The sequence below is a fragment of the Cherax quadricarinatus genome, chromosome 31 (genome assembly GCF_038502225.1).
Source record: "Cherax quadricarinatus isolate ZL_2023a chromosome 31, ASM3850222v1, whole genome shotgun sequence".
NCBI classification, from domain to species: domain Eukaryota; kingdom Metazoa; phylum Arthropoda; class Malacostraca; order Decapoda; family Parastacidae; genus Cherax; species Cherax quadricarinatus.
The window spans coordinates 664196-736284 of NC_091322.1; positions in this window are offsets into that span (position 1 = coordinate 664196).

A 72089-nucleotide genomic window follows, 5' to 3' on the forward strand; every position below is an offset into this window, starting at 1 on the left:
TCACTATCACCAAACATGGTCCTCCCTTACACCCTCACTATCACCAGACATGGTCCTCCCTTACACCCTCACTATCACCAAACATGGTCCTCCCTTACACCCTCACTATCACCAAACATGGTCCTCCCTTACACCCTCACTATCACCAGACATGGTCCTCCCTTATCCCCAAACATGGTCCTCCCTTACAACCTCACTATCACCAAACATGGTCCTCCCTTACACCCTCACTATCACCAAACATGGTCCTCCCTTACACCCTCACTATCACCAAACATGGTCCTCCCTTACACCCTCACTATCACCAACATGGTCCCTACACCCTCCTTACATGGTCCTCCCTCTCTATCACCAAACATGGTCCTCCCTTACACCCTCACTATCACCAGACATGGTCCTCCCTTACACCCTCACTATCACCAAACATGGTCCTCCCTTACACCCTCACTATCACCAAACATGGTCCTCCCTTACACCCTCACTATCACCAAACATGGTCCTCCCTTACACCCTCACTATCACCAAACATGGTCCTCCCTTACACCCTCACTATCACCAGACATGGTCCTCCCTTACACCCTCACTATCACCAAACATGGTCCTCCCTTACACCCTCACTATCACCAAACATGGTCCTCCCTTACACCCTCACTATCACCAAACATGGTCCTCCCTTACACCCTCACTATCACCAAACATGGTCCTCCCTTACACCCTCACTATCACCAAACATGGTCCTCCCTTACACCCTCACTATCACCAAACATGGTCCTCCCTTACACCCTCACTATCACCAGACATGGTCCTCCCTTACACCCTCACTATCACCAAACATGGTCCTCCCTTACACCCTCACTATCACCAAACATGGTCCTCCCTTACACCCTCACTATCACCAAACATGGTCCTCCCTTACACCCTCACTATCACCAAACATGGTCCTTCCTTACACCCTCACTATCACCAAACATGGTCCTCCGTTACACCCTCACTATCACCAAACATGGTCCTCCCTTACACCCTCACTATCACCAAACATGGTCCTCCCTTACACCCTCACTATCACCAAACATGGTCCTCCCTTACACCCTCACTATCACCAAACATGGTCCTCCCTTACACCCTCACTATCACCAAACATGGTCCTCCCTTACACCCTCACTATCACCAAACATGGTCCTCCCTTACACCCTCACTATCACCAAACATGGTCCTCCCTTACACCCTCACTATCACCAAACATGGTCCTCCCTTACACCCTCACTATCACCAAACATGGTCCTCCCTTACACCCTCACTATCACCAAACATGGTCCTCCCTTACACCCTCACTATCACCAAACATGGTCCTCCCTTACACCCTCACTATCACCAAACATGGTCCTCCCTTACACCCTCACTATCACCAAACATGGTCCTCCCTTACACCCTCACTATCACCAAACATGGTCCTCCCTTACACCCTCACTATCACCAAACATGGTCCTCCCTTACACCCTCGCTATCACCAAACATGGTCCTCCCTTACACCCTCACTATCACCAAACATGGTCCTCCCTTACACCCTCACTATCACCAACATGGTCCTCCCTTACACCCTCCTCACTATCACCACTATCAACATGGTCCTCCCTTACACCCTCACTATCACCAAACATGGTCCTCCCTTACACCCTCACTATCACCAAACATGGTCCTCCCTTACACCCTCACTATCACCAAACATGGTCCTCCCTTACACCCTCACTATCACCAAACATGGTCCTCCCTTACACCCTCACTATCACCAAACATGGTCCTCCCTTACACCCTCACTATCACCAAACATGGTCCTCCCTTACACCCTCAATATCACCAAACATGGTCCTCCTACACCCTCCTTACACCCTCACTATCACCAAACATGGTCCTCCCTTACACCCTCACTATCACCAAACATGGTCCTCCCTTATACCCTCACTATCACCAAACATGGTCCTCCCTACCCTCACTATCAAACATGGTCCTCCCTTACACCCTCGCTATCACCAAACATGGTCCTCCCTTACACCCTCACTATCACCAGACATGGTCCTCCCTTACACCCTCATTATCACCACACATGGTCCTCCCTTACACCCTCACTATCACCAAACATGGTCCTCCCTTACACCCTCCTCACTATCACTATCAAACATGGTCCTCCCTTACTCCCTCATTATCACCAAACATGGTCCTCCCTTACACCCTCACTATCACCAAACATGGTCCTCCCTTACACCCTCACTATCACCAAACATGGTCCTCCCTTACACCCTCACTATCACCAAACATGGTCCTCCCTTACACCCTCACTATCACCAAACATGGTCCTCCCTTACACCCTCGCTATCACCAAACATGGTCCTCCCTTACACCCTCACTATCACCAAACATGGTCCTCCCTTACATCCTCACCCTCCCTTACACCCTCACTATCACCAGACACTACACCCTCACCAAACATGGTCCTCCCTTACACCCTCACTATCACCAAACATGGTCCTCCCTTACACCCTCACTATCACCAAACATGGTCCTCCCTTACACCCTCACTATCACCAAACATGGTCCTCCCTTACACCCTCACTATCACCAAACATGGTCCTCCCTTACACCCTCACTATCACCAAACATGGTCCTCCCTTACACCCTCACTATCACCAAACATGGTCCTCCCTTACACCCTCACTATCACCAAACATGGTCCTCCCTTACACCCTCACTATCACCAAACATGGTCCTCCCTTACACCCTCACTATCACCAAACATGGTCCTCCCTTACACCCTCACTATCACCAAACATGGTCCTCCCTTACACCCTCACTATCACCAAACATGGTCCTCCCTTACACCCTCACTATCACCAAACATGGTCCTCCCTTACACCCTCACTATCACCAAACATGGTCCTCCCTTACACCCTCACTATCACCAAACATGGTCCTCCCTTACACCCTCACTATCACCAAACATGGTCCTCCCTTACACCCTCACTATCACCAAACATGGTCCTCCCTTACACCCTCACTATCACCAAACATGGTCCTCCCTTACACCCTCACTATCACCAAACATGGTCCTCCCTTACACCCTCACTATCACCAAACATGGTCCTCCCTTACACCCTCACTATCACCAAACATGGTCCTCCCTTACACCCTCACTATCACTCAAACATGGTCCTCCCTTACGCCCTCACTATCACCAAACATGGTCCTCCCTTACACCCTCACTATCACCAAACATGGTCCTCCCTTACACCCTCACTATCACCAAACATGGTCCTCCCTTACACCCTCACTATCACCAAACATGGTCCTCCCTTACGCCCTCACTATCACCAAACATGGTCCTCCCTTACACCCCCTCACTATCACCACCAGACATGGTCCTCCCTTACACCCTCACTATCACCAAACATGGTCCTCCCTTACACCCTCACTATCACCAAACATGGTCCTCCCTTACACCCTCACTATCACCAAACATGGTCCTCCCTTACACCCTCACTATCACCAAACATGGTCCTCCCTTACACCCTCACTATAACCAAACATGGTCCTCCTTACACCCTCCTTACACCCTTACACCCACTATCACCAAACATGGTCCTCCCTTACACCCTCACTCTCACCAAACATGGTCCTCCCTTATACCCTCACTATCACCAAACATGGTCCTCTTTTGTACCCTCACTATCACCAAACATGGTCCTCCCTTACACCCTCCTATCCTTCACCAAACATGGTCCTCCCTTACACCCTCACTATCACCAAACATGGTCCTCCCTTACACCCTCACTATCACCAAACATGGTCCTCCCTTACACCCTCACTATCACCAAACATGGTCCTCCCTTACACCCTCACTATCACCAAACATGGACCTCCCAAACACCCTCACTATCCCCATACAAGGTCCTCCCTTACACCCTCACTATCCCAAGACCTGGGGCTCCCTTACACCCTCACTATCACCAAACATGGTCCTCCCTTACACCCTCACTATCACCAAACATGGTCCTCCCTTACACCCTCACTATACACCCTCATGGTCCTCCCTTACTATCACCAAACATGGTCCTCCCTGACACCCTCACTATCACCAAACATGGTCCTCCCATACACCCTCACTATCACCCTCATGGTCCTTACACCCTCACTATCACCAAACATGGTCCTCCGTTATACCCTCACTATCACCAGACATGGTCCTCCCTTACACCCTCACTATCACCAAACATGGTCCTCCCTTACACCCTCACTATCACCAAACATGGTCCTCCCTTACACCCTCACTATCACCAAACATGGTCCTCCCTTACACCCTCACTATCACCAGACATGGTCCTCCCTTACACCCTCACTATCACCAAACATGGTCCTCCCTTACACCCTCACTATCACCAAACATGGTCCTCCCTTACACCCTCACTATCACCAAACATGGTCCTCCCTTACACCCTCACTATCACCAAACATGGTCCTCCCTTACACCCTCACTATCACTATCACCAAACATGTTCCTCCCTTACACCGTCACTATCACCAAACATGGTCCTCCCTTACACCCTCACTATCACCAAACATGGTCCTCCCTTACACCCTCACTATCACCAAAGATGGTCCTCCCTTACACCCTCACTATCACCAAACATGGTCCTCACTTACACCCTCACTATCACCAAACATGGTCCTCCCTTACACCCTCACTATCACCAAACATGGTCCTCCCTTACACCCTCACTATCACCAAACATGGTCCTCCCTTACACCCTCACTATCACCAAACATCACCAAACATGGTCCTCCCTTACACCCTCACAATCACCAGACATGGTCCTCCCTTACACCCTCACTATCACCAAACATGGTCCTCCCTTACACCCTCACTATCACCAAACATGGTCCTCCCTTACACCCTCACTATCACCAACATGGTCCTCCCTTACACCCTCACTATCACCAAACATGGTCCTCCCTTACACCCTCACTATCACCAAACATGGTCCTCCCTTACACCCTCACTATCACCAAACATGGTCCTCCCTTACGCCCTCACTATCACCAAACATGGTCCTCCCTTACACCCTCACTATCACCAAACATGGTCCTACACCCCCTTACACCCTCACTATCACCAAACATGGTCCTCCCTTACACCCTCACTATCACCAAACATGGTCCTCCCTTACACCCTCACTATCACCAAACATGGCCCTCCCTTACACCCTCACTATCAAACATGGTCCTCCCTTACACCCTCACTATCACCAAACACGGTCCTCCCTTACACCCTCACTATCACCAAACATGGTCCTCCCTTACACCCTCACTATCACCAAACATGGTACACCCGTACACCCACACTATCACCAACATGGTCCTCCCTTACACCCTCACTATCACCAAACATGGTCCTCCCTTACACCCTCACTATCACCAAACATGGTCCTCCCTTACACCCTCACTATCACCAAACATGGTCCTCCCTTACACCCTCACTATCACCAAACATGGTCCTCCCTTACACCCTCACTATCACCAAACATGGTCCTCCCTTACACCCTCACTATCACCAAACATGGTCCTCCCTTACACCCTCACTATCACCAGACATGGTCCTCCCTTACACCCTCACTATCACCAAACATGGTCCTCCCTTACACCATCACTATGGTCCTCCCTTGCACCCTTACCAGACATGGTCCTCCCTTACACCCTCACTATCACCAAACATGGTCCTCCCTTACACCCTCACTATCACCAAACATGGTCCTCCCTTACACCCTCACTATCACCAAACATGGTCCTCCCTTGCACCCTCACTATCACCAAACATGGTCCTCCCTTACACCCTCACTATCACCAAACATGGTCCTCCCTTACACCCTCACTATCACCAAACATGGTCCTCCCTTACACCCTCACTATCACCAAACATGGTCCTCCCTTACACCCTCACTATCACCACAACATGGTCCTCCCTTACACCCTCACTATCACCAAACATGGTCCTCCCTTACACCCTCACTATCACCAAACATGGTCCTCCCTTACACCCTCACTATCACCAAACATGGTCCTCCCTTACACCCTCACTATCACCAAACATGGTCCTCCCTTACACCCTCACTATCACCAAACATGGTCCTCCCTTACACCCTCACTATCACCAAACATGGTCCTCCCTTACACCCTCACTATCACCAAACATGGTCCTCCCTTACACCCTCACTATCACCAAACATGGTCCTCCCTTACACCCTCACTATCACCAAACATGGTCCTCCCTTACACCCTCACTATCACCAAACATGGTCCTCCCTTACACCCTCACTATCACCAAACATGGTCCTCCCTTACACCCTCACTATCACCAAACATGGTCCTCCCTTACACCCTCACTATCACCAAACATGGTCCTCCCTTACACCCTCACTATCACCAAACATGGTCCTCCCTTACACCCTCACTATCACCAAACATGGTCCTCCCTTACACCCTCACTATCACCATACATGGTCCTCCCTTACACCCTCTCTATCACCAAACATGGTCCTCCCTTACACCCTCCTCACTATCACCAAACATGGTCCTCCCTTACACCCTCACTATCACCAAACATGGTCCTCCCTTACACCCTCACTATCACCAAACATGGTCCTCCCTTACACCCTCGCTATCACCAAACATGGTCAAACATGGTCCCCTTACACCCTCACTATCACCAAACATGGTCCTTCTCCTATCACCAAACACTTACACCCTCACTATCACCAAACATGGTCCTCCCTTACATCCTCACTATCACCAAACATGGTCCTCCCTTACACCCTCACTATCAAACATGGTCCCTTACACCCCCTATCACCAAACATGGTCCTCCCTTACACCCTCACTATCACCAAACAAGGTCCTCCCTTACACCCTTACTATCACCAAACATGGTCCTCCCTTACACCCTCACTATCACCAAACATGGTCCTCCCTTACACCCTCACTATCACCAAACGTGGTCCTCCCTGACACCCTCACTATCACCAAACATGGTCCTCCCTTACACCCTCACTATCACCAAACATGGTCCTCCCTTACACCCTCACTATCACCAAACATGGTCCTCCCTTACACCCTCACTATCACCAAACATGGTCCTCCCTTACACCATCACTATCACCAAACATGGTCATCCCTTCCCTATCACAAACCCTACACCCTCACTATCACCAAACATGGTCCTCCCTTACACCCTCACTATATACACCCACATGGTCCTATTTTACCCTCACTATCACCAAACATGGTCCTCCCTTACACCCTCACTATCACCAAACATGGTCCTCCCTTACACCCTCCTCACTATCACCAACATGGTCCTCCCTTACACCCTCACTATCACCAAACATGGTCCTCCCTTACACCCTCACTATCACCAAACATGGATCACATGGTCCTCCCTTACACCCTCACTATCACCAAACAGTACCCTCACTATCACATGGTCCTCCCTTACACCCTCACTATCACCAAACATGGTCCTCCCTTACACCCGCACTATCACCAAACATGGTCCTCCCTTACACCCTCACTATCACCAAACACCCTCACCACACATGGTCCTCCCTTACACCCTCACTATCACCAAACATGGTCCTCCCTTACACCCTCACTATCACCAAACATGGTCCCTCCCTTCACTATCAAACACCCTACATCCTATCACCAAACATGGTCCTCCCTTACACCCTCACTATCACCAAACATGGTCCTCCCTTACACCCTCACTATCACCAAACATGGTCCTCCCTTACACCCTCACTATCACCAGACATGGTCCTCCCTTACACCCTCACTATCACCAAACATGGTCCTCCCTTACACCCTCACTATCACCAAACATGGTCCTCCCTTACACCCTCACTATCACCAAACATGGTCCCTACACCCTCCTTACATGGTCCTCCCTTCACCCTCACTATCACCAAACATGTTCCTCCCTTACACCCTCACTATCACCAAACATGGTCCTCCCTTACACCCTCACTATCACCAAACATGGTCCTCCCTTACACCCTCACTATCACCAAACATGGTCCTCCCTTACACCCTCACTATCACCAAACATGGTCCTCCCTTACACCCTCACTATCACCAAACATGGTCCTCCCTTATACCCTCACTATCACCAAACATGGTCATCCCTTACACCACTATCACTATCACCACCAGACATGGTCCTCCCTTACACCCTCACTATCACCAAACATGGTCCTCCCTTACACCCTCACTATCACCACACATGGTCCTCCCTTACACCCTCACTATCACCAAACATGGTCCTCCCTTACACCCTCACTATCACCAAACATGGTCCTCCCTTACACCCTCACTATCACCAAACATGGTCCTCCCTTACACCCTCACTATCAACATGGTCCTCCCTTACACCCTCACTATCACCAAACATGGTCCTCCCTTACACCCTCACTATCACCAAACATGGTCCTCCCTTACACCCTCACTATCACCAAACATGGTCCTCCCTTACACCCTCACTATCACCAAACATGGTCCTCCCTTACACCTTCACTATCACCAAACATGGTCCTCCCTTACACCCTCACTATCACCAAACATGGTCCTCCCTTACACCATCACTATCACCAAAGATTGTCCTCCCTTACACCCTCACTATCACCAAACATGGTCCTCCCTTGTACCCTCACTATCACCACCAAGCATGGTCCTCCCTTACACCCTCACTATCACCAAACATGGTCCTCCCTTACACCCTCACTATCACCAAACATGGTCCTCCCTTACACCCTCACTATCACCAAACATGGTCCTCCCTTACACCCTCACTATCACCAAACATGGTCCTCCCTTACACCCTCACTATCACCAAACATGGTCCTCCCTTACACCCTCACTATCACCAAACATGGTCCTCCCTTACACCCTCACTATCACCAAACATGGTCCTCCCTTACATCCTCAATATCACCAAACATGGTCCCTACAGCCTCCTCACCAAACATGGTCCTCCCTTACCCTCACTATCACCAAACATGGTCCTCCCTTACACCCTCACTATCACCAAACATGGTCCTCCCTTACACCCTCACTATCAAACATGGTCCTCCCTTACACCCTCACTATCACCAAACATGGTCCTCCCTTACACCCTCACTATCACCAAACATGGTCCTCCCTTACACCCTCACTATCACCAAACATGGTCCTCCCTTACACCCTCACTATCACCAAACATGGTCCTCCCTTACACCCTCACTATCACCAAACATGGTCCTCCCTTACACCCTCACTATCACCAAACATGGTCCTCCCTTACATCCTCACTATCACCAAACATGGTCCTCCCTTACACCCTCACTATCACCAAACATGGTCCTCCCTTGTACCCTCACTATCACCAAACATGGTCCTCCCTTACACCCTCACTATCACCAAACATGGTCCTCCCTTACACCCTCACTATCACCAAACATGGTCCTCCCTTACATCCTCACTATCACCAAACATGGTCCTCCCTTACACCCTCACTATATCACACTATCAAACATGGTCCTCCCTTACACCCTCACTATCACCAGACATGGTCCTCCCTTACACCCTCACTATCACCACACATGGTCCTCCCTTACACCCTCACTATCACCAAACATGGTCCTCACTATCACCACACATGGTCCTCCCTTACACCCTCACTATCACCAAACATGGTCCTCCCTTACACCCTCACTATCACCAAACATGGTCCTCCCTTACACCCTCACTATCACCAGACATGGTCCTCCCTTACACCCTCACTATCACCAAACATGGTCCTCCCTTACACCCTCACTATCACCAAACATGGTCCTCCCTTACACCCTCACTATCACCAAACATGGTCCTCCCTTACACCCTCACTATCACCAAACATGGTCCTCCCTTACACCCTCACTATCACCAGACATGGTCCTCCCTTACACCCTCACTATCACCAGACATGGTCCTCCCTTACACCCTCACTATCACCAAACATGGTCCTCCCTTACACCCTCACTATCACCAAACATGGTCCTCCCTTACACCCTCACTATCACCAAACATGGTCCTCCCTTACACCCTCACTATCACCAAACATGGTCCTCCCTTACACCCTCACTATCACCACACATGGTCCTCCCTTACACCCTCACTATCACCAGACATGGTCCTCCCTTACACCCTCACTATCACCAAACATGGTCCTCCCTTACACCCTCACTATCACCAAACATGGTCCTCCCTTACACCCTCACTATCACCAAACATGGTCCTCCCTTACACCCTCACTATCACCAAACATGGTCCTCCCTTACACCCTCACTATCACCAAACATGGTCCTCCCTTACACCCTCACTATCACCAAACATGGTCCTCCCTTACACCCTCACTATCACCAAACATGGTCCTCCCTTACACCCTCACTATCACCAAACATGGTCCTCTCTTACACCCTCACTATCACCAAACATGGTCCTCCCTTACACCCTCACTATCACCAAACATGGTCCTCCCTTACACCCTCACTATCATCAAACATGGTCCTCCCTTACACCCTCACTATCACCAAACATGGTCCTCCCTTACACCCTCACTATTACCAGACATGGTCCTCCCTTACACCCTCACTATCACCAAACATGGTCCTCCCTTACAACCTCACTATCACCAAACATGGTCCTCCCTTACACCCTCACTATCACCAAACATGGTCCTCACTATCACCACACATGGTCCTCCCTTACACCCTCACTATCACCAAACATGGTCCTCCCTTACACCCTCACTATCACCAAACATGGTCCTCCCTTACACCCTCACTATCACCAAACATGGTCCTCCCTTACACCCTCACTATCACCAAACATGGTCCTCCCTTACACCCTCACTATCACCAAACATGGTCCTCCCTTACACCCTCACTATCACCAAACATGGTCCTTACACCCTCACTATCACCAAACATGGTCCTCCCTTACACCCTCACTGTCACCAAACATGGTCCTCCCTTACACCCTCACTATCACCAAACATGGTCCTCCCTTACACCCTCACTATCAACATTCATGGTCCTCCCTTACACCCTCACTATCATCAAACATGGTCCTCCCTTACACCCTCACTATCACCAAACATGGTCCTCCCTTACACCCTCACTATCATCAAACATGGTCTTCCCTTACACCCTCACTATCACCAAACATGGTCCTCCCTTACACCCTCACTATTACCAGACAAGGTCCTCCCTTACACCCTCACTATCACCAAACATGGTCCTCCCTTATAACCTCACTATCACCAAACATGGTCCTCCCTTACACCCTCACTATCACCAAACATGGTCCTCCCTTACACCCTCACTATCACCAAACATGGTCCTCCCTTACACCCTCAGTTCAAATTCAGGTATAACAGCAGTAACGAATTGCTTATAATGCCACTTAAATATTTGTTAATAGTAAGTATCATGGGCTAATGTAAACAAATTCTCTATTTTGATATTACTAAAAAATATAGAATTACACTTTAATGACAGTCAGGGATACAACACAGGGAGATTAATAGTAATATTGTGCGAGATTGATTTTAGAGGGAAATAATGAAATAAATAGGTACTATACAGGCTGGAATATTACTTTGAGAATAGAGTCCACCTTCAGCTCTACAGCTATATAATAGAGTCCACCTTCAGCTCCACAGCTATATAATAGAGTCCACCTTCAGCTCCACAACTATATAATAGAGTCCACCTTCAGCTCCACAGCTATATAATAGAGTCCACCTTCAGCTCCACAACTATATAATAGAGAATAGAGTCCACCTTCAGCTCCACAGCTATATAATAGAGTCCACCTTCAGCTCCACAGCTATATAATAGAGTCCACCTTCAGCTCCACAACTATATAATAGAGTCCACCTTCAGCTCCACAGCTATATAATAGAGTCCACCTTCAGCTCCACAACTATATAATAGAGTCCACCTTCAGCTCCACAGCTATATAATAGAGTCCACCTTCAGCTCCACAGCTATATAATAGAGTCCACCTTCAGCTCCACAGCTATATAATAGAGTCCACCTTCAGCTCCACAGCTATATAATAGAGTCCACCTTCAGCTCCACAGCTATATAATAGAGTCCACCTTCAGCTCCACAGCTATATAATAGAGTCCACCTTCAGCTCCACAGCTATGTAATAGAGTCCACCTTCAGCTCCACAGCTATATAATAGCTCAACCTTCCAACATGGCTGCCACGCTACAAATCCTTCCACAGGACCTCCAGCTCTGTCTTCAACACAGGTTCTCACATCGTGAGAGAAACAAGTCACAAAACTGGAAGTAAACAGATAAATGTGTGGAGAGGCAGCAGGTGGAACAGCAGGAATACAAAGTGGAAAAAAAATCAATCATTACATCCCCAAATACTACGACTATCACCCACAATGCATGGAACAAAAGTATTTACACTAACATGGAACAGGATGGAACATTACTGGACAGACTAAGAGTGCTTAGAACAGTGACATAGGCACGAGCCAAAGCTGAACTGGTCTCACCTATAACCATGAAGATTACAAGTTTTACCAGCATTCAAGGCCTGAAAACAAAGATAAAAATAAAATTCCATTCATAAATGACTTCTGTACAGAAACAGTGCAATGCTTGGAGCTTTTACAGGAACCCACGTAAAAGATTTTTTGAGCAGTAAAGTGTATATCCCAAAATATAATTTGCATAGATGTATAAAGTTGCACGTAGGAGGAGGAGGAGGTCTCTATGGAAGATTCGGTTGCATAGAACTGCTAAAATTATGTGATGTAATAAAAGTTGCGACCAAAAATCTGGCAGGTATCCTCGTATACAACCCGCCATCAGCTCAGGAATTCACTAAACGGATAGAGAACACAGATAGCCCCTTTGAAAATTTGGAGAATCTTACACGACATATTCTCCTTGGAGATGTCGCTTTCCTTAAGGTAAAATGGAAGATGATAGAAAACAGCATCGTACTAGAAATAGTACCGGGAGGTACTGTAGACCAACAAGTACATACCAAGAACTCCCAAGACTCAGAGAATTAATCATAAAACTAATGAGAAATACAACCATTTCGAGTATTATAAACTCGAAATCTCTCTGAAATACAAACAATCATAAATTCATGTGTGGATAACCAACGAAAGGGAATATTTAGTAAGCCTAATTTCACCACTGCAACAACTGACTGGGATGAACTAAACAATGAATTAACATTGTATAGGAAACTATCCTGAGCACTCAACCCAGAACACTGTATGGAGAAACTGAATGTTGTAGCGGACAAGGTCTCTTTAAAATGTCTTGCTAAGAAAACCTGAAAAAGGAGATCATGCGTAGAGAATGTAAAAGTACTTATACAAGAAGAAAAATAGGTGCCGACCGGTGCTAGAAGGCTGTGAGAGGTGCGGCTAGTAACTCTACTAGAAGGCTGTGAGAGGTGGGGCTAGTAACTCTGCTAGAAGGCTGTGAGAGGTGCGGCTAGTAACTCTACTAGAAGGCTGTGAGAGGTGGGGCTAGTAACTCTGCTAGAAGGCTGTGAGAGGTGCGGCTAGTAACTCTGCTAGAAGGCTGTGAGAGGTGGGGCTAGTAACTCTGCTAGAAGGCTGTGAGAGGTGGGGCTAGTAACTCTACTAGAAGGCTGTGAGAGGTGGGGCTAGTAACTCTGCTAGAAGGCTGTGAGAGGTGCGGCTAGTAACTCTGCTAGAAGGCTGTGAGAGATGGGGCTAGTAACTCTGCTAGAAGGCTGTGAGAGGTGCGGCTAGTAACTCTACTAGAAGGCTGTGAGAGGTGGGGCTAGTAACTCTGCTAGAAGGCTGTGAGAGGTGCGGCTCGTAACTCTGCTAGAAGGCTGTGAGAGGTGGGGCTAGTAACTCTACTAGAAGGCTGTGAGAGGTGAGGCTAGTAACTCTGCTAGAAGGCTGTGAGAGGTGCGGCTAGTAACTCTACTAGAAGGCTGTGAGAGGTGGGGCTAGTAACTCTGCTAGAAGGCTGTGAGAGGTGGGGCTAGTAACTCTGCTAGAAGGCTGTGAGAGGTGAGGCTAGTAACTCTGCTAGAAGGCTGTGAGAGGTGAGGCTAGTAACTCTGCTAGAAGGCTGTGAGAGGTGAGGCTAGTAACTCTGCTAGAAGGCTGTGAGAGGTGGGGCTAGTAACTCTGCTAGAAGGCTGTGAGAGGTGAGGCTAGTAACTCTGCTAGAAGGCTGTGAGAGGTGGGGCTAGTAACTCTGCTAGAAGGCTGTGAGAGGTGCGGCTAGTAACTCTGCTAGAAGGCTGTGAGAGGTGGGGCTAGTAACTCTGCTAGAAGGCTGTGAGAGGTGGGGCTAGTAACTCTGCTAGAAGGCTGTGAGAGGTGCGGCTAGTAACTCTGCTAGAAGGCTGTGAGAGGTGGGGCTAGTAACTCTGCTAGAAGGCTGTGAGAGGTGCGGCTAGTAACTCTGCTAGAAGGCTGTGAGAGGTGGGGCTAGTAACTCTGCTAGAAGGCTGTGAGAGGTGGGGCTAGTAACTCTGCTAGAAGGCTGTGAGAGGTGGGGCTAGTAACTCTGCTAGAAGGCTGTGAGAGGTGCGGCTAGTAACTCTGCTAGAAGGCTGTGAGAGGTGGGGCTAGTAACTCTGCTAGAAGGCTGTGAGAGGTGGGGCTAGTAACTCTGCTAGAAGGCTGTGAGAGGTGGGGCTAGTAACTCTGCTAGAAGGCTGTGAGAGGTGGGGCTAGTAACTCTGCTAGAAGGCTGTGAGAGGTGCGGCTAGTAACTCTGCTAGAAGGCTGTGAGAGGTGCGGCTAGTAACTCTGCTAGAAGGCTGTGAGAGGTGGGGCTAGTAACTCTGCTAGAAAGCTGTGAGATTTGGGGCTAGTAACTCTGCTAGAAGGCTGTGAGAGGTGGGGCTAGTAACTCTGCTAGAAGGCTGTGAGAGGTGGGGCTAGTAACTCTGCTAGAAGGCTGTGAGAGGTGCGGCTAGTAACTCTGCTAGAAGGCTGTGAGAGGTGCGGCTAGTAACTCTGCTAGAAGGCTGTGAGAGAGGTGGGGCTAGTAACTCTGCTAGAAGGCTGTGAGAGGTGGGGCTAGTAACTCTGCTAGAAGGCTGTGAGAGGTGGGGCTAGTAACTCTGCTTAAAGGCTGTGAGAGGTACGGCTAGTAACTCTGCTAGAATGCTGTGAGAGGTGGGGCTAGTAACTCTGCTAGAAGGCTGTGAGAGGTGGGGCTAGTAACTCTGCTAGAAGGCTGTGAGAGGTGGGGCTAGTAACTCTGCTAGAAGGCTGTGAGAGGTGCGGCTAGTAACTCTGCTAGAAGGCTGTGAGAGGTGGGGCTAGTAACTCTGCTAGAAGGCTGTGAGAGGTGGGGCTAGTAACTCTGCTAGAAGGCTGTGAGAGGTGGGGCTAGTAACTCTGCTAGAAGGCTGTGAGAGGTGGGGCTAGTAACTCTGCTAGAAGGCTGTGAGAGGTGGGGCTAGTAACTCTGCTAGAAGGCTGTGAGAGGTGGGGCTAGTAACTCTGCTAGAAGGCTGTGAGAGGTGGGGCTAGTAACTCTGCTAGAAGGCTGTGAGAGGTGGGGCTAGTAACTCTGCTAGAAGGCTGTGAGAGGTGGGGCTAGTAACTCTGCTAGAAGGCTGTGAGAGGTGGGGCTAGTAACTCTGCTAGAAGGCTGTGAGAGGTGGGGCTAGTAACTCTGCTAGAAGGCTGTGAGAGGTGCGGCTAGTAACTCTGCTAGAAGGCTGTGAGAGGTGGGGCTAGTAACTCTGCTAGAAGGCTGTGCGAGGTACGGCTAGTAACTGTGTTAGAAGGCTGTGAGAGGTACGGCTAGTAACTCTGCCAGAAGGCTGTGAGAGGTGGGGCTAGTAACTCTGCTAGAAGGCTGTGAGAGGTGCGGCTAGTAACTCTGCTAGAAGGCTGTGAGAGGTGCGGCTAGTAACTCTGCTAGAAGGCTGTGAGAGGTGGGGCTAGTAACTCTGCTAGAAGGCTGTGAGAGGTGGGGCTAGTAACTCTGCTAGAAGGCTGTGAGAGGTGCGGCTAGTAACTCTGCTAGAAGGCGGCTAGTAACTCTGCTAGAAGGCTGTGAGAGGTGGGGCTAGTAACTCTGCTAGAAGGCTGTGAGAGGTACGGCTAGTAACTCTGCTAGGCTGTGAGAGGCTGTGAGAGGTGTACGGCTAGTAACTCTGCTAGAAGGCTGTGAGAGGTGGGGCTAGTAACTCTGCTAGAAGGCTGTGAGAGGTGGGGCTAGTAACTCTGCTAGAAGGCTGTGAGAGGTGCGGCTAGTAACTCTGCTAGAAGGCTGTGAGAGGTGCGGCTAGTAACTCTGCTAGAAGGCTGTGAGAGGTGGGGCTAGTAACTCTGCTAGAAGGCTGTGAGAGGTGCGGCTAGTAACTCTGCTAGAAGGCTGTGAGAGGTGAGAGGTGCGGCTAGTAACTCTCTGCTGTAGAAGGCTGTGAGAGGTGGGGCTAGTAACTCTGCTAGAAGGCTGTGAGAGGTAGAAGGCTGTGAGAGGTGGGGCTAGTAACTCTGCTAGAAGGCTGTGAGAGGTGGGGCTAGTAACTCTGCTAGAAGGCTGTGAGAGGTGCGGCTAGTAACTCTGCTAGAAGGCTGTGAGAGGTGCGGCTAGTAACTCTGCTAGAAGGCTGTGAGAGGTGGGGCTAGTAACTCTGCTAGAAGGCTGTGAGAGGTGGGGCTAGTAACTCTGCTAGAAGGCTGTGAGAGGTGGGGCTAGTAACTCTGCTAGAAGGCTGTGAGAGGTACGGCTAGTAACTCTGCTAGAAGGCTGTGAGAGGTGGGGCTAGTAACTCTGCTAGAAGGCTGTGAGAGGTGCGGCTAGTAACTCTGCTAGAAGGCTGTGAGAGGTGCGGCTAGTAACTCTGCTAGAAGGCTGTGAGAGGTGCGGCTAGTAACTCTGCTAGAAGGCTGTGAGAGGTGGGGCTAGTAACTCTGCTAGAAGGCTGTGAGAGGTGGGGCTAGTAACTCTGCTAGAAGGCTGTGAGAGGTGGGGCTAGTAACTCTGCTAGAAGGCTGTGAGAGGTGCGGCTAGTAACTCTGCTAGAAGGCTGTGAGAGGTGGGGCTAGTAACTCTGCTAGAAGGCTGTGAGAGGTGCGGCTAGTAACTCTGCTAGAAGGCTGTGAGAGGTGGGGCTAGTAACTCTGCTAGAAGGCTGTGAGAGGTGGGGCTAGTAACTCTGCTAGAAGGCTGTGAGAGGTACGGCTAGTAACTCTGCTAGAAGGCTGTGAGAGGTGGGGCTAGTAACTCTGCTAGAAGGCTGTGAGAGGTACGGCTAGTAACTCTGCTAGAAGGCTGTGAGAGGTGCGGCTAGTAACTCTGCTAGAAGGCTGTGAGAGGTGGGGCTAGTAACTGCTAGAAGGCTGTGAGAGGTGCGGGTAGTAACTGCTAGAAGGCTGTGAGAGGTGCGGCTAGTAACTCTGCTAGAAGGCTGTGAGAGGTGGGGCTAGTAACTCTGCTAGAAGGCTGTGAGAGGTGGGGCTAGTAACTCTGCTAGAAGGCTGTGAGAGGTGGGGCTAGTAACCCTGCTAGAAGGCTGTGAGAGGTGGGGCTAGTAACTCTGCTAGAAGGCTGTGAGAGGTGCGGCTAGTAACTCTGCTAGAAGGCTGTGAGAGGTGGGGCTAGTAACTCTGCTAGAAGGCTGTGAGAGGTGGGGCTAGTAACTCTGATAGAAGGCTGTGAGAGGTGCGGCTAGTAACTCTGCTAGAAGACTGTGAGAGGTGGGGCTAGTAACTCCGCTAGAAGGCTGTGAGAGGTGGGGCTAGTAACTCTGCTAGAAGGCTGTGAGAGGTGGGGCTAGTAACTCTGCTAGAAGGCTGTGAGAGGTGGGGCTAGTAACTCTGCTAGAAGGCTGTGAGAGGTGGGGCTAGTAACTCTGCTAGAAGGCTGTGAGAGGTGGGGCTAGTAACTCTGCTAGAAGGCTGTGAGAGGTGCGGCTAGTAACTCTGCTAGAAGGCTGTGAGAGGTGGGGCTAGTAACTCTGCTAGAAGGCTGTGAGAGGTGCGGCTAGTAACTCTGCTAGAAGGCTGTGAGAGGTGGGGTTAGTAACTCTGCTAGAAGGCTGTGAGAAGTGGGGCTAGTAACTCTGCTAGAAGGCTGTGAGAGGTACGGCTAGTAACTCTGCTAGAAGGCTGTGAGAGGTGGGGCTAGTAACTCTGCTAGAAGGCTGTGAGAGGTACGGCTAGTAACTCTGCTAGAAGGCTGTGAGAGGTGCGGCTAGTAACTCTGCTAGAAGGCTGTGAGAGGTGGGGCTAGTAACTCTGCTAGAAGGCTGTGAGAGGTGGGGCTAGTAACTCTGCTAGAAGGCTGTGAGAGGTGCGGCTAGTAACTCTGCTAGAAGGCTGTGAGAGGTGGGGCTAGTAACTCTGCTGGAAGGCTGTGAGAGGTGGGGCTAGTAACTCTGCTAGAAGGCTGTGAGAGGTGGGGCTAGTAACTCTGCTAGAAGGCTGTGAGAGGTGGGGCTAGTAACTCTGCTTAAAGGCTGTGAGAGGTACGGCTAATAACTCTGCTAGAAGGCTGTGAGAGGTGGGGCTAGTAACTCTGCTAGAAAACTGTGAGAGGTACGGCTAGTAACTCTGCTAGAAGGCTGTGAGAGGTGGGGCTAGTAAATCTGCTAGAAGGCTGTGAGAGGTACGGCTAGTAACTCTGCTAGAAGGCTGTGAGAGGTGGAGCTAGTAACTCTGCTAGAAGGCTGTGAGAGGTGGGGCTAGTAACTCTGCTAGAAGGCTGTGAGAGGTGGGGCTAGTAACTCTGCTAAAAGGCTGTGAGAGGTACGGCTAGTAACTCTGCTAGAAGGCTGTGAGAGGTGGGGCTAGTAACTCTGCTAGAAGGCTGTGAGAGGTGGGGCTAATAACTCTGCTAAAAGGCTGTGAGAGGTACGGCTAGTAACTCTGCTAGAAGGCTGTGAGAGGTGGGGCTAGTAACTCTGCTAAAAGGCTGTGAGAGGTACGGCTAGTAACTCTGCTAGAAGGCTGTGAGAGGTGGAGCTAGTAACTCTGCTAGAAGGCTGTGAGAGGTGGGGCTAGTAACTCTGCTAGAAGGCTGTGAGAGGTGGGGCTAGTAACTCTGCTAGAAGGCTGTGAGAGGTGGGGCTAGTAACTCTGCTAAAAGGCTGTGAGAGGTACGGCTAGTAACTCTGCTAGAAGGCTGTGAGAGGTGGGGCTAGTAACTCTGCTAGAAGGCTGTGAGAGGTACGGCTAGTAACTCTGCTAGAAGGCTGTGAGAGGTGGGGCTAGTAAATCTGCTAGAAGGCTGTGAGAGGTACGGCGAGTTACTCTGCTAGAAGGCTGTGAGAGGTGGAGCTAGTAACTCTGCTAGAAGGCTGTGAGAGGTGGGGCTAGTAACTCTGCTAGAAGGCTGTGAGAGGTGGGGCTAGTAACTCTGCTAAAAGGCTCTGAGAGGTACGGCTAGTAACTCTGCTAGAAGGCTGTGAGAGGTGGGGCTAGTAACTCTGCTAGAAGGCTGTGAGAGGTGGGGCTAGTAACTCTGCTAAAAGGCTGTGAGAGGTACGGCTAGTAACTCTGCTAGAAGGCTGTGAGAGGTGGGGCTAGTAACTCTGCTAGAAGGCTGTGAGAGGTACGGCTAGTAACTCTGCTAGAAGGCTGTGAGAGGTGCGGCTAGTAACTCTGCTAGAAGGCTGTGAGAGGTGGGGCTAGTAACTCTGCTAGAAGGCTGTGAGAGGTGGGGCTAGTAACTCTGCTAGAAGGCTGTGAGAGGTGCGGCTAGTAACTCTGCTAGAAGGCTGTGAGAGGTGGGGCTAGTAACTCTGCTAGAAGGCTGTGAGAGGTGGGGCTAGTAACTCTGCTAGAAGGCTGTGAGAGGTGGGGCTAGTAACTCTGCTAGAAGGCTGTGAGAGGTGGGGCTAGTAACTCTGCTAAAAGGCTGTGAGAGGTACGGCTAGTAACTCTGCTAGAAGGCTGTGAGAGGTGGGGCTAGTATCTCTGCTAGAAAACTGTGAGAGGTACGGCTAGTAACTCTGCTAGAAGGCTGTGAGAGGTGGGGCTAGTAAATCTGCTAGAAGGCTGTGAGAGGTACGGCTAGTAACTCTGCTAGAAGGCTGCGAGAGGTGGAGCTAGTAACTCTGCTAGAAGGCTGTGAGAGGTGGGGCTAGTAACTCTGCTAGAAGGCTGTGAGAGGTGGGGCTAGTAACTCTGCTAAAAGGCTGTGAGAGGTACGGCTAGTAACTCTGCTAGAAGGCTGTGAGAGGTGGGGCTAGTAACTCTGCTAGAAGGCTGTGAGAGGTGGGGCTAGTAACTCTGCTAAAAGGCTGTGAGAGGTACGGCTAGTAACTCTGCTAGAAGGCTGTGAGAGGTGGGGCTAGTAACTCTGCTAAAAGGCTGTGAGAGGTACGGCTAGTAACTCTGCTAGAAGGCTGTGAGAGGTGGAGCTAGTAACTCTGCTAGAAGGCTGTGAGAGGTGGGGCTAGTAACTCTGCTAGAAGGCTGTGGGAGGTGGGGCTAGTAACTCTGCTAGAAGGCTGTGAGAGGTGGGGCTAGTAACTCTGCTAAAAGGCTGTGAGAGGTACGGCTAGTAACTCTGCTAGAAGGCTGTGAGAGGTGGGGCTAGTAACTCTGTTAGAAAACTGTGAGAGGTACGGCTAGTAACTCTGCTAGAAGGCTGTGAGAGGTGGGGCTAGTAAATCTGCTAGAAGGCTGTGAGAGGTACGGCTAGTAACTCTGCTAAAAGGCTGTGAGAGGTGGAGCTAGTAACTCTGCTAGAAGGCTGTGAGAGGTGGGGCTAGTAACTCTGTTAGAAAACTGTGAGAGGTACGGCTAGTAACTCTGCTAGAAGGCTGTGAGAGGTGGGGCTAGTAAATCTGCTAGAAGGCTGTGAGAGGTACGGCTAGTAACTCTGCTAAAAGGCTGTGAGAGGTGGAGCTAGTAACTCTGCTAGAAGGCTGTGAGAGGTGGGGCTAGTAACTCTGCTAGAAGGCTGTGAGAGTAAGTAAGTAAGTAAGTTTATTCAGGTATACACAAATACAGTTACATAGAATTATCATACATAGCAGCATATGTGTAGAGAACCTAGGATAACCCAAAAAAGTCAGACAGAGTGACTTATTTCCATTGGGGTCCTTTTACCTTATTATTATAGTATAAAGGTTATAATATTTTCTTATTATTCTACAATGAAGATAACATCTTATTATCATACTAAAAAGACTATCTGCTACACCAAGGTCATTAAGACTATCTACAATACGAGGGTCATTACAAGGAATAAGGTAAAATTTACACGTATGTTAGCTAAAAAATAGAAAATCATTCCCCTCCCTTTCTGTAGCTACATTCATCAGACACCTTTTGGCACTCTTCTTGAACTGGTTCACGCTATGACTGGCTTTGACATGTGCGGGTAGTCTGTTCCATTCCTTTATTGCTGTACAATAAAAGGTGTTTGAAGCCTGGCCACTGACTGTGGGTACTACAAAGTTGTGCTCTCTCCCCCTAGTACTATGATTGCTTTGGTTCCCAACCTTGACAAAATTGACAGCAAGATATTCTGGACATTGTTTGTGAGCAATTTTATAAACATGATTTAGCTTCAGTTGTTTTACTCTGTCTTCAACATTCAGCATATCCAACTGCTGTAATTCATCCTGGCCTACATGTTCTCTTGGTCCCAGCCCCAGGATGAATCTTACGATTTTGTTCTGGGTGATTTGCAGTCTATCTTTCAGTTTTTTTGTCAAGGCAGAGTACCAAGAAGAGCAAGCGTAATCCATATGGCATTGTATAAGGGCTAGACATAGGGTCCTGCGAGCCTCAGTAGGTAGACACTGTGCTTGTCTATACAGGAACTTCAGTTTGGCATTCGCTTTCTTTACTACACTGTTCCCTATCAATTCTCCTGACATGCATGGGTCAAAGGGGATTCCCAAATATTTTACTGATGAAACCAAAGTGATGGGCTCCCCATTACATTGAACATTAAAATTATTTACCCTTCTCAGTTTATGTTTCGTGCCAAAGAGAATGGCTTCAGTTTTCCCTAGGTGTAATGATAGTTTGTTGTCTACTAACCATTTGCTGCAGGACTCCAGTTCCAGTGTTAAAACATTAGCAATATCTTGTGGGTCTTTACCTGACACTAACAGAGCACTGTCATCTGCATACAGTAGGAGTTTGCACTTGACACTGATAGGCATATCATTGACATAACATAAGAATAATAAGGGACCCAGAATACTACCTTGGGGAACTCCACATGTTATCGGCAGGGGTTCTGATTCTGTTTTGTTGATTTTGACTATTTGTCTCCTGTTGCTAAGGTAGGACTTAAACCAGTCTACAGAACCTATACCGATAGCTTGAAGTTTATTACATAATATATTGTGGTTGACAGTATCGAAGGCCTTTTGCAGGTCTAAGGTTACCATGCCTATGAGGTTCCCCTTTGACATTTCAGTTCTCAGGTAATCCATCAGATTAATAAGGGAGGTGTCGGTTGAGTAGGATCTTCTAAAGCCCGATTGATAGCTATGGAGAATGTTGTTGTCATTAAGGTACTTAACTACTTGAGAATACACCGCCCTCTCTAGAATTTTAGATATTATACTGAGTATACTAACAGGCCTATAGTTGCTTACATCAGACCTACTATTTTTCTTGAAGATAGGAGTGACTCTGGCCTCCTTGAACCCCTCCGGTACTGTATTAGTGGTGATTGATAGATTTATTATGTGAGCAATAGGGATTGACAGTTCAGAAGCACCATCTTTTAGGAACTTAGACGGGATGTTATCAGGGCCTGTGCTCTTAGTTGGGTTTAACCTGCTTAGTTCTTTTTGAATAAAGTCATGAGATACACTTACTAGTTGACAACTGTTTGGGGTTACCCCTTTATTGGTATAGTATGTTTGAAACTTATCAGAGTCTGTGTTAAAGGTATTTGATGCAGCTGGTAGTTTACTTACTAGTGTTGATGCAACAGATGTGTAGTAGGAATTAAAGCAATTTGCCACCTTAGATGTTTCGTGGCATACCTCATTATCGATAGTGAGTACTATGTTAGACCTATCTACTGGCTTATGGCTATACCCCAACTGTTTTAGTTGTTGCCAGAGCTTTCTGGGGTTATGCTTATACTCTTCAATTTTTGAGCAGTAGTGCTTTGCCTTTGCTCCTTTTATAAGTCTCTGTACTCTGTTCCTCACCCTTTGGAATTCATTTAGTGCTGCAATATCCTGTCTGTTTGCTTTAAATCTTTTTAGCAGCTGGTCTCTGAATTTCATATTATCTAATATCTCAGTATTCATCCAGGGTTCAGTTCTTCGTTTAATCCTAACCTCTTTAACTGGTGCAATATTATCAAGGATGGTAGTGAACATTGTTTTGAATTTTTCCCAGGCATCGTTTACGTCCGTGCAACTTGTTATCTCTGTCCAGTCACAATTGTGTAGCCTATTTACCAGTGTTTCTTTACTGTAGTTTCTAGTTGACCTCATTTTTATTGTCCTGTGTAGGCCTATCCTATCCCTAGTTATTTTCCTGGTGCAGTAAATGATGAAATGATCACTAAGACCTGTGGTAATGACGCCTGACTGACTAATGTTCTCAGAGCGGTTACAAAGTATGTGGTCAATTAGGGTGGCTGAGAACTGTGTGATCCGGGTTGGAGTATTAATTAGTTGAGTGTAACTATTTAATCCTAGAATTTGCTTATACCTTTTGCATAGCCCGTTATTTTGCTGCTGAAAACAGATATTAAAGTCGCCCAGTATTATTGTCTCGCAATTGTTTTCAACTCCGGACAAGACTCTGGAAAAGTCTTCTAAGAACTGGTCCTGGGTAGGAGGGCGGTAACTAGTTCCTACTAAGATGGGTTTGGTCTTAGGAAGCAGCACTTCAAACCATAGAATCTCCAGTTTATTGTTATTTAAATCAGGTCTTGGGTTGTAAGCTAAGTCATTTCTAATGTAGGCACATACTCCACCACCCTTTCTGTTCCTATCTAAGCGTTTTATATTGTAACCATCTATTTTGACCTCGTCGTCAGTCACCGTATCATCCAACCAAGATTCAGAGATGGTTATAACTGCCGCCCTAATTTTGTTAGCTAGAATCCTAATCTCTGCCAATTTAGGAAGAAGTGATCTTGCATTGACATGAATAAAGTGAAGGCCTGTTTTCATAAAACAATCATAATCATCAATATATGGCAATGGGTCATTTGTATTAAAATTAGGTAAATCAATGTCATCACTGCTAAAGGGTAACTGTGCCAAAGTGCATTTGTTACACACAAAATGAATTCTGGCACCGTTGCTATAATTGTACATACATCCATCATGCACCCACCCCTTACACATTTTACATAAGGTGCCTTTTCTGTTTTTCATGCGTACTTTAGTACAGTGTATGCACCTGTTTGGTAGTGTTTGAGATAATAATGGCTGTATTGTCTCACATTGACCTATGTATGCATTACATATGGAGTTAAGGTTATCATTCCTAGCTACTAGACCGTCATTATTGCCGTCATTTATCTGTCTGTTTTGCCTCTGCACAATAGTTTGAGGTCCTGGATTAATTTGGATATCACCACTTAAGAGCGCTACAATAAGAGCTGTGTGCCACTGTTTTTGTTTAGGTATGCGGTGTTGCCATACCTTGCGGCGATAGTGACATTTACTTTTCTGGTAGGATGGCAACTGTTGGGCTTTTACTGTCCAGGGCGCTGTTACTCCATTCATCTTTTCCAGCCCCCATGACTGATTACTTTCTTCATGGAATTGAAGAAGAAATATAAATATAATTATGGCAGCCTGTACCCCCCTAATGCCTGCCATTTTCACTCTTCGCTCTTTTACTCATATACAATAATATTTATTTCTCTTTTCCAGTCCCTAGTACACTTAGTATCTGCATTAGCAATCACCACTGAATTACTAGTAAAATTTCCTCTTCAAAACCCTCTTCACTGCTCACTTTTCCCTGGTTTTATCCTTCCAAATCCCCCTCAGTTCCATTTATCGGGGGTTGTGTGGTGTTGTTGTCTCCTGACCTGTTTTGCTGACTCAGCCATTTTTAAAACACTGAGGGGAGTAACGCCACCTACAACCTGACTTTCCTTGAGTTTATAGATATATTTGGCGTTTTCTGCTATGATTCTCTCACTGTACACTGGTCAGCTGAATATAGGTCAGCTACTAAAACATTAACCTTGACTGTTTAACTATTCACTTCTTTCTCACGACTGGCACTGAGGGATATCCGAGTGGTACAGATATGATGCTACTGTCAACAGATGAACGTCAGTAAAGATGAGAATTTCACTTCGCTAGTTGTACGTCTGGCAGTAGCGGCTGTTTGGATGCCGGTCAGCCATGTTTAAATGCTCAATTCTTTCCCTCGTTTGGCACTGAAGAAAAAAGTCCTACAGACCTGTCATTTCCTTGGAGATTTAGTTGATCAGGTTTTCTGCCATGTTGTCTTCCCGTTAAACACTGGTGCAGTTGATATGGAGGTCAGTTATTTCATTGTAGTGGAAAACGTCTCATGTCTGGTTCACGTCTGGCAGCAGGTCTGGTACTTAAATGCCGGTCCCTCTTTTGTCATATTTAGTCCATTTCGTTGTCGTCACCGTCAGTTTTTATGTCACTATAGGTTCCTTGCATGTTGTTGCAGCAGTACTTGCCAACTTGGCCATTACTGGAGTTCGGATAGGCCCAGGGGACGGCAAGATGTAGGAGCAGCCTTGTTGCTGCTTGCTGCGGCTGCGGCCGCTAGTAACTCTGCTAGAAGGCTGTGAGAGGTATGGCTAGTAACTGTGCTAGAAGGCTGTGAGAGGTACGGCTAGTAACTCTGCTAGAAGGCTGTGAGAGGTACAGCTAGTAACTCTGGAGTTTACCTGGAGTTTACCTGGAGAGAGTTTCGGGGGTCAACGCCCCCGCGGCCCGGTCTGTGACCAGGCCTCCTGGTGGATCAGCGCCTGATCAACCAGGCTGTTGCTGCTGGCTGCACGCAAACCAACGTACGAGCCACAGCCCGGCTGATCAGGAACTGACTTTAGGTGCTTGTCCAGTGCCAGCTTGAAGACTGCCAGGGGTCTGTTGGTAATCCCCCTTATGTGTGCTGGGAGGCAGTTGAACAGTCTCGGGCCCCTGACACTTATTGTATGGTCTCTTAACGTGCTAGTGACACCCCTGCTTTTCATTGGGGGGATGGTGCATCGTCTGCCAAGTCTTTTGCTTTCGTAGTGAGTGATTTTCGTGTGCAAGTTCGGTACTAGTCCCTCTAGGATTTTCCAGGTGTATATAATCATGTATCTCTCCCTCCTGCGTTCCAGGGAATACAGGTTTAGAAACCTCAAGCGCTCCCAGTAATTGAGGTGTTTTATCTCCGTTATGCGCGCCGTGAAAGTTCTCTGTACATTTTCTAGGTCGGCAATTTCACCTGCCTTGAAAGGTGCTGTTAGAGTGCAGCAATATTCCAGCCTAGATAGAACAAGTGACCTGAAGAGTGTCATCATGGGCTTGGCCTCCCTAGTTTTGAAGGTTCTCATTATCCATCCTGTCATTTTTCTGCTAGAAGTCTGTGAGAGGTGCGGCTAGTAACTCTGCTAGAAGGCTGTGAGAGGTGCGGCTAGTAACTCTGCTAGAAGGCTGTGAGAGGTGCGGCTAGTAACTCTGCTAGAAGACTGTGAGAGGTAGGGCTAGTAACTCTGCTAGAAGGCTGTGAGAGGTGGGGCTAGTAACTCTGCTAGAAGGCTGTGAGAGGTGGGGCTAGTAACTGCTAGAAGGCTGTGAAAGGTGCGGCTAGTATCTCTGCTAGAAAGCTGTGAGAGGTGGGGCTAGTAACTCTGCTAGAAGGCTGTGAGAGGTGCGGCTAGTAACTGCTAGAAGGCTGTGAGAGGTGCGGCTAGTAACTCTGCTAGAAGGCTGTGAGAGGTGCGGCTAGTAACTCTGCTAGAAGGCTGTGAGAGGTGCGGCTAGTAACTCTGCTAGAAGGCTGTGAGAGGTGGGGCTAGTAACTCTGCTAGAAGGCTGTGAGAGGTGGGGCTAGTAACTCTGCTAGAAGGCTGTGAGAGGTGCGGCTAGTAACTCTGCTAGAAGGCTGTGAGAGGTGGGGCTAGAAACTGCTGGGAGGCTGTGAGAGGTTGGGCTCATAACTCTGCTGGGAGGCTGTGAGAGGTGCGGCTAGTAACTGCTGGGAGGCTGTGAGAGGTGGGGCTAGAAACTGCTGGGAGGCTGTGAGAGGTGCGGCTAGTATCTGCTGGGAGGCTGTGAGAGGTGGGGCTAGTAACTGCTTGGAGGCTGTGAGAGGTGGGGCTAGTAACTGCTGGGAGGCTTTGAGAGGTGGGGCTAGTAACTGCTGGGAGGCTGTGAGAGGTGCGGCTAGTAACTGCTGGGAGGCTGTGAGAGGTTGGGCTAATAACTCTGCTGGGAGGCTGTGAGAGGTGCGGCTAGTAACTGCTGGGAGGCTGTGAGAGGTGGGGCTAGTAACTGCTGGGAGGCTGTGAGGTGCGGCTAGTAACTGCTGGGAGGCTGTGAGAGGTGGGGCTCGTAAGTGCTGGGAGGCTGTGAGAGTTTGGGCTAATAACTCTGCTGGGAGGCTGTGAGAAGTGGGGCTAGTAACTGCTGGGAGGCTGTGAGAGGTGGGGCTAGTAACTGCTAGGAGGCTGTGAGACTTGGGGCTAGTAACTTCTAGAAGGGTGTGAGAGGTGAGGCTAGTAACTGCTGGGAGCCTGTGAGAGGTGGGGCTAGTAACTCTGCTGGGAGGCTATGTGAGGTGGGGCTAGTAACTCTGCTGGGTGGCTTTGTGAGGTGGGGCTAGTAACTGCGAGGAGGCTGTGAGAGGTGCGGCTAGTAAATGCTGGGAGGCTGTTAGAGGTGGGGCTAGAAGCTGCTGGGAGGCTGTGAGAGGTGCGGCCTGTATCTGCTGGGAGGCTGTGAAAGGTGGGGCTAGTAACTGCTTGGAGGCTGTGAGAGGTGGGGCTAGTAACTGTTGGGAGGCTTTGAGAGGTGGGGCTAGTAACTGCTGGGAGGCTGTGAGAGGTGCGGCTAGTAACTGCTGGGAGGCTGTGAGAGGTTGGGCTCATAACTCTGCTGGGAGGCTGTGAGAGGTGCGGCTAGTAACTGCTGGGAGGCTGTGAGAGGTGGGGCTAGAAACTGCTGGGAGGCTGTGAGAGGTGCGGCTAGTATCTACTGGGAGGCTGTGAGAGGTGGGGCTAGTAACTGCTTGGAGGCTATGAGAGGTGGGGCTAGTAACTGCTGGGAGGCTTTGAGAGGTGGGGCTAGTAACTGCTGGGAGGCTGTGAGAGGTGCGGCTAGTAACTGCTGGGAGGCTGTGAGAGGTTGAGCTAATAACTCTGCTGGGAGGCTGTGAGAGGTGCGGCTAGTAACTGCTGGGAGGCTGTGAGAGGTGGGGCTAGTAACTGTTGGGAGGCTGTGAGAGGTTGGGCTAATAACTCTGCTGGGAAGCTGTGAGAAGTGGGGCTAGTAACTGCTGGGAGGCTGTGAAAGGTGGGGCTAGTAACTGCTAGGAGGCTGTGAGACGTGGGGCTAGTAACTTCTAGAAGGGTGTGAGAGGTGAGGCTAGTAACTGCTGGGAGCCTGTGAGAGGTGGGGCTAGTAAATGCTGGGAGACTGCGCGAAGTGGGGCTAGTAACTCTGCTGGGAGGCTGTGAGAGGTGGGGCTAGTAACTCTGCTGGGAGGCTATGTGAGGTGGGGCTAGTAACTCTGCTGGGAGGCTATGTGAGGTGGGGCTAGTAAATCTGCTGGGAGGCTATGTGAGGTGGGGCTAGTAAGTCTGCTGGGAGGCTATGTGAGGTCGGGCTAGTAACTCTGCTGGGAGGCTATGTGAGGTGGGGCTAGCAACTCTGCTGGGAGGCTATGTGAGGTGGGGCTAGTAACTCTGCTGGGAGGCTATGTGAGGTGGGTTAGTAACTTTGCTGGGAGGCTATGTGAGGTGGGGCTAGTAACTCTGCTGGGAGGCTATGTGAGGTGTTATACCTACAATTTATGTGACCTGGCAACACTGCTTGGAGACTTAGAGGTGTGCCTAGGAATTCTACTGAGAGGTTGAGAAGTGTGCCGAGCAGTGTTGCTGGGAGATTTGAGAGATGTGCCTAGAAACACAAGTTGGAGGTTGGGAAATACCGGTCATGATAACTTGATGTACTACGTGACCATTATCCCCCCCCACCATTATCTCCCCCCCCCATCCTCTCTCTCTCGTCTCTCTCTCTCTCCTCTCGTCTCTCTCTCACTCTCTCTCTCCCTCTCTCCTCTCTCTCCTCTCTCATCTCTCTCTCTCTCTCTCTCTCTCTCTCTCTCTCTCTCTCACTCTCTCTCTCTCTCTCTCTCTCTCTCTCTCTCTCTCTCCCTTTCTCTCTCTCATCTCTCCTCTCCCCTCTCCCCCTCTCCCCCTCTCTCTCTCTCTCTCTCTCTCTCTCTCTCTCTCTCTCTCTCTCTCTCTCTCTCTCTCTCTCTCTCTCTCTCTCTCTCTCTCTCTCTCTCTCTCTCTCTGTCTATCTATCTATCTCAAGCTTTTGCTTGCAACAATATTGTGGATCACTGGGATATACTGCCCACTGAAGCTGCATGTGCAGAAACGCTAGAACTCTTTAAGATCCTTTTAGACATACTATCAGATTTAACTAAATAGTGTATTAGAGGCTGGCTGTGATTAATAACCACGTTAGTTCGGGACCTACTTTATGATGGTTGGTTGACCATGGATCATCTGTGGCATAGTACTGGTGGAAATATGTGTTATTAGCAGTAATAGTAGTAGGAGTAGTAGTAGTAACAGTAGTAGTAGTCAAGTATCTAAATAAATTCTTCTTCCACTTTTCATATCATATATATGATTACCCACTCTTTCCAGTAGACAGTGTGGATAGAGTAGAGGGCTGAGGGTAGAGTGAAGGGCGGGGAGAGAGCCTTCTTATTTTCCTATTCTTATCTGTCTAAAAAGAATTAGAGGTAACTAGAGTATAGTTAAAGATCGGCTTGAACTGTGGGTTCTCTTGTTGTCTTTTCCAAGTGTTCCCATGTACTCTCTTCTACTCGTGACCTTGTGTGTGTGTTTACATCTGTTTGTTTTCGTGCGTGCCTGCGTGCGTGTACGTGTGAGGAGGTTGGCTAGTGGTGGTGGTGATGGTGAAGGGTGCCAGGCCCCTCATAACTGTGCCCAGGGGTGTCCTCAGCCCAGACTCATTCCCCTAGCCCCCACCCCCAATACCCCTACCTGCTTCGGGGAGCTTAGCTGAATGTGGGACTTTTATGCATAGAATTTCCAGAATGGCTTGTTTTGGTAAGGGAGGTATTGAAGATGGTAGTGACGAAGGTACGGTTCCTGCGGGTAAGAGGGTGGGAAGTGTGTTGACTGAAGTGGGTAGGTTGAAAGTAGCGTGGTGGTAGTGGCAGTATGCCCACCAGAGTGCCACGCAGTGCCACGGTGTCGACGGGACTGAAGGGAGTGCTGGAGGGCTGCTCTCACTGTCTTAACTGGGAAAATTCACAGTGAAATTCAAGAAAACAGAAGGAAAACCATTCTCTGTCTTACAACTGAAGAGATATACGAGTGAAATTGGAACAGAGAGCTGGACTTATGATGCCACTGTGAGAGACAGAAACATTACCAACGTGTTGCACTCTTAAGCCTGAGTTAAAAGATCTGTACATAATACTGACTACCAAGTGTGAAAAAAGTGAAAGAAAATTCTGTTTATTAGAGCACTGTAAGAACAAGGTCCCATGTGCTGTGATGGTAGTGAACTAATATTAAGGTTACTAACTTCCAGATATACCAGTAATTACCTCCAGACTGTTTTTACCGGAGTGTTCGATACGACCTTCGATGCTTCGTGAAAACTAATGATGGAATTTAAAATATACTATGAATATTAAAAGATAATAGTGGTTATTTTGAGATTAGAATTCGTTATAAAACCATAGTTTGAAAAAAAAATCGATACTGTTGGAACTATTTAGATTCCAAAAATGATGTTGAAAGTGCTTTTACATTTTGCACATAAATATGCTTCTCAGAGAAAATATATTCACTGCTGAAAATAAAAAAAATTATGGTGAAATACAATAAAAAATATATGGGTGTTTGAGGAGTGTAATGACTAGATCTCTCTCTCTCTCTAACTTATATAATTACATAAGCTAACATTAGGGTAATTAAGAGAGAGTAGAATATTGTGGTGCAGACAAGATCGTCTTGACTCCTGCTGCCTCACCCAGACCATCCCTCCAGCTGCTCCAGTGTCGTCTCCTGTGAGACTTTCAACTGTGTAATTTCTCATATGTTTTGTGAGTGTGTTTATTTATTATTTAACAAATTTGGGTACATCGCAGTGTGCCTCAACGCTACTCTTTATGAGAGTTACATTGCTTGATCCAGGTACTGCTTGATTAAATCTGTGTGCGGCCACATTATATTTGCTTTAAGAATCATTAAAAAAATTAATGATAATGTTTATAAACTATTTGTATTTTTTTTTTTTTTGTAAATAAAAACAAGTAATTACTAACTTGTATGGAGAAAAGTTGTGTATGTTGGAATGTTGAGGTGAGGTGTTGAAGAAACCAGAAAGTGTATTGCCTCTCAGGGAAGGGCACTGGAACACTAAATAATAACACTATTCTTCTAAATGGAATTGGAAGCTACGTTTAATATCCTCGAATGAGTCTTGTAAGTGATCAGTGCAATGCTTCTGAGTGCCGCCGGTTAACTCTTACTGCTAACTCATACTTTCAGGGCGGTGCTTGACCCCATTAAGTGGTAAGTTTCTTGTCTCAAGAACTACATTAACACCACTTTATAAAAGACGGGCAACTGATATTTAGAGTTACTCTTTATTGAGGCTCATTCAGAAGGCTTCGTTGTTGGGGAAATTTGTTGTGTTGATTAAGCGTCGAGCGGGATATTTTGTCAACTGTGTCTTCTCTAAATTTACACTTCAAAGCAAGATACACATTTAGTGAGAAATACGTCCTCATTGTGAATGGCAGGAAATGTAGGACTTTTTATAAGAGACCATTCATGCACTCATGCGAAAACTGACACTTATATTTGTTTTAGTTAGTCCCTTTAAACTCTTTTGTAAAGCTTATTCTAAACTTAGGTAAGCATTAAGCAGTATTTTTTTTATAGATGTGCTATAAACGTAAATACAGTACATACAGGTTCTTTAGCATGGAAGAAGAATAAGCGAATAAACAGTTTTAGTGTACAACCATAAATAACTTTGACAGTCTTTGCAATACTGACCTGACGACCTACCGCTAAACAACCGTATACTGTAAAGTAAAAGGACACAAGTGCAACTAATGTGACATTTATTGTGGCAACGTTTCGCTCTCCAGGAGCTTTATCAAGCCATTACAAACAATACAGGGACACAGAGGGTATATAAAGGCTCTGAGTGAGGTGCAATACTAGTGAGGTAACATTTCGTTGTTCACTAGTGGTGGTAGTAGTAGTAGTAGTAACAAAAATAATACAATAAGGAAGAGCAATTAATTCGTACATGAGTAAAAGGATATAAAAGCTATTACTTGGGTAACATAAAAATAGGTTGGACAAATATAGACTGGAAAGAGGCAGGTTTTTTTCAGTGTTCACTCTCAGTAATGTGCTTTGTGTAGTATAACAGGAGAGACTATGTGATGGCAGGGTTTACTGTTTTCAGGAGGATTCTTGCTAAGACTTCGGAGATGGTGAAGCTGCCGTTGTTTTGTTTAATTGTATTCGAAACAGCGATCAGTGCTGATTCAAGGCACTTGCGTCTGCGGAAATTAGTTTCTTTGATCACTAATTGGGCGTCTCTGAATTTCATGAGATGATTGGTGGAATTTCGGTGTTGTACACAGGCGTTGTTTAAGTTGTCGTTCCTACATGCGTAAATGTGTTCATTGAGGCGGGTGTCGAGGTTTCTTGCTGTTTCACCTACGTAGATCTTGTCACAGCCTCCACAGGGTATAGTGTAAACTCCTGCATTGACTGGTTCGTGGTGCTTGGGTTTTGTCCTGGTTAGATCCTTTATTGAAGTGGTAGAAGCGATGGCGACTCTGGTGTTAGCTTGTGAAAGTACTTTTGAGACGTTTAGTGCAACCTGGCTGTTGGGAAGAATTATAACTTTGTTGGGAGCGGTGTTGATGCGTGGAGAATTGATGATCTGAAGAGCTCTTTTCTTGCAGTCTTTGATGAAAAAAGAAGGAAATTGTAACTTAGTGAATGTTTGGTGAATGTAAGTGCATTCCTCGTCAAGAAACTCAGGACTACAAATTCGGTATGCTCTTAGGAAAAACCCGATGATGATGCCTCTTTTGGTCTTGGTATCTTGACTGGAATAGAAGTGTGTGAGATCATTTTTATTGGTGGGTTTCCGATAAACTTGAAATCTTAGGTTGTTGTCTACTTTGTGAATGAGGACGTCGAGGAAAGGTAGCTTGTCATTGGACTCTTCTTCTAGTGTAAACTGAATCGCTGGTTCAACTGCGTTGAGCCTTGCCTGAAGATCCCGTACATCAAAACGTTTTGGAGTTATTACGAGGACATCGTCCACGTAACGTAACCAAGTGACGCTTGAAGGGATGATGTTGGCGAAGTGTTCGGACTCTAGGTGTTCCATGTATAAGTTGGCTAGGACGGCACTTATTGGGGATCCCATTCCCATGCCGTAGGTTTGTTTGTAGAGCTTGTTATTGAAAGAAAAACAGTTGAAATTAACACAGAATTCAATCAAGTCAACAAAATCTCCGGGAGGTAAAGGAAGATTAAGGTCCTGGTTGACTTTACGTCGTAGAACCTCGATGGCTTTTTTGGTAGGTACTTTTGTGAAGAGGGAAGTCACATCCAAACTGCTAAGTTTCTTGTTACGGATGGAGAGGTTACGGATGCGGTTGAGAAGGTCGCCTGAGTGTTTAAGATGAGCGGGGCTGATGGTCCCCAGAAGGCAGGAAAGATGTTTGGCAAGAACTCCGGCTAGTTTGTGTGGAGCACTGCCTATTCCTGACGTGATTGGTCTGAGAGGAATATTGTGCTTATGGGTCTTGGGTAAACCATACATGTGTGCTGGTTTAGGGTTGCTTGGTAACAAGTACAGAAGTTTCTTCCCTTCTCTAGTGCGTTTGAGTATTTGTCTGGTTTTGTATAGAAAGTCTTTGGTGAGCGTCTCCCACTGTTGAGTGCTGATGGGTTCGTATGTAGATTGATCATTCAAAAGGTCCATCATTTTAGTGTTGTAGTCACTGGTGTTGAGTATGACGACTCCACCTCCTTTGTCGGCGGTGGTGACGATAATGTTGGGGTCGTTGGCGAGGTCCTTAAGGGCAGTGATGTATCTTCTAGGAAGATTAGAAGAAGAAGGTTCACATAAAGCTGCAGTGAGAAGGCCCTGTATATAACCCTTCTGGAAGTTGCTGTCACTGTGTCTATGGTTCCTGGTAACAAGATTGAGTTGATAGTTAGGTTTGCGTATGTTGGTGGTAAATTTGAGTCCCAGACTCACCTTAACCGACTACGAGAAACAAGCACTGAGTCTGGGACTCAAATTTACCACCAACATACGCAAAGAAGGGGAGTTGATGGTGGTGGTGTGTACAGATTGTGGATGGCATGTGGCTGGTACAGTGACACCCCCAAACACTGACAGATAATAAGGTTGGCCAAGCCTTACACACCTGCCCAGTGACGCATGTGGGTGGTAGATGTGTGCCAGGTGTGTCGGGCTTTGTAAGCACAACTTGACGCCTTGGCTTACTCCGCAAGCATCGTTTTACAACAAGCAGGGTTGAACATCAAAATGGTATACAATACCGACAGGTTGTTAGGTAAGACACATATGCAACAGTTAGACAACTTTATTCCGAAACGTTTCGCCTACACAGTAGGCTTCTTCAGTCGAATACAGAAAGTAGGCAGGAACAGTAGAGATGTGAAGACGATGTAATCAGTCCATCACCCTTGTAGTCGTAGAATTTGAGGTTGTCAGTCCCTCGGCCTGGAGAAGTTCAGTTCCATAGTCAGCAACTATCTGAAGATCAAGCGACAGTGCGGAGACTTAAATACTGTCGGAAGGAGAGGTGCAGAGTAGTAGTAGTAGTAGTAGTGAGAATGTAACCACTGAGAGGTCATGTCCCTCTCAGATCCAACACTTCTCACTTGAAAAGCTTGTCCAAGGTGTTTTCTGTACCAAGATGCCATGTGTTGCAGTGTCTGACAGGATGAACATCAAAATGGTATACAATACCGACAGGTTGTTAGGTAAGACACATATGCAACAGTTAGACAACTTTATTCCGAAACGTTTCGCCTACACAGTAGGCTTCTTCAGTCGAATACAGAAAATAGGCAGGAACAGTAGAGATGTGAAGACGATGTAATCAGTCCATCACCCTTGTAGTCGTAGAATGGCATCTTGGTACAGAAAACACCTTGGACAAGCTTTTCAAGTGAGAAGTGTTGGATCTGAGAGGGACATGACCTCTCAGTGGTTACATTCTCACTACTACTACTACTACTACTACTACTACTACTACTCTGCACCTCTCCTTCCGACAGTATTTAAGTCTCCGCACTGTCGCTTGATCTTCAGATAGTTCCTGACTATGGAACTGAACTTCTCCAGGCCGAGGGACTGACAACCTCAAATTCTACGACTACAAGGGTGATGGACTGATTACATCGTCTTCACATCTCTACTGTTCCTGCCTATTTTCTGTATTCGACTGAAGAAGCCTACTGTGTAGGCGAAACTTTTCGGAATAAAGTTGTCTAACTGTTGCATATGTGTCTTACCTAACAAGCAGGGTTGTGTGAGCCAGCCGGACGCTAACATCATCAGCCTGGTTGAACCGGCACTCAGCAAGAAAGTCTAGCGAAGTGTCAGGCTGTGAGGGCAGGGAAAACAATTATCTCGAAACTGATCGAAAGTGTGACAGGTGTGACGCAAGTGTCACAGGTGCATCACAGGTATGTCACTCCGTGAAACACAGTCTCCATGCCACGAAATGAACACACTTCATTCGTATTAAAAAATATTAACTTTGTTTAGACTAACAATAAATTGAGTAGGATTAAGATAAATTATGTTGCATTAGTTTTTGCAAAGTTACTAAGACGTAAGACAAATACAACTTGGTCGAGTCTCAGCTCCTGATCCTTCTTCTTACCTACAATCACCGGCCTGGGAGTTCCAGACTTGAAGATTGAGACACTTATGCAGCATATGGGAATCTTTATTCAGGAAACGTTTCGCCACACAGTGGCTTCATCAGTCCAATACAAAGAGGAAGGCGAAAGGAGAGGAGGAGTATGAGGTAATCAGTCCCTCAGCCTGGAGTCGATGTGTTCAGTCCATCAATCTTGTAGAATGCACCTAGTGCACCTAGTGCATTCTACAAGATTGATGGACTGAACACATCGACTCCAGGCTGAGGGACTGATTACCTCATACTCCTCCTCTCCTTTCGCCTTCCTCTTTGTATTGGACTGATGAAGCCACTGTGTGGCGAAACGTTTCCTGAATAAAGATTCCCATATGCTGCATAAGTGTCTCAATCTTCAACTTGTCGGTTTTTCAAACCATTCATCACAGTTCCAGACTTCTTGGGCCCTGTCTTATGTACTTTTGAAACTGTGTATCAAGTTTGCCTCTACCACGTCCTCATCCTGTTCCTTACACTTATTTGCCACTCTGAGAATGAAAATGTATTTCTAAATGTTGGACAGGTAAATAACCATGCCACATATAAACTAAATAATGTAGATCTTAATATTACTGATTGCGAAAAGGATTTAGGAGTTCTGGTTAGCAGTAATCTAAAACCAAGACAACAGTGCATTAGTGTTCGCAATAAAGCTAACAGAATTCTTGGCTTCATATCTAGAAATATAAATAATAGAAGTCCTCAGGTAGTTCTTCAACTCTATATATCCTTGGTTAGGCCTTATTTAGACTATGCTGCTCAGTTCTGGTCACCGTATTACAGAATGGATATAAATGCTCTGGAAAACGTACAGAGGAGGATGACAAAGATGATCCCATGTATCAGAAATCTTCCCTATGAGGATAGACTGAAGGCCCTGAATCTGCACTCTCTCGAAAGGCGTAGAATTAGGGGAGATATGATTGAGGTGTATAAATGGAAAACAGGAATAAATAAAGGGGATGTAAATAGCGTGCTGAAAATTTCCCGCCAAGACAGGACTCGCAGCAGTGGTTTCAAGTTGGAAAAATTCAGATTCAGAAAGGATATAGGAAAGCACTGGTTTGGTAATAGAGTTGTGGATGAGTGGAACAAACTCCCGAGTACAGTTATTCAGGCTAAAACGTTGTGTAGTTTTAAAAATAGGTTAGATAGATACATGAGTGGGTGTGGGTAGGTGTGAGTTGGACCTGACTAGCTTGTGCTGCTGGGTCTGGTGCAGTGCTCCATCCTTGAGTGGAGATGATCAGACTGGGTGGGTCATTGGGCTTATCCAGGGGGGAGGTCATTGATCTAATCCATGGGGGGGACATGAACCTGCTCCGCATGGGTCAGTAGGCCTGTTGCAGTGTTCCTTCTTTCTTATGTTTTTGTTATCCCCCCTCGCTCCTGTGTCTTGTATTTCATAACAGTCTGTTCTTGTCTGCTCTATCAAATTCTCTGAATATCTTGTACACTTTAATAATCATGTCCTCACTAGCCCTAGTCTCTCTTCATAAGTCAATCCTCTCAGTTCCGGGACTAGTCTTGTTGTAAATATCTGGATTTTTTCGAGTTTTGGTATATGCTTCAGCAGATGAAGGCTCCTCGCTAATGCTGCATACACAGTGATAGGCTTGATATGTGTCCTCGAAAGAGTTCTAAAAGGTTCATCGTTAAGGTTTTTCAAGGTAGTTATGAGATTAGCTAACATCATTTATACTGCAATTGTCATGTGATTTATATTTTTCTCTGGTGTTATGTTGCCTCTCATGTTGTATTTCATCTCCGGTCTTAGTCTCCCGCTCCCCATTTTACATGACCTTCCACATAGTGGACGTGTGGTGACGTGTACTTAGCTCGAGTGGTGACGTGTACTTAGCTCTGTGAAGACCTGTTTGCGCGCTCTCTACGAATTGAAGCAAGATGCCCTCCATCGAGCAACTTTACCAACAGCATAAGGAAGAATTGAGGATGGCGAAAATGGAGAATCGGCGACTGACCGAGGAAAACAAGAAGATTCGTAGTAGTCCTCCTGTTTTGAGTCCTCAGGTCAAGAAAGGAAACTGGTCAGTGGCTGGACAGCAATGAATGAAGTTGACGATCAAGAAGACGAATGGAAAGGTAGAAACGATGAAGAAGAAAGAGACTGCCCTGGAAACTGTTGTGGAAACATCTAATACATTCTCAGTGCTACCCGAATGTGAGTCGACTACTGGGAACGTCACGACGAACGACACCAAGGAAGGTAAGAATATTGTTGTTGTTGGGGATAGCCAAGTTAGATATATGGATAGGGCATTCTGCTTGAAGGACAGGAGTAGGAGACAGAGGGTTTGCTTTCCTGGGGCTGGGATGGAGGATATTGTTAGCCGTCTGGATGACATCATGAGAAGTAATGGGAGCAATCCTATTATCTGTCTCAGTGCTGGAGGCAACGATGTTGGCAGACGTAGGAGTGAAGACCTGATTAGCAGGTATAGGTCAGCAATAGAAATAATTAGGAGGAAGGGTAGGAACCCTGTCATATGTGGTATTTTGCCAAGGAGAGGAGTTGGAAATGAATGGTTGTCCAGGGCAATTGGTGTCAATTGCTGGCTGGACAAATACTGTAAGGAAAATGCAGTAACATTCATTGACAACTGGGACCTCTTCTATGGCAGAAATGACATGTATGCCAGGGATGGGATTCACTTATGTAGGTCTGGGGTGGGAGCACTAGCAACTGCAGTGGAGGGAGCTGTTACGATTTTAAACTAGGAATAGTTAGTGGTATGGGTTTTGGCAGGAAAACAGTGAAGTCCCAGTGTAGTAATAATATTATGAGTTCTAGGGGAACTAGTAATAAGCAGAACGAGGTAAATATTGAAAAGCCAGTGACAGTGGGTGATAAGGACAGTAATAGGTTTAGTAGAAAAACAGAAATGAGCAGGAAGGGTAAAGAGAAAGGAGAGTCTTTCAATGTTTATTATGCTAATAGCCATAGTGCTAGGAATAAGATGGACGAGTTGAGATTAGTTGCTAGTGCAGGTAACATTGATGTATTTGCCTTAACTGAGACGTGGTTTAATTAAAAAAGTCGGGACATGCCTGCGGAATGTCACATTCAGGGTTTTAAACTGTTCCAAGTAGATAGAAGTATCGGGAAGGGGGGTGGGGTGGCATTGTATGTCCGAGATCGCTTGAACTGTTGCATAAAAACGGGTATTAAGTCTGAAGTAACACATACAGAGTCTGGATAGAATTTTCAGAGGGGCATGAAAAACTGATTTTAGGAGTGATATACCGTCCCCCAAACTTAGATAGGGACCAAGGAGACTACTATGGGAGGAAATTGTTAAGGCCACAAGGCACGATAATGTAGTAATTCTAGGAGACTTTAACTTTAGTCATATTGATTGGAATTTCTTGACTGGGAATTTAGAATCATACGACTTCTTAGAAGTAGTTCAGGATTGTTTTTTGAAGCAGTTTGTGACAGAACCTACAAGGGGTAATAACCTGCTTGACTTAGTTCTGGCAAACAATGAATCCCTTGTTAATAATTTAGAAATTTTAGAGGAACTGGGTGCTAGCGACCACAAATCAATTACATTTAGCATTGAATGGAAGTACGACAGTAGCGATAATTCAGTAACAGTCCCAGATTTTCGCTTAGCAGATTACGATGGGCTTAGAGAACACTTATCTGTTGACTGGGGTAACGAAGAGAGCTATCAATATGACAGTTTTCTGAACACCATACATGCTGCTCAAAGAACGTTTATCCCTTATAAAGAAATTAGATCAAATAGAAATGACCCAAAATGGATGAATAATAGGCTGAAATATCTACTAGGGCATAAGAAAAGAATTTATAGGCGTATCAAAAGAGGTGAGGGTCATTTTATGAATCAGTATATTGACATTAAGAGGGACATTAAAAAGGGGATAAGAAAAGCTAAAAGGGACTATGAAATTAAAGTTTTGTAGATGAATGGTTCAGAGAACCGACATGTTGATAAATTACACACATGTGCAACTCTTGGGTATCTTTATTGAGGAAACGTTTCGCCACACTGTGGCTTCATCAGTCCATACAAAGGAGAATCTTGAAGAACAGGAGGAGAATGAGGTAATCAGTCCCTCAACCTTGAGTCGATGTGGTCAGTCCATCAATCTTGAATAGAATACGGCATACGTGCAGAGAAGGAGCTTATAAACAGTTGGTAGGAGAGGTGCAGCAGTCATAGGTGGTGTCACATTTGTTCAATGTTGAAGTAGGTCGTGCCCAAGAATTAGGCAAGCGAAGAATTCCCAAGTATTAAGATCCCAAGAAGTTGCAGTGTCTGACAGGTTTGTAGATGAATGGTTCAGAGAACCGACATGTTGATAAATTAGACACATATGCAACTCTTGGGTATCTTTATTGAGGAAACGTTTCGCCACACTGTGGCTTCATCAGTCCATACAAAGGAGAATCTTGAAGAACAGGAGGAGAATGAGGTAATCAGTCCCTCAACCTTGAGTCGATGTGGTCAGTCCATCAATCTTGAATAGAATACGGCATACGTGCGGAGAAGGAGCTTATAAACCGTTGGTAGGAGAGGTGATACCACCTATGACTGCTGCACCTCTCCTACCAACGGTTTATAAGCTCCTTCTCCGCACGTATGCCGTATTCTATTCAAGATTGATGGACTGACCACATCGACTCAAGGTTGAGGGACTGATTACCTCATTCTCCTCCTGTTCTTCAAGATTCTCCTTTGTATGGACTGATGAAGCCACTGTGTGGCGAAACGTTTCCTCAATAAAGATATGCAAGAGTTGCACATGTGTCTAATTTATCGAAATTAAAGTTGCTAGGGATTCTAAAACTAACCCAAAAAGTTTTTTCCAGGTCTATAGAACAAAAGTCAGAGATAAGATAGGTCCCCTTAAAAATAACTATGGGCATCTTACTGACAAAGAGAATGAAATGTGCTAATAATATTCCAGTAATTAATTTTTATAGTGGGCCAGAAGAAGATAAATTATGTAACATCACAGTCACTAGTGAAATGGTTGTGAAGCAGATAGATAGACTGAAGCAAAATAAGTCGCCGGGTCCTGATGAGGTTTTTTCAAGGGTTCTTAAGGAATGCAAAATGGAACTCTGTGAACCATTAACTAATATTTTAATTTATCTCTTCAAACAGGTGTAGTGTCTGATATGTGGAAGATAACATAAGAACATAAGAAAGGAGGAACACTGCAGCAGGCCTGTTGGCCCATACTAGGCAGGTCCTTTACAATTCATCCCACTAACAAACATTTGACCAACCCAATTTTCAATGCCACCCAAGAAACAAGCTCCGATGTGCAAGTCCCTCTCAAATCCAACCCCTCCCACTCATGTACTTATCCAACCTAAGTTTGAAACTACCCAAAGTCCTAGCCTCAATAACCCAACTAGGTAGACTGTTCCACTCATCAACTACCCTATTTCCAAACCAATACTTTCCTATGTCCTTTCTAAATCTAAACTTATCTAATTTAAATCCATTACTGCGGGTTCTCTCTTGGAGAGATATCCTCAAGACCTTGTTAATATCCCCTTTATTAATACCTATCTTCCACTTATACACTTCGATCAGGTCTCCCCTCATTCTTCGTCTAACAAGTGAATGTAACTTAAGAGTCTTCAATCTTTCTTCATAAGGAAGATTTCTAATGCTATGTATTAATTTAGTCATCCTACGCTGAATGTTTTCTAACGAATTTATGTCCATTCTGTAATATGGAGACCAGAATTGAGCTGCATAATCTAGGTGAGGCCTTACTAATGATGTATAAAGCTGCAGTATGACCTCTGGACTTCTGTTGCTTACACTTCTTGATATAAATCCCAGTAATCTATTTGCCTTATTACGTACGCTTAGGCATTGCTGTCTTGGTTTAAGGTTGCTGCTTACCATAACCCCCAAGTCTTTTTCGCAATCTGTATGGCTAAGTTCTACATTATTTAACTTATAAGTGCTAGGGTTATGGACACTCCCGAGCTTCAGAACCTTGCATTTATCTACATTGAACTGCATCTGCCACTTTTCTGACCAAGAGTAGAGTTTGTCTAAATCCTCCTGAAGTTCCCTAACATCTACGTTTGAATCAATTATCCTACCTATCTCCGTGTCATCGGCGAATTTGCTCATATCACTAGTAATTCCTTCATCAAGATCATTGATATATATTATAAACAACAACGGGCCCAAGACTGATCCCTGTGGAATGCCACTTGTTACTGATCCCCACTCGGATTTAACCCCATTTATGGACATTCTCTGCTTCCTGTCTGTGAGCCATGATTCGATCCACGAGAGCACCCTTCCCCCAATGCCATGAGCTGCTATTTTCTTCAACAGTCTTTGGTGCGGAACTCTATCAAATGCCTTACTAAAATCTAAGTAAACAATATCAAATTCTTTATCGTGGTCAACAGCCTCAAAAGCTTTACTGAAGAAAGTCAATAAATTAGTTAGACAAGACCGGCCTCTTGTGAATCCATGCTGAGTATCATTAATCAAGCTATGCTTATCGAGATGGCTTCTTATAATTTCAGCTATAATTGACTCTAGTAATTTGCCTACAATTGAGGTCAGGCTTATTGGGCGGTAATTTGACGGTAACGACTTGTCCCCTGTTTTAAAAATATCAATTACATTAGCCATCTTCCACATATCAGACACTACACCTGTTTGAAGAGATAAATTAAAAATATTAGTTAATGGTTCACAGACTTCCATTTTGCATTCCTTTAGAACCCTTGAAAAAACCTCATCAGGACCCGGTGACTTATTTTGCTTCAGTCGGTCTATCTGCTTCACAACCATTTCACTAGTGACTGTGATGTTACATAATTTATCTTCTTCTGGCCCACTATAAAAAATAATTACCGGAATATTATTAGTGTCTTCCTGTGTAAAAACCGAGAGAAAATAATTATTTAAAATCGAGCACATTTCATTCTCTTTGTCAGTAAGATGCCCATAGTTATTTTTAAGGGGACCTATCTTATCTCAGACTTTTGTTCTATATACCTGAAAAAAACTTTTTGGGTTAGTTTTAGAATCCCTAGCAACTTTAATTTCAATGTCCCTTTTAGCTTTTCTTATCCCCTTTTTAATGTCCCTCTTAATGTCAATATACTGATTCATAAGATGACCCTCGCCTCTTTTGATACGCCTATAAATTCCTTTCTTATGCCCTAGTAGATATTTTAGCCTATTATTCATCCATTTTGGGTCATTTCTATTTGATCTAATTTCTTTATAAGGGATAAACGTTCTTTGAGCAGCATGTATTGTGTTCAGAAAACTGTCATATTGATAGCTCTCTTCGTTACCCCAGTCAACAGATGATAAGTGTTCTCTAAGCCCATCGTAATCTGCTAAGCGAAAATCTGGGACTGTTACTGAGTTATCCCTACTATCATACTTCCATTCAATTCTAAATGTAATTGATTTGTGGTCGCTAGCACCCAGTTCCTCTGAAACTTCTAAATTATTAACAAGGGATTTATTGTTTGCCAGAACTAAGTCAAGCAGGTTATTACCCCTTGTAGGTTCTGTCACAAACTGCTTCAAAAAACAATCCTGAACTACTTCTAAGAAGTCGTATGACTCTAAATTCCCAGTCAAGAAATTCCAATCAATATGACTAAAGTTAAAGTCTCCTAGAATTACTACATTATCGTGCCTTGTGGCCCTAACAATTTCCTCCCATAGTAGTCTCCCCTGGTCCCTATCTAAATTTGGGGGATGGTATATCACACCTAAAATTAACTTTTCATGCCCCTCTGAAAATTCTATCCAAACAGACTCTGTATGTGTTACTTCAGACTTAATACCCGTTTTTATGCAACAGTTCAAGCGATCTCGGACATACAATGCCACCCCACCCCCCTTCCCGATACTTCTATCTACTTGGAACAATTTAAAACCCTGAATGTGACATTCTGCAGGCATGTCCCGACTTTTTGAATTAAACCACGTCTCAGTAATGACAAATACATCTATGTTACCTGCACTAGCAACTAGTCTCAACTCGTCCATCTTATTCCTAGCACTGCGACTATTTGTGTAATAAATACTTAAAGACCCTCCTCTCTCTTTACCCTTCCTGCTCATTTCTGTTATTCCACTAAACCTATTACTGTCCTTGTCAATTAGTGCCACTGGCTTTCCAATATCCACCTTATTTTGCCTATTACTAGTTCTCCTAGTACTCATATTACTACCCTGAGACTTCACAGTTTTCCCGCAAAAACCCATATCACTAACTATTCCTAGTTTAAAGACCTAACAGCTCCCTCCACTGCGTTGGCCAGTGCTCCCACCCCACACCTAGATAAGTGAACCCCATCCCTGGCATACATGTCATTTCTGCCATAGAAGAGGTCCCAGTTGTCAATGAATGTTACCGCATTTTCCTTACAGTATTTGTCCAGCCAGCAAGTGACACCAATTGCTCTGGACAACCATTCATTTCCAACTCCTCTCCTTGGCAAAATGCCACATATGACAGGTTTCCCACCCTTCCTCCTAATTATCTCTATTGCTGACCTATTCCTGCTAATCAGGTCCTCACTCCTACGTCTGTCAACATCGTTGCCTCCAGCACTGAGACAGATAATAGGATTGCTCCCATTACCTCTCATGATGTCATCCAGATGGCTAACAATATCCTTCATCCCAGCCCCAGGAAAACACACTCTCTGCCTCCTACTCCTATCCTTCAAGCAGAATGCCCTATCCATGTACCTAATCTGGCTATCCCCAACAACAACAATGTTTTTACCTTCCTTGGCGTCGTCCGTCGTGATGCTCCGAGTAGTCGACTCACATTCGCCAGGTAGCATTACACCACTTGTAGAATTCGTCAAGACGTTCTCGATGGTCTTCGTTGGGGTTTCTAGGGATGTCTCACTCATGTCTGCCAATGCTTCTTTGGTGCTCGTTGTGGTATTCCCAGTAGAACACTCACATTCGTCAGGTAGCACCGAGAATGGGTTGGAAGTTTCCACGGCAGTCTTCTGGTTTCTCGTTGTTTCTGCCTCTCCAACTGTTTTCTTGATCTTCAGCTTGGTTCCATGTTGCCCGGCCACTGACCAAGCTCCCCTCTTAACCTGGGGACTCACAACAGGAGGATTACTACGAATCCTCTTGTTCTCCTCCGTTAATCGCCGTATCTCCATCTTAGCAACTCTGAGCTCTTCTCTCAGCTGCTGGTAAAGTTGCTCAAGAGAGGGCATCTTGGTTGAGATTCACAGAGAGCACACAAACAGGTCTTCACAGAGCTAAGTACACGTCACCACTCAGTCACACAATGTAATTCCTATTTTTAAAACAGGGGACAAGTCGTTACCGTCAAATTACCGCCCAATAAGCCTGACCTCAATTGTAGGCAAATTACTAGAGTCAATTATAGCTGAGATTATAAGAAGCCATCTCGATAAGCATAGCTTGATTAATGATACTCAGCATGGATTCACAAGAGGCCGGTCTTGTCTAACTAATTTATTAACTTTCTTCAGTAAAGCTTTTGAGGCTGTTGACCATGATAAAGAGTTTGATATTATTTACTTAGATTTTAGTAAGGCTTTTGATAGAGTTCCGCACCAAAGACTGTTAAAGAAAGTGGCAGCTCATGGCATTGGGGGAAGAGTGCTCTCGTGGATCGAATCATGGCTCACAGACAGGAAGCAGAGAGTGTCCATAAATGGGGTTAAATCCGAGTGGGGATCTGTAACAAGTGGCGTTCCACAGGGATCAGTCTTGGGCCCGTTGTTGTTTATAATATATATCAATGACCTTGATGAGGGAATTACTAGTGATATGAGCAAATTCGCCGATGACACAAAGATAGGTAGGATAATTGATTCAAATGTATTACTTCCCATCCGGTAGCTATCAATACAAATTCTGGACATAACAGAACAGTAGAACTATGCAGGAATTGTCAGCAATCAGTCCCTCAAGGCCTGGGGTAGTGCAAGAGGCACCATGGTCAATGGAACATGAAGCAGAAGAAGGATCCTGGCGTTATATAGTAACAATCAGGGTGTGGCAAATGAGCATATTCACTGGTGGGAGGGATTCCCCGTGGAAGTAAGGTCCTTCCCAAAGAGATGGAGTTAGTTGTAGTAGTAGTTGTCGTAGTCATGAAGGTTATGTACGCCACCCACAATTAAGATTCATGATGTTGCAGTGTCGACATTGTATGCGAATAGTGGTAATACCGACAAATGAGATTAAGAACACTAATGCCATGGTATCTTTATTGTAGACGTTCGCCATCCGGTGGCTTTATCATACGGATTCAGGACATAGCAGAGCAGTGGGAGCTATGCACAGAAGATGGGGGTAATCAGTCCCTCCAGCCTGAGTAAGTCTGAGAGGCACCATGTACGTGGAACCTTCAAGGCAGAGAAAGGATCCTGGCAAGCATATGGTACTCAGGTGTGGCGAACGGAGGCATATTACTGGTAAGGACCTGGGACTTCCCCCAGGTGGTAGATGGGTCCTTCCCAGAGATGGGTTAGTTGTGGTAACGTGTGTGGTGCCACTGACGCACGGCATACCTCAAGCAGCAAGGCCTCTGCAACTTCATCTCTTTGGAAGGACCTACTTCCACGACCATCCCTTCTCTCTGGTGCCTCGTCTTACACTGACGTACTATAAACGCCAGGACTGTTCTTCTTCAGAATCTCATTCTGGTGCTTATGTTCACTGTTGGAGGACAATTTCTCTTCTGTACAGCTTACTGTCTTCAATATGTCACAAAATTGGATTGACGACTGAATCTAACAAGTATCCATATTGCCCAGATGTTACATGTGTCAATCTCATTTTGTCGGTTATGTTATAACTACCATTCGTACAACTTAAAGTCCGAACACTGCAACATCATGGAATCTTAATTCTGAGGACATGTACGTAACGCACGCGAACTACTACTACAACAACCCATCTCTTTGGGAAGGACCTACTTCGCTGGGGAAGTCACCACCGTGAATATGCCCTCGTCATTACACCTGATGTTACTATATAAGCGCCAGATCCTTCTTCTGCTTCAGAATCTCACTGGTGCTCTTCGCACCTACTCCTAGAACATTAAATGGTATAAAATAATTGACAGGTTGTTAGGGTGAGACATATGCGCAGGGTTAGGTTTGGATGCTGAAACGTTTCACCTACACGGTAGGCTCTGATCATAGGTAGAAAGTTGATGAGAAGAAGATGGCATTGAAGACGTGATAATCAGTCCATCACCCCTTAAAGTTTTGGTGTCAGGGTCCACTCCAGTCTGGAGAGCTCTTCTCCAGACTGAGGGACTGACCACCTCTTCTCCAGACTGAGGGACTGACCACCTCAAAACTTTAAGGGTGATGGACTGATTACATCGTCTTCAAGTATCTTCTGCTTCTATCAACTTTTCTGTACTTGACTGAAGAAGCCTACTGTGTAGGCGAAACGTTTCAAAATAAAGATACCTAACTGTTGCATATGTGTCTTACCTAACAACCTACTCCTAGGTTGAGGGACTGATTACCTCATCTTCTGTACATAGTTCTACTGTCTTCAAGTTATGTCCTAGAATTTGTATTGATAAAGCCACTGGATGGCGAAACGTCTACAATAAAGATACCCAGATGTTGCACATGTGTCTTAATCTCATTTTGTCGGTATTGTATACGATTCGTACACAAATATGTTTTAGTGTTTGCTTACGTGTCTTTCTAAACCATATCAAGAAGTGTAAGCAACAGAAGTCCAGACGTCATACTGCAGCTTTATACATCATTAGTAAGGCCTCACCTAGATTATGCAGCTCAATTCTGGTCTCCATATTACAGAATGGACATAAATTCGTTAGAAAACATTCAGTGTAGGATGACTAAATTAATACATAGCTTTAGAAATCTTCCTTATGAAGAAAGATTGAAGACTCTTAAATTACATTCACTTGTTAGACGAAGAATGAGGGGAGACCTGATCGAAGTGTATAAGTGGAAGATAGGTATTAATAAAGGGGATATTAATAAGGTGTTGAGGATATCTCTCCAAGAGAGAACCCGCAGTAATGGATTTAAATTAGATAAGTTTAGATTTAGAAAGGACATAGGAAAGTATTGGTTTGGAAATAGGGTAGTTGATGAGTGGAACAGTCTACCTAGTTGGGTTATTGAGGCTAGGACTTTGGGTAGTTTCAAATTTAGGTTGGATAAGTACATGAGTGGGAGGGGTTGGATTTGAGTGGGACTTGCACATCATAGCTTATTTCTTGGGTAGCATTGAAAATTGGGTTGGGCAAATGTTTTGTTAGTGGGATGAATTGTAAAGGACCTGCCTAGTATGGGTCAACAGGCCTACTGCAGTGTTCCTCCTTTCTTATGTTCTTATGTTCTTAAGAACATAATTACTTACTTGACCACCCTTACAGCTTGTGTAAGTTTGTCTGTACCCTGTGTGTGTGTGTGTGGTGTGTGGTGTGTGTGTGTGTGCATGTGTGTGTGCATATGTGTGTGTGTGTTTGTGTGTGTGTGTGTGTGTGTGTGTACTCACCTATTTGTACTCACCTATTTGTGGTTGCAGGGGTCGAGTCACAGCTCCTGGCCCCGCCTCTTCGCTGATTGCTACTAGGTCCTCTCTCTCTCTGCCCCATGAGCTCCATCATACCTCGCCTTAAAACTATGTATGGTTCCCGCCTCCACTACGTCACTTTCTAGGCTATTCCACGGCCTGACTACTCTATGACTGAAGAAATACTTCCTAACATCCCTTTGATTCATCAGAGTCTTCAACTTCCAATTGTGACCTCTTGTGTCTGTGTCCCTTCTCTGGAACATCCCGTCTTTGTCCACCTTGTCTATTCCGCACAGTATTTTATATGTCGTTATCATGTCTCCCCTGACCCTCCTGTCCTCCAGTGTCGTCAGGCCGATTTCCCTCAACCTTTCTTCGTAGGACAATCCCCGTAGCTCTGGGACTAGTCTTGTTGCAAACCTTTGCACTTTCTCTAATTTCTTGACGTGTTTGACTAGGTGTGGATTCCAAACTGGTGCTGCATACTCCAGTATGGGCCTGACGTAAATGGTATACAGAGTCTTAAACGAATCCTTACTGAGGTATCGGAACGCTATCCGTAGGTTTGCCAGGCGCCCGTATGCTGCAGCAGTTATCTGATTGATGTGCGCCTCAGGAGATATGCTCGGTGTTATGCTCACCCCCAGATCTTTTTCCTTGAGTGAGGTTTGCAGTCTTTGGCCATCTAAACTATATTGTGTCTGCAGTCTTCTTTGCCCTTCCCCTATCTTCATGACTTTGCATTTGGCAGGGTTAAATTCAAGGAGCCAGTTGCTGGACCAGGCTTGTAGCCTGTCCAGGTCTCTTTGTAGTCCTGCCTGATCCTCGTCCGATTTGATTCTTCTCATTACTTCGCATCATCTGCAAACAAGGACACTTCTGAGTCTATCCCTTCCGTTATGTCGTTCACATATACCAAGAACAGCACAGGTCCTAGAACTGATCCCTGTGGAACCCTGCTTGTCACAGGCGCCCACTCTGACACCTCGTCGCGTACCATGACTCGTTGTTGCCTCCCTGTCAGGTATTCTCTGATCCATTGCAGTGCCTTTCATGTTATGTGTGCCTGATCCTCTAGCTTTTGCAGTAACCTCTTGTGAGGAACAGTGTCGAAGGCCTTCTTGCAGTCCAAAAATATGCAGTTGATCCACCCCTCTCTCTCTTGTCTTACTTCTGTCACCTTGTCATAAAACTCTAGTAGGTTTGCGACACAGGATTTTCCTTCCCTGAAACCGTGTTGGTTGTCAATTATACACTTGTTTCTTTCCAGGTGCCCCACCACTCTCCTCTTGAGGATCTTCTCCATGACCTTGTATACTATACACGTTAGTGATACAGGTCTGTAGTTTAGTGCCTCATGTCTGTCTCCCTTTTTAAAAATTGGGACTACATTTGCCATTTTCCATACCTCAGGGAGTTGCCCAGTTTCAAATGATGTGTTGAAGATCTTTGTTAATGGCTCACACAATATCTCTGCTCCCTCTTTAAGGACCCATGGAGAGATGTTGTCTGGTCCCACCGCCTTTGAGGTGTCAAGTTCGCATAGCAGCTTCTTCACCTCCTCCTTGGTTATATGTACCTCATCCAGCACTTGCTGGTGTGCCCCCCTGTTCTGATTTCCTGGAGTCCTACTGCTTTCCACTGAAAATACCTCTTTAAATCTTGTGTTGAGCTCCTGACATACCTCTTGGTCGTTTCTTGTGAATTCCCCATCACCCTTCCTCAGTCTGATTACCTGGTCCTTGACTCTTGTTTTCCTCCTGATGTGGCTGTACAACAGCTTCGGGTCAGTCTTTACTTTTGATGCTATGTCATTTTCATATTGTCTCTGAGCCTCCCTTCTTATCTGTGCATATTCGTTTCTGGCTCTTCGGCTGATTTCTTTATTTTCCTGAGTTCTCTGTCTTCTGTACCTTTTCCATTCTCTAGTACACCTAGTTTTTGCCTCCCTACACCTTTGGGTGAACCAAGGACTCGTTCTGTTCTTCCCATTATTTCTGTTTCCCTTGGGAACAAACCTCTCCTCTGCCTCCTTGCATTTTGTTGCTACATAGTCCATCATTTCTTGTACTGGTTTTCCTGTCAGTTCCCTCTCCCACTGAATGTCTTGAAGGAAGTTCCTCATGCCTGAGTAGTTCCCCCTTTTGTAGTTTGGTTTTTCCCAGCCTATTCCTGCTACTCTCTCCACTTGGAGCTCAACTATGTAGTCGAAGCACAGAACCACATGATCACTAGCTCCCAGGGGCCTTTCATACATGATACCCTCGATGTCCGAATTACTCATGGTGAATACAAGGTCCAGCCTTGCTGGTTCATCCTATCCTCTCTCTCTGGTAGTGTCTCTAACATGTTGATGCATGAGGTTTTCCAGTACCACATCCATCATCTTGGCTCTCCATGTTTCGGGACCCCCATGGGGCTCCAGGTTTTCCCAGTCAATCTCCTTGTGATTGAAATCACCTGTAACTAGTAACTTTGCTCCCCCCATGTGTGCTCTCCTGGCCACCTCGGCTAGTGTGTCGATCATTGCTCTGTTGCTCTCATCGTATTCTTCTCTTGGCCTCCTGCAGTTCTGTGGTGGGTTGTACATTACTGCAATTATCACCTTATGTCCCTCAGACTGGATTGTTCCTACTAAGTAGTCCCTTTCGCCCATGCCATCCATTCCTTCCATTTTCTCAAAATCCCACTGGTTTTTAATGAGCAGTGCAACTCCTCCTCCCCCTCTCCTCCCTCTGTCTTTCCTGAGGATTTGGTATCCGGATGGAAAGATTGAATCTGTTATTATTCTGGTGAGTTTTGTTTCTGTGAGTGCTATTATGTCTGGGGATGTCTCTTTGATTCTTTCGTGCCACTCCTCATACTTGTTTGTTATTCCATCTGCATTTGTATACCACACCTTCAACTTCTTTTCTAAGACTGTGGTCTGGGAGGTATATTGGGGTTGGGGAAGTGGGAGACCTGGTAAGGAACTATGGGTTGTTGCTGTGGGGTTGAGTTTGTAATGTAGTGGGTAGGGGCATTGGATGTGGCATGGGTGTTTTGATTTAGAGTGTTTGGTTGCACTGGGGTTGACCTGGTTGAGAGGCTTCTATAGGAAGTTGTGAGGGAGGCTGTATTTGATCTTCTTCCTGGGTTTGGGATCTCCTGTCTGTCTTCTCCATCCCCTCTCTTTCCTCCTTTCGCCTTTGTACCATCTCTCTCAGTTTCTGCCTTTCTTTTTGTGTTCTGTCGCGGTCGAGATACACCTTCCTGTATGCCGGCATGTCCCTTAATCATGCTTTCTCCTGCAGGATTCTGGTCCGAGTCGCTTCTGCCTTGAAGGTCACTTTCACTGGCCGGGTTCTTTTTTTACAAACCCCCTTATTCTCCGAAAATTTTCCAGCTGGGTCATGTCGTCTTCTCCTATTGCTTTCATGATGCTTTCAATTGCTTTTTTTCCCCTTGTTTTCTTGCTTCATATGTTTCCCCTTCAACTTCCTGGAGCCCATACACAAAGACTGACCTCACCCTTTAATTCTCCCACTGCGTATCCCTGTGTATCCCCTCATTTAATTTGGTTTCCTGCACTGCAGCTTTCCTTTCTTCAGTTTCACTGGTTAATGTACTTGGGCTCAGTGGCCTGTCATTTTCCCTTCTCGGCTTTCCTTGGGCTCTGTTGTTGTCTGTTAGGGCCTCCACATAAAGCTTAGCTCTTTCATTTACTACAGTCTCATCTGATATAGCTTCCCCATGCAGTTGTGCCCCTTCTTTCCCTACAGTCCCCTTATTTGTGGCTGAGGTAGCAGTCTCTGTTGTCAGTCTCTGTTGTGTGTGTGTGTGTGTGTGTGTGTGTGTGTGTGTGTGTGTGTGTGTGTGTGTGTGTGTGTGTGTGTGTGTGTGTGTGTGTGTGTGTGTGTGTGTGTGTGTGCGTGCCCGCGTGTGTGCGTGCACGTGTGCGCGTGTGTAGGGGAAGATACATGTAGTAAACACAAGAGTGTCTAATACGTAGTGTATATTTGCAAGTCAGTATTTGTTTACAAACAGTGGAGAAGTTTACAGAGTACTGTGATAAATACTAAACAACTTAAGTACTTTATTTCTGGTAGATTTTACGGTAAATATTATCTCTCTCATTCCTTTCTCATAATATTCTAACCCTTACCTCCCCCTCCTGTGTCTCCCTACCTTCCTGCACCTCCCCCTCCTGTGTCTCCCTACCTTCCTGCACCTCCCCCTCCTGTGTCTCCCTACCTTCCTGCACCTCCTCCTCCTGTGTCTCTCTACCTTCCTGCACCTCCCCCTCCTGTGTCTTCCTACCTCCCTGCACCTCCCCCTCCTGTGTCTCCCTACCTTCCTGCACCTCCCCCTCCTGTGTCTCCCTACCTTCCTGCACCTCCCCCTCCTGTGTCTCCATACCTTCCTACACCTTTCCCTCCTGTGTCTCCATACCTTCCTGCACCTCTCCCTCCTGTGTCTCCCTACCTTCCTGCGCTTCCCCCGCCTGTGTCTCCCTACCTTCCTGTACCTCCCCCTCCTGTGATTCCCTACCTTCCTGCACCTCCCCCTCCTGTGTCTCCATACCTTCCTACACCTTTCCCTCCTGTGTTTCCCTACCTTCCTGCACCTCTCCCTTCTGTGTTTCCCTACCTTCCTGCACCTCTCCCTTCTGTGTCTCCCTACCTTCCTGCGCCTCCCCCGCCTGTGTCTCCCTACCTTCCTGTACCTCCCCCTCCTGTGATTCCCTACCTTCCTGCACCTCCCCCTCCTGTGTCTCCATACCTTCCTACACCTTTCCCTCCTGTGTTTCCCTACCTTCCTGCACCTCTCCCTCCTGTGTCTCCCTACCTTCCTGCACCTCCCCCTCCTGTGATTCCCTACCTTCCTGCACCTCCCCCTCCTGTGTCTCCATACCTTCCTACACCTTTCCCTCCTGTGTCTCCCTACCTTCCTGCACCTCTCCCTCCTGTGTCTCCCTACCTTCCTGCGCCTCCCCCGCCTGTGTCTCCCTACCTTCCTGTACCTCCCCCTCCTGTGTCCCCATACCTTCCTACACCTTTCCCTCCTGTGTCTCCCTACCTTCCTGCACCTCCCCCTCCTGTGTGTCCCCTGCTGTGTCTCACTACTTTCATGCACCTTTCCCTGCTGTGTCTCTCTACCTTCCTGCACCTTCCCCTGCTGTGTCTCTCTACCTTCCTGCACCTTTCCTAACTGTGTCTCGTAACCTTTCTGCACCTCCCCCTCCTGTGTCTTCCTACCTCCCTGCACCTCCCCCTCCTGTGTCTTCCTACCTCCCTGCACCTCCCTCTCCTGTGTCTCCCTACCTTCCTGCACCTCCCCCTCCTGTGTCTCCCTACCTTCCTGCACCTTCCTACACCTTTCCCTACTGTGTCTCCCTACCTTCCTGCACCTCCCCCTCCTGTGTCTCCCTACCTTCCTGCGCCTCCCCCGCCTGTGTCTCCCTACTTTCCTGTACCTCCCCCTCCTGTGTCCCCATACCTTCCTACACCTTTCCCTCCTGTGTCTCCCTACCTTTCTGCACCTCCCCCTCCTGTGTGTCCCCTGCTGTGTCTCACTACCTTCCAGCTCCTTCCCCTGCTGTGTCTCCCTACCTTCCCCCACCACCCCCTCCTCTGTCTCCCTACCTTCCTGCACCTCCCTCTCCTGTGTCTTCCTACCTTGTTGCACTTTCCCCTTGTCTCCCTACCTTGTTGCACATTCCCCTCCTGTGTCTCCCTACCTTCCTGCACCTTCCACTCCTGTGTCTCCCTACCTTCCTGCACATTCCCCTCCTCTATCTCCTTACCTTCCTACACCTTCCCATCCTGTGTCTCCCTACCTTCCTGCACCTTCCCCTGCTGTGTCTCCCTACCTTCCTCTCCTGTGTTTCCTACCTTCCCGCATCTCCCCCTCCTGTGTCTCTCTACCTTCCTGCGCCTCCCTCTTCTCTGTCTCCCTACCTTCCTGCACCTTTCCCCTGCTGTGTCCCCTACCATCCTGCACCTTCCCCTGCTGTGTCCTCTACCTTCTTGCACTTCCCTCTTCTGTTCTTCCTACGTTCCCGCACCTCCCCCTCCTGTGTCTCCCTACCTTCCTGTACCTAATCCTGATGTGTCTCCCTACCTTCCTGCACCTTCCCCTGATGTGTCTCCCTACCTTCCTGCACCTTCCCCTGATGTGTCTCCCTACCTTCCTGCACCTTCCCCTGATGTGTCTCCCTACCTTCCTGCACATCCCCTCCTGTGTCTCCCTACCTTCCCGCACCTCCCTCTCCTGTGTCTCCCTACCTTCCTGCACCTTCCCCTGATGTGTCTCCCTACCTTCCTGCACCTTCCCCTGATGTGTCTCCCTACCTTCCCGCACCTCCCCCTCCTGTGTTTCCCTACCTTCCCGCACCTCCCCCTCCTGTGTCTCCCTACCTTCCCGCACCTCCCTCTCCTGTGTCTCCCTACCTTCCTGCACCTAACCCTGATGTGTCTCCCTACCTTCCTGCACTTTCCCCTGATGTGTCTCCCTACCTTCCTGCACCTTCCCCTGATGTGTCTCCCTACCTTCCTGCACCTTCCCCTGATGTGTCTCCCTACCTTCCTGCACCTCCCCTCCTGTGTCTCCCTACCTTCCCGCACCTCCCCCTCCTGTGTCTCCCTACCTTCCTGCACCTTCCCCTGATGTGTCTCCATACCTTCCTGCACCTTCCCCTGATGTTTCTCCCTACCTTTCCGCACCTCCCCCTCCTGTTTCTCCCTACCTTTCCGCACCTCCCCCTCCTGTGTTTCCCTACCTTCCCGCACCTCCCCCTGCTGTGTTTCCCTACCTTCCCGCACCTCCCCCTGCTGTGTCTCCCTACCTTCCCGCACCTCCCCCTCCTGTGTTTCCCTACCTACCCGCACCTCCCCCTCCTGTGTTTCCCTACCTTCCCGCACCTTCCCCTCCTGTGTTTCCCTACTTTCCCGCACCTCCCCCTTCTGTGTTTCCCTACCTTCCCGCACCTCCCCCTCCTGTGTTTCCCTACCTTCCCGCACCTCTCCCTCCTGTTTCTCCCTACCTTTCCGCACCTCCCCCTCCTGTGTTTCCCTACCTTCCCGCACCTCCCCCTCCTGTGTTTCCCTACCTTCCCGCACCTCCCCCTCCTGTTTCTCCCTACCTTTCCGCACCTCCCCCTCCTGTGTCTCCCTACCTTCCCGCACCTCCCCCTCCTGTGTCTCCCTACCTTTCCGCACCTCTCCCTCCTGTTTCTCCCTACCTTTCCGCACCTCCCCCTCCTGTGTTTCCCTACCTTCCCGCACCTCCCCCTCCTGTGTTTCCCTACCTTCCCGCACCTCCCCCTCCTGTGTTTCCCTACCTTCCCGCACCTCCCCCTCCTGTGTTTCCCTACCTTCCCGCACCTCCCCCTCCTGTGTTTCCCTACCTTCCCGCACCTCCCCCTCCTGTTTCTCCCTACCTTTCCGCACCTCCCCCTCCTGTTTCTCCCTACCTTCCCGCACCTCCCCTCCTGTTTCTCCCTACCTTTCCGCACCTCCCCCTCCTGTGTCTCCCTACCTTCCCGCACCCCCCCTCCTGTGTCTCCCTACCTTCCCGCACCTCCCCCTCCTGTGTTTCCCTACCTTCCCGCACCTCCCCCTCCTGTGTTTCCCTACCTTCCCGCACCTCCCCCTCCTGCGTTTCCCTACCTTCCCGCACCTCCCCCTCCTGTGTCTCCCTACCTTCCCGCACCTCCCCCTCCTGTGTTTCCCTACCTTCCCGCACCTCCCCCTCCTGTGTTTCCCTACCTTCCCGCACCTCCCCCTCCTGTGTTTCCCTACCTTCCCGCACCTCCCCCTCCTGTGTTTCCCTACCTTCCCGCACCTCCCCTCCTGTGTTTCCTACCTTCCCGCACCTCCCCCTCCTGTGTTTCCCTACCTTCCCGCACCTCCCCCTCCTGTGTTTCCCTACCTTCCCGCACCTCCCCCTCCTGTGTTTCCCTACCTTCCCGCACCTCCCCCTCCTGTTTCTCCCTACCTTCCCGCACCTCCCCCTCCTGTTTCTCCCTACCTTTCCGCACCTCCCCCTCCTGTGTCTCCCTACCTTCCCGCACCTCCCCCTCCTGTGTCTCCCTACCTTCCCGCACCTCCCCCTCCTGTGTTTCCCTACCTTCCCGCACCTCCCCCTCCTGTGTTTCCCTACCTTCCCGCACCTCCCCCTCCTGTGTTTCCCTACCTTCCCGCACCTCCCCCTCCTGTGTTTCCCTACCTTCCCGCACCTCCCCCTCCTGTGTCTCCCTACCTTCCCGCACCTCCCCCTCCTGTGTCTCCCTACCTTCCCGCACCTCCCCCTCCTGTGTTTCCCTACCTTCCCGCACCTCCCCCTCCTGTGTTTCCCTACCTTCCCGCACCTCCCCCTCCTGTGTTTCCCTTCCTTCCCGCACCTCCCCCTCCTGTGTATCCCTTCCTTCCCGCACCTCCCCCTCCTGTTTCTCCCTACCTTTCCGCACCTCCCCCTCCTGTTTCTCCCTACCTTCCCGCACCTCCCCCTCCTGTTTCTCCCTACCTTCCCGCACCCCCCCCTCCTGTTTCGCCCTAACTTTTCCGCACCTCCCCCTCCTGTGTCTCCCTACCTTCCCGCACCTCCCCCTCCTGTGTCTCCCTACCTTTCCGCACCTCTCCCTCCTGTTTCTCCCTACCTTTCCGCACCTCCCCCTCCTGTGTTTCCCTACCTTCCCGCACCTCCCCCTCCTGTGTTTCCCTACCTTCCCGCACCTCCCCCTCCTGTGTTTCCCTACCTTCCCGCACCTCCCCCTCCTGTGTTTCCCTACCTTCCCGCACCTCCCCCTCCTGTGTTTCCCTACCTTCCCGCACCTCCCCCTCCTGTTTCTCCCTACCTTTCCGCACCTCCCCCTCCTGTTTCTCCCTACCTTCCCGCACCTCCCCCTCCTGTTTCTCCCTACCTTTCCGCACCTCCCTCTCCTGTGTCTCCCTACCTTCCCGCACCTCCCCCTCCTGTGTCTCCCTACCTTCCCGCACCTCCCCCTCCTGTGTTTCCCTACCTTCCCGCACCTCCCCCTCCTGTGTTTCCCTACCTTCCCGCACCTCCCCGTCCTGTGTTTCCCTACCTTCCCGCACCTCCCCCTCCTGTGTCTCCCTACCTTCCCGCACCTCCCCCTCCTGTGTTTCCCTACCTTCCCGCACCTCCCTCTCCTGTGTTTCCCTACCTTCCCGCACCTCCCCCTCCTGTGTTTCCCTACCTTCCCGCACCTCCCCCTCCTGTGTTTCCCTACCTTCCCGCACCTCCCCCTCCTGTGTTTCCCTACCTTCCCGCACCTCCCCCTCCTGTGTTTCCCTACCTTCCCGCACCTCCCCCTCCTGTGTTTCCCTACCTTCCCGCACCTCCCCCTCCTGTGTTTCCTACCTTCCCGCACCTCCCCCTCCTGTTTCTCCCTACCTTCCCGCACCTCCCCCTCCTGTGTCTCCCTACCTTTCCGCACCTCCCCTCCTGTGTCTCCCTACCTTCCCGCCTCTCCCCCTCCTGTGTCTCCCTACCTTCCCGCACCTCCCCCTCCTGTGTTTCCCTACCTTCCCGCACCTCCCCCTCCTGTGTTTCCCTACCTTCCCGCACCTCCCCCTCCTGTGTTTCCCAACCTTCCCGCAACTCCCCCTCCTGTGTCTCCCTACCTTCCCGCATCTCCCCCTCCTGTGTCTCCCTACCTTCCCGCACCTCCCCCTCCTGTGTTTCCCTACCTTCCCGCACCTCCCCCTCCTGTGTTTCCCTACCTTCCCGCACCTCCCCCTCCTGTGTTTCCCTACCTTCCCGCACCTCCCCCTCCTGTGTTTCCCTACCTTCCCGCACCTCCCCTCCTGTGTTTCCCTACCTTCCCGCACCTCCCCCTCCTGTGTTTCCCTACCTTCCCGCACCTCCCCCTCCTGTGTCCCCTCCTGTTTTTATTCCCTTTTCTTTGATAATAATAAAGTGTTCGTCTTGGTTGAAAAGTCAGTGAGAGTTGAGAGTGTCAACACCTGCTATCTGACTGTACTCATTTATATGTGGTTGCAAGGGTCGAGTCTTAGCTCCTGGCCTCTGCCTCCCAACTCGCCGCTTTCCAGATTCACTTTCTCCTAGCCTCATAGGCTCTATCGTACCTGATAGTAAAACTATGTATGGAGCCTGCCTGCCTCTACTACTTCTCCGTCGAGGTCATTCCACTTCCCGACCACCCTGAGACTGAAGAAATGTTGTCTAACATCCCTGTTACTCATTTGTTTTTAATTTTCAGATGTGCTCCTGAATACCTGTTTCCTGCCTCTCAAGCAGCTTTTCCCTGTCTGCCACACCAGTTCCTCTGAGTATGTTGTTATCATGTCTACCCTGATTCTTTTATCCTCTAGTGTCGTTATATTCACTTGTTAGACTCTGTTCGTTGCTCATACTTCTCACCTCTGGAGTGAGTCTTGTTGCATAACTCTGCATTATTTCCAGTTTCTTATCATACTTTTTCATGTGTGTGTCCCATGTTGATGCTGCATGCTGCAACATGTTTGTCCCATGTTGATGCTGCATGCTGCAAGATGTGTCCCATGTTGATGCTGCATGCTGCAAGATGTGTGTCCCATGTTGATGCTGCATGCTGCAAGAAGTGTGTCCCATGTTGATGATGCATGCTGCAAGATGTGTCCCACGTTGATGTTGCATGCTGCAAGATGTGTCCCATGTTGATGTTGCATGCTGCAAGATGTGTCCCATGTTGATGCTGCAAGGTGTGTGTCCCATGATGCTGCATGCTGCAAGATGTGTCCCATGTTGATGTTGCATGCTGCAAGATGTGTCCCATGTTGATGCTGCAAGATGTGTGTCCCATGTTGATGTTGCATGCTGCAAGATGTGTCTCATGTTGATGTTGCATGCTGCCAGATGTGTGTCCCATGTTGATGCTGCATGTTGCAAGATATGTCCCATGTTGATGCTGCATGCTGCAAGATGTGTCCCATGTTGATGTTGCATGCTGCGAGATGTGTGTCCCTTGTTGATGCTGCATGCTGCAAGATGTGGGTCCCATGTTGATGCTGCATGCTGCAAGATGTGTTCCATGTTGATGTTGCATGCTGCAAGATATGGGTCCCATGTTGATGCTGTATGCTGCAAGATGTGTGTCCCATGTTGGTGCTGCATGCTGCAAGATGTGTGTCCCTTGTTGATGCTGCATGCTGCAAGATGTGGGTCCCATGTTGATGCTGCATGCTGCAAGATGTGGGTCCCATGTTGATGTTGCATGCTGCAAGATGTGTGTCCCATTTTAATGTTGCATGCTGCAAGATGTGTGTCCCATGTTGATGTTGCATGCTGCAAGATGTGTGTCCCATGTTGATGCTGCATACTGCAAGATGTGTCCCATGTTGATGCTGAAAGATGTGGGTCCCATGTTGATGCTGCAAGATGTGTCCCATGTTGATGCTGCATGCTGCAAGATGTGTCCCATGTTGATACTGCAAGATATGGGTTCCATGTTGATGCTGCATGCTGCAAGATATGGGTCCCATGTTGATGCTGCATGCTGCAAGATGTGTCCCATGTTGATGCTGCATGCTGCAAGATGTGTCCCATGTTGATGCTGCATGTTGCAAGATGTTTCCCATGTTGATGCTGCATGCTGCAAGATGTGGGTCCCATGTTGATGCTGCATGCTGCAAGATATTCGTCCCATGTTGATGCTGCATGCTGCAAGATGTGTCCCATGTTGATGCTGCATGCTGCAAGATGTGTCCCATGTTGATGCTGCATGTTGCAAGATGTGTCCCATATTGATGCTGCATGCTGCAAGATGTGGGTCCCATGTTGAAGCTGCATGCTGCAAGATGTATGTCCCATGTTGATGTTGCATGCTGCAAGATGTGTGTCCCATGTTGGTGCTGCATGCTGCAAGATGTGTGTCCCATGTTGATGCTGCATTTTGCAAGATGTGGGTCCCATGTTGTTGCTGCATGCTGCAAGATGTGTCCCATGTTGCTGCTGCATGCTGCAAGATGTGTCCCATGTTGGTGCTGCATGCTGCAAGATGTGTCCCATGTTGATGCTGCATGCTGCAAGATGTGGGTCTCATGTTGATGCTGCATGCTGCAAGATATGGGTCCCATGTTGATGCTGCATGCTGCAAGATGTGGGTCCCATGTTGATGCTGCATGCTGCAAGATGTGGGTCTCATGTTAATGCTGCATGCTGCAAGATATGGGTCCCATGTTGATGCTGCATGCTGCAAGATATGCGTCCCATATTGATGCTGCATGCTGCAAGATATGGGTCCCATGTTGATGCTGCATGCTGCAAGATATGCGTCCCATGTTGATGCTGCATGCTGCAAGATGTGGGTCCCATGTTGATGCTGCATGCTGCAAGATGTGGGTCCCATGTTGATGCTGCATGCTGCAAGATGTGTGTCCCGTGTTGATGCTGCATGCTGCAAGATGTGTGTCCCATGTTGATGCTGCATGCTGCAAGATGTGTGTCCCATGTTGATGCTGGATGCTGCAAGATGTGTGTCCCATGTTGATGCTGGATGCTGCAAGATGGGCGTCACACATGTTGCATAAACCTCCCAGAATAACTCATTTTTAAGATGCCTGTTAGTTATCGTTTGTCAAAGGCACTTGTTGATAGATACCTGTGTGTGTGTGTGTGTGTGTGTGTGTGTGTGTGTGTGTGTGTGTGTGTGTGTGTGTGTGTGTGTGTGTGTGTGTGTGTGTGTGTTTGTGTGTGTGTGTGTGTGTGTGTGTGTGTGTGTGTGTGTGTGTGTGTGTGTGTGTGTGTGTGTGTTACCATTTTGTCCTAGGCACATGTCGATTAGACACTAGGCCTGTTGCATAGTGTGTGTGTGTGTGTGTGTGTGTGTGTGTGTGTACTCACCTAATTGTGGTTGCAGGGGTCAAGACTCAGCTCCTGGCCCCGCCTGTTCACTGACCGCTGCTAGGTCCTCCCTCGTGCCTCCACTACATCGCTTGCCAGACTATTCCACTTCCTAACTACTCTATGACTGAAGAAATACTTCCTAACATCCTTTTGACTCATCTGTGTCCCATCTCTGGAACATCCTGTCTCTGTCCACCTTGTCTATTCCACGCAGTATTTTGTATGTCGTTATGTCTCCCCTGACCCTCCTGTCCTCCAGTGTTTCATGGATTCTTCTAAAAACACTCTGAGCTATGTTGGTACGAGTTGCTATGAAATCATCAGGGTTGTAATTGGGTTTCGGAGTGGAATATAACAACTCATAGGGTAGACGCTTGTCTACACCATACAATGCATAATGTGGAGTATCACCTATGGAAGCATTGTAAGCAGAATTTATGGCACATTGAACATCTGGTATAATTTCATCCCAGGTTTCACTATTGGGGTTGATAGTGGCTCTCAAGACATCAAGTACTTTCTTATTGGTTCGTTCAGCTAACCCATTGCTGGCAGGATGATGAGGAACAATGGTGGATTTAGAGATCTTGTACAAAGTACACAAATTTTCAAGAATCTCATTACAGAATTCACCTCCATTATCTGTTACTAAGGACTTAGGGGTGGTATGCCTGCAGATAATGCGTTCTTTAAACGCTTAAGCTATTGTCTCAGCAGTCTTATCTGCAATAGGAACTAACTCACAATATCTGGTGAAATGGTCTACCATAACACACAGATGTTTGTTGCCTTGGAGGGAACATTTAAAATTGGTTAAATCAAGGGCAGCTCTTTCCCACGGTTCGCTAGTGGTTGGGTACACCTGGATTGGATTAGGACCATTGACATTTCCTTTATGTTGCATACAAACACTACATTTCTTAACATACTCTGAAATGTCAGTTGCCATACGTGGCCAAAAGTACTTCATTCTGGCTTGTTTCACAGAACGATCCATACCAGGGTGTACAACACCTGGTGCATCATGAACTAGCTGTAGAGCTACATTCACTAGTGACTGTGGAATTACTAACTGGTATACTCTTCTACTTGGAGTACCCAACTCGGCTGTTCGATACAGTAATTCTTGGCTCATTACAAAGTCACTAATGGGTGCTGGTGGCTTCACAGTCAGAATAAGATCTTCCTGGAGCAGGAATCGAATCACACCAGACCACATGGGATCTGTTCTTTGCGCATTCTTTACATCCTCGGCAGTAAATGGAGGGTCTGCAGTTACTACACTAACGTGTCGCGATAAAGCATCTACGACTACGTTTGACTTGCCAGGTAAATGTTCAAAAGTGGGATTGAACTCTTGGATAGTCAAGGTCCATCTGGCTAACCTTCCAGTAGGTTGTTTATTCTGGAATAAAGGTATCAGTGGCGCATGGTCTGTCAAGACATGAACAGGGTACTGGTAAATAATGTCTCGGCAGTGCTTTAAAGACCATACTATTGCTAAAGCTTCTTGCTCCGTTACTGTATAATTACGTTCAGCCTGGGATGGTGTACTCATTATCAACTACTGTCACGACTGGACGAGTAGACTGGGGCGCTCGGATTCCCCCGAATTGGAAGAATGAGGCTGATTCTGGTTGTTCTGAGAACCTCGATCTCTATTTCCTCTCCTGGCTCTGCGGTTGGAATGGCCATGGAAAGATCTAGAGTACTTAAGGTTGTAGAGAGCATTGTACTCAGATGTGTCATGTCCATGTATTCTGTGATAAGTACAATAAGGCAATTCAGACTGGTACTTGTCATCATTACGATGCCTCTTAGAACGACTGTCAGGGCAATTTACCGTGATGTGGCCATGGTAGCCACAATTGTAGCAAGTTCTTTGACTATAGGTACTATACATGCTACGAGTGCTATGGGAATGATGACTCTTAACACTAGCTTTGGATGATGATCGCGAGTGATTTAGATTGGGAGTTTTGGTAGTAGCACAAACAAGAGGAGGTACAGAAGTAGACAAAGTGGTTGGCGTAGACTTTCGATAAGGGAAGGTTCCCTCGGGACACAAATTTCGCACATGGATGAGAGGTGCAAGCGGTCCCATCGTAGCATTTAGAGGACTAGAAGTATACACATACATTGATGTCGGTGGCATTAGCTGTTTGATAACTCTGAATGCTGCTAATTTAGCAAACCCTTCAAGAGCTGGTTTATCATTGTCTTTAAGGTACTTGGAATTTTGACCTGCTTTAACGAATGAGGACATTAGGTTATTTAGACGAATGGCAAACTCATCTAATGACTCCTCTGGCCTCGGAGCTGTACACACTAATTCCTTAAGAACGACAAAAGGATCGGTTTCTCGCACTGGTTCAAGATACTTATGGATTAACTGTTCATAATCTTGCCACTTGGTTAGATCCTGAAAGTCTTTCATACAAATCAAGTTGAATACATGCAAGGCGGCTGGAGAATGAGCTAAACTCTCCTTTCCGATACATACTAATTAAACAACTCTCTGATGGAGGAACATCTACTGAGGCATTAGCTCTAGCTCGAACAGTGGTAAACCAACCTTCTAGGTTGTCTGGGTTACCATTGAACAATGGCATAGCATCATAAGGATCACGACTAAAATTGTGCAGGCTAGAAGTCTGAGTATGTCTATTGTTTGATAAGGAATTACTCGAATTTTGAACTGATGCATTAATGGTTGTACTAACAGAATTTGCTGAGGCATCGCTCGAGAAGACTTGAGACATGTTTGCAAAATGTAAAACAAGAATTTAGAGAAAAAAAAAAGAAAATGTAACTGAGGAACACACAACACAGTGAACTTAAATGGGAAGAAAATGTTTAACTATTCTGCATAAGTAAATAAAAATTAACAGGTCACACTGTAAAAGAAAATACTCAACTGAATAAACAACACTTTGTAAATCAAGAGAAATTGTACTTTACTCAAATCTAATTTGCTCAACTTTACTTTAAAATGAGTTAATGGCACAGTGAGTTGTCTTTACTCTCAATGCAATAGAGAAATTCAACAATAAAATGATCAAACAAAAATGTTAAAATGGACTCAATAAAGCTTGTGCAAAATTAAAACAAACTGGGGAAACAATTCACTAAAAATAAAATAAAATGGCACACAAAGAATAAAATATTATGCACACAACAGAGCATAAGAAACTGCACTGAAATAAACTGTAGCAATACTGCAAATAACAATTGCTAATCAAAAGTACTGCACAACACTACACAGAATTTCTGCAAGAAAAATTTTAATGACAACACAATGTTGGGCACAAGAATTATTGCAAAATGAGTCAATGTGCAATAATAAAAAAATTACACACACAAGAAAATACAGTTTACAAGAAAAGAAAATATATCAAGGAATGAACTGAGTGAACACTTTAACTCTTAATTGCAGCTTAAGCAACACTTACTGAACAAGCAAAAGAACAATTTACTTTAAATGAACAATTTAAAAATTGCACTAAGAGTGAATTTTTTCAATGAAATATGAAAATAATAGGTGCAAAAACACAGAACAAAAGGTTTGAACACTTACAGCGATGCAGAACACAACACATCAATATAAACACAATACTATAATTTTCTTGCTATGAAACTTGAGGTGTGAAAAATTTGGAAAATGATTGTCTTGCTTGCACAAAATAATGGCACTATTGTCTGTGGAAATAAGACAAATTAGACACTGGCTAAATGAAAAGAATTAACACAAGCATGTTCAACACACAGAAAAATAAAATAGCAAAAGAATGAAAACAAAAACAGGAATACACAAATGCTGGGATAAAAAATATAACAGACAACACTGAGTTGTGATGCAGAATACAAGGTAATAAATTACTGAATTACTTCACTACAATACTGTGAACACAAAGTAATTCTGAAGTGTAAACACAAGTTCTATACTGCTCATATGTTGCACACAACAAGGAAAAACACTAAGGTACTTACTTCAAGTATAAAAAAAAGAAGCACAACACAACAGACATGAAATTATGCACGAAAATTAGCACTGAAATAAGAAGCAAAAAAAAATATTGCAAACAGTATATAATAAACACTGAGTCTAATCAAGAGTTACTGAATGTCACTAAAAAAAATCACTGGAACACAAAAAGAAATGTCTCAACACTCACAAATGTTTCTATGAAAAATATTATCGCTGTAGCGGAGTTGTTGACTGAAGTGGGGTGGAGGATGGTTGTGGAGGATGGTTATGTCGTCTCGTGGCTGGCTTGCTGCTACTCTCCACATGATTGTGATCGTAGAATTTTGCGTTTACATCAACGATGGACCCACACAGGAGGCTTTTAACGATGGCGCCACTGACGAAAAACACACTCTGGCTCTTGACCCCCTATGTGGTCCTTAAAATATGGTGCTAGAACCTGTAATAAGGGTACAAAACAGTGGTAGTGAGTGAGGTGAGGCAGTGCGGCACCGGTGGGACACTGCGTGGTGACTGGGCCTATGGGATGAACGGCGTAAGCCTCACTGGGGACACCCTCACTAGGCGCAAAAATATTCTAAGCCGGGCTTGCTTAAAACAAACCCACGAAATACCACAACACCACACAGATGATAAAGCACTCAGAATGGCTTGAACTTGAAGCACAAAGTGATGAAGAAGACTGTACCCACATGGCTTGCTTGAGTACTGGGTTAAGACACCTGGGTTAGTTGCTGGCTGGCTTTGGTTAACCCTTCACACAGAATGGTTAGATAACTTCTAACAATGAGCACATCAGGGGTGGAAAGCTGGCTTGGCAGGCAAGGCTGGAATGGTGTAAGGCTAGGCTGGCTGACTCCCCCACCACAGACTGTCGTGCTGGTTTGGCTTACTTTGCAAACTCGGGTCAACCCCTCGGGAGTGATGCAAATAAGCAGATAAACACTAATACAAGGAGACTGACCAGTGAATAATGTAGAGAGCTGGTAAAAGCTTACTTGGGGTAGCTGGCTGGCTAGGTCAAGCATTACCCTTCTCGGCAGGCCTAGTCACAAGATGGTGACTGGCTCAGTAGAAATTTATCTCCAGAAATCGCTGTAATCGTCAGAATTACAGACTCTCCGCTGGCACCAATTTGCCGTGGGGGTTTGGAAGGAGATATGAGAGTTGAAGGTAGACACACTTGTTGGATGGTAACACTATGTATTGTCCGACTGTGGTAAGGGATGGGAGCCCAGGCCTGCCTGCTTGCCTGCTTGATGTCTATCCGTGGAGTGAGAACGAGGCAGAGCGTCTCACTCACTCATGCTGTACCCTGTGACGTCATACAGTCACTAGGCCTCATAGGGATCTTCTATATAAACACATGGATGGTACTATGGTACAACTAAGCTATACAACACATGTAAAGGAGGATCAGCAACTATGCTGACAGCCTTGTTGCAAACCTTTGCACTTTCTTTAATTTCTTGACGTGTTTGACCAGGTGTGGGTTCCAAACTGGTGCTTTGTACTCCAGTATGGTCCTGACGTACACAGTGTATAAAGTCTTGAGCGATTCCTTACAGAGGTACCGGAACGCTATTCTCAGGTTTGCCAAGCGCCCATATGCCGCATCAGTTTGCTTCTGGCGATGTACTCGGTATTAAACTCACTCCTAGGTTTTTCTCCTTGAGTGAGGTTTGCAGCCTTTGGCCTCCTAGCCTATACTCTGTCTGCGGTCTTCTTTGCCCTCCTCCGATCTTCATGACTTTGCATTTGGTGGGGTTAAATTCTAGGAACCAGTTTCTGGACCACGCATCCAGCCTGTCCAGGTCTCTTTGTAAACCTGTCTGGTCCGCATCTGATTTAATTCTCATTAACTTCACATCATCTGCAAACAGGGACACTTCTGAGTCTATCCCTTCTGTTATGTCATTCACATATACCAAGAATAGCACTGTTCCCAGGACAGACCCCTGTGGGACCCCGTTCATCACCGGCTCCCACTGTGATACCTCATCACAGACCATGACTCGCTGTTGCCTCCCTGTTAGGTATTCTTTGATCCATTGCAGTGCCCTTCTCGTTATACGTGCCTGTTCCTCTAGCTTCTGTACTGATCTCTTGTGAGGAACTGTGTCGAAGGCCTTGTTGCAGTCCAAAAAAATGCAATCAACCCACCCCTCCCTCTCATTTCTTACTTCAGTTACCTTGTCATAAAACTTTAGGTTTGTGACACAGGATTTGCCTTCCATGAATCCGTGCTGGCTGTCGTTTATAATCTTGTTCCGCTCCAGGTGCTCCACCACTCTCCTCCTGATAATCTTTTCCAAGACTTTGCATAATATACACGTCAGTGACACTGGTCTATAATTTAGTGCTTCATTTCTGCCTCCTTAAAGATGGGGACTACATTTGCCTTCTTCCATACTTCAGGTAGTTGCCCAGTTTCACGGGAAGTGTTGAAGATTTTGGTTAGTGGCACACATAGTGTCTCTGCTCCCTAAGGACCCACGGAGAGATGTTGTCCGGTCCTACACCGCCTTTGAGGTATCAAGGTCACTTAGGAGCTTCACCTCCTCCTCAGTTGTGTGTAATTCATCCTACACTTGTTGGTATATCCCTTGTTGATGTACCCCACTGTTTTGTCTTCCCAGTGTCCCTTCAGCCTCCACTGTAAATACTAACTGAAATCTCGTGTTGAGTTCCTCACATACTTCCTTGTCGTTTCTTGTGAGTTCCCCACCTTCTTTCCTCAGCCTGATTACCTGGTCCTTGACTGTTGTCTTCCTCCTGATGTGGCTGTAGAGTAGTTTCGGGTCAGACTTAACTTTCGATGCTATGTCATTTTCATACTGTGTTGCGCCTCCCTCCTTATCTGTGCATACTCGTTTCTGGCTCGTCGACTAATCTCTTTGTTTTCCTGAGTCCTTTGTCTTCTGTACTTTTTCCATTCTCTAGAGCACTTAGGTTTTGCCTCCCTACACCTTCGGGTAAACCAAGGACTCGTTCTGTTCTTCCCATTATTTCTGTTGCCCTTAGGAACAAACCTTACCTCTGCCTCCTTGCATTCTGTTGTTACAAAGTCCATCATTTCGTTTACTGACTTTCCTACCATATATATGTGGTTGCAAGGGTCGAGTCACAGCTCCTGGCCCCGTCTCTTTGCTAGTCGCTATTAGGTCACTCCCCGCTCCAAGAGCCTTATCATACCTCTTCTTAAAGCTATGTATGGGTCTTGCCTCCACTATTTCACCCTAAGGCTAAACAAATGCTTCCTAACATCCATTTGGTTCATCTGAGTCTTAAACTTCCAGTTGTGACACCGTGTTGCTGTGTCCATCTCTGAAACGGTCTGTCCCTGTCAGTTCCTCTCAGTATTTTATGTCGTCATCATGTCCCTGTCCCACCTGTCATTCAGTGTCGTCAGGCTGATTTCCTTTAACTACTCGTAGGACATATCTCTTAGCTCCAGGACCAGTCTTGTCGTAAACCTTTGCAAAAGACATGGCAGGAGATGCAACATTCCCCCAATCAAAAGCAGGGGCGCAACGAGTACATTGAGAGACAACACAGTAAGTGTCCGGGGTCCAAGACTATTCACCTGCCTCCCAGCATACATAAGGGGGATTACCAATAGACCCCTGGCTGTCTTCAAGAAGGCACTAGACAGGCATCTAAAGTCAGTACCTGACCAACCGGGCTGTGGTTCGTACGTCAGCCTGCGTGGGGCCAGTAGTAACAGACTGGTTGATCAGACCCTGATCCACCGTAAGGCCTGGTCTCAGACCGAGCCGCGGGGGCTTTGACCCCCGAAACCTTCTCCAGGTAAACTCCAGGTAACTTTCTCTAATTTTTAACGCGCGCGCGCGTGTGTTAGTCACCATTTCGTCCTAGGCACATGTCGATTTGACACTAGGCCTGTTGTATATATGTGTACTCACCTATTTGTGGTTGCAGGGGTCGAGTCTTAGCTCCTGGCCCCGCCTCTTCACCGGTTGCTACTGGGCCCTTTCTCTCCCCGCTCCATGAGCTTCATCAAACCTCGTCTTAAAACTGTGTATGGTTCCTGCCTCCACTACGTCATTTTCTAGGCTATTCCACTGCCTTACAACTCTTTGACTGAAGAAATACTTCCTAATATCTCTCTGACTCATTTGTGTCTTCAACTTCCAATTGTGGCCTCTTGTTTCTGTGTCCCCTCCCTGGAACATCCTGTCTTTGTCCACCTTGTCTATTCCACGCAGTATTTTATATGTCGTTATCATGTCTCCCCTGACCCTCCTGTCCTCCAGTGTCGTCAGGCCGATTTCCCTTAATCTTTCTTCATAGGACATTCCCCTTAGCTCTGGAACTAACCTTGTGGCAAACCTTTGTACTTTCTCTAGTTACTTGACGTGCTTTATCAAGTGCGGGTTCCAAACAGGTGCTGCATACTCCAGTATGGGCCTGACATACACGGTGTACAGTGTCTTGAACGATTCCTTACTAAGGTATCGGAATGCTGTTCTCAGGTTTCCCAGGCGCCCATATGCAGCAGCAGTTATCTGATTGATGTGTGCTTCCGGAGACATGCTCGGTGTTATACTCACCCCAAGATCTTTCTCCTTGAGTGAGGTTTGTAGACTTTGGCCACCTAGCCTATACTCTGTCTGTGGTCTTCTGTGCCCTTCCCCTATCTTCATGACTTTGCATTTGGCAGGATTAAATTCGAGAAGCCATTTGCTGGACCAGGTGTCCAGTCTGTCCAGGTCTCTTTGAAGTTCTGCCTGGTCCTCATCAGATTTAATTCTCCTCATTAACTTCACATCATCTGCAAACAGGGACACTTCTGAGTCTAACCCTTCCATCATGTTGTTCACATATACCAAAAATAGCACTGGTCCTAGGACCGACCCCTGTGGGACCCCGCTCGTCACAAGTGCCCACTGTGATACATCATTACGTACCATGACTCGTTGTTGCCTCCCTGTCAGGTATTCTCTGATCCATTGCAGTGCCCTTCCTGTTATATGCGCCTGATGCTCTAGCTTCTGCACTAATCTCTTGTGAGGAACTGTGTCAAAGGCCTTCTTGCAGTCCAAGAAGATGCAATCAACCCACCCCTCTCTCTCGTGTCTCACTTCTGTTATTTTATCATAAAACTCCAGAAGGTTTGTGACACAGGATTTGCCTTCCGTGAATCCGTGCTGGTTGGCATTTATACTCTTGTTCCGTTCCAGGTGCTCCACCACTCTCCTCCTGATAATCTTCTCCATAATTTTGCATACTATACACGTCAATGACACAGGTCTATAGTTTAGTGCCTCTTTTCTGTCTCCTTTTTTAAAAATGGGAACTACATTTGCCGTCTTCCATACCTCAGGTAGTTGCCCAGTTTCCAGGGACGTGTTGAAGATTGTGGTAAGTGGCATGCACAACATATCTGCTCCCTCTCTAAGAACCCACGGGGAAATGTTGTCCGGTCCCATTGCCTTTGAGGTATCGATGTCCCTTAGCAGTTTCTTCACCTCCTCCTCATCTGTATGTATGTCGTCCAACACTTGTTGGTGTATTCCTTGCTGGTGTCCCCATCTGGTCTGTCCCCCCAGAGTCCTTCCTGTCTCTACTGTAAATACTTCCTTAAATCTCGTGTTGAGCTCCTCACATACCTCTTGATCGTTTCTTGTGAGTTCTCCACCTTCTTTCCTCAGCCTTATCACCTGGTCCTTGACTGTTGTCTTCCTCCTAATGTGGCTATACAGCAGTTTTGGGTCAGATTTGACTTTCGATGCTATGTCGTTTTCATACTGTCGCTGGGCCTCCCTCCTTATCTGTGCATACTCGTTTCTGGCTCTTCTACTAATCTCCTTGTTTTCCTGGGTCCTATGCCTCCTGTACCTTTTCCATTCTCTGTTGCACTTAGTTTTTGCCTCCCTACACCTTCGGGTAAACCAAGGACTCGTTTTGGTCTTCCTATTATTTTTGTTTCCCTTGGGAACAAAACTTTCCTCTGCCTCCTTGCACTTTGTTGCCACATATTCCATCATCTCGTTTACTGATTTTCCTACCATTTCTCTGTCCCACTGAACCTCCTGCAGGAAGTTTCTCATACCTGTGTAGTCCCCCCTTTTATAGTTTGGCCTGTACCCTTCAGTTCCTGTTACCTTCTCCACTTGTAACTCTACTATATAATCAAAACTCAGAACCACGTGATCGCTAGCTCCAAGGGGCCTCTGGTAAGTGATGTCCTCAATGTCTGAACTGCTCAGGGTGAACACAAGATCCAGTCTTGCTGGCTCATCCTCCCCTCTCTCTCTGGTTGTGTCCCTGACATGTTGATGCATGAGGTTTTCAAGTACCACATCCATCATCTTGGCTCTGCATGTTTCGGGACCCCCATGTGGCTCCAGGTTTTCCCAGTCGATCTCCCTGTGGTTGAA